Raw genomic sequence first — 72,089 nt, forward strand, 5'->3', positions numbered from 1 at the left:
TCACAGCATCTTCTTCCTGTCGGTTAAATTTCGCTTCTGTAGCACGTCATCTTCGTGGTGTAGCAATTTTAATGGCCAGTAGTGTATATTTCAGAAATTGGGATAGGCAAAATGATGCGGTTGGCGGCATAACATTCACAAACACACATCTGATTTTTTGCATGTTAGTTATTGACGAATATGACCATCCCCAGCAGATGGTGCACTGTGTGGAATGTACGACAGAGACCAAATCAGACAACCAGGTGTAGCGTAACTACTGAACACATTACAGAAGCACATCTCCATCACGCCCGACCATGAGGCGTAGGAAGACGAGGTTCAGGAAAACGGCAAGTGTCACGAAGATTTCTGGGTGTCCACGAACGAGTGATGTGGACGTGAAAAGAATAAAACAGGCATTTATCCGGATTCCAACCAAATCAATTCGTTAGTTGTGTTGGCAGCTTTAGCTGCCACCAACCACACAGTACACAGGGTGCCACACAAGACACTGTATCTTCGTGTCTGCTGCTGCTGCATGCGCCTCACACTGATGAATGACGCCCAGCCCACTCTTTAGCAATAAGAAACTTGTGTCCTTTCTTCCAGGAGTGCTAGTTCTGCAAAGTTCGCAGGAGAACTTCTGTCAAGTTTGGAAGGTAGGAGGCGAGGTACTGGCAGAACTACAGCTGTGATGACGGGTCGTGAGTCGTGCTTAGTAGAGCAATTGCCCGTGAAAGGCAAAGGTCCCGAGTTCAAGTCTCGGTCCGGCACACAGTTTTAATCTGCCAGGAAGTTTCATATCAGCGCACACTCCGCTGCAAAGTGAAAATCTCACTCTGGAAACATTTGCAATGCATAAAAACATTCACTGTTGAGCGAGCATGTAGGCTCAATAATAATAATAATGTTGTTTTTGTTGTTGTGGTCTTCGGTCCAGAGACTGGTTTGATGCAGCTCTCCATGCTACTCTATCCTGTGCAAGCTTCATCTCCCAGTACTTACTGCAACCTACATCCTTCTGAATCTGCTTAGTGTATTCATCTCTTGGTCTCCCTCTACGACTTTTACCCTCCACGCTGCCCTCCAATGCTAAGTTTGTGATCTCTTGATGCCTCAGAACATGTCCTACCAACCGATCTCTTCTTCTAGTCAAGGTGTGCCACAAATTTCTCTTCTCCCTAATTCTATTCAATACCTGCTCATTAGTTATGTGATCTACTCATCTAATCTTCAGCATTCTTATGTAGCACTACGTTTCGAAAGCTTCTATTCTCTTCTTGTCCAAACTAGTTATCGTCCATGTTTCACTTCCATACGTGGCTACACTCCATACAAATACTTTCAGAAACGACTTCCTGACACTTAAATCTATACTCAATGTTAACAAATTTCTCTTCTTCAGAAACGCTTTCCTTGCCATTGCCAGTCTACATTTTATATCCTCTCTACTTCGACCATCATTTGCTTCCCAAATAGCAAATTCATTTACTACTTTAAGTGTCTCATTTCCTAATCTAATTCCCGCAGCATCACCCGATTTAATTCGACTACATTCCATTATCCTCGTTTTGCTTCTGTTGATGTTTATCTTATATCCTCCTTTCAATACACTGTCCATTCCGTTCAGCTGCTCTTCCAGGCCCTTTACTGTCTCTAACAGAATTACAATGTCATCGGCGAACCTCAAAGTTTTTATTTCTTCTCCATGGATTTTAATTCCTACTCCGAATTTTTCTTTTCTTTCCCTTTACTGCTTGCTCAATATACAGATTGAGTAACATCGGGGATATGCTACACCCCTGTCTCACTCCCTTCCCAACCACTACTTCCCTTTCATGCCCCTCGACTCTTATAACTACCATTTGGTTTCAGTACAAATTGTAAATAGCCTTTCGCTCCCTATATTTTACAGCTGCCACCTTCAGAATTTGAAAGAGTATTTCAGTCAACATTGTCAGAAGCTTTCTCTATGTCTACAAATGCTAGAAACGTAGGTTTGCCTTGCCTTAATCTATTTTGTAAGATGATTGGTAGGGTCAGTATTGCCTCAAGTGTTCCAACATTTCTACGGAACCCAAACTGATCTTCCCTGAGGTCGGCTTCTACCAGTTTTTCCATTCGTCTGTAAAGAATTCGTCCTAGTATTTTGCAACCGTGGCTTATTAAACTGATTGTTCTGTAATTTTCACATCTGTCAACACCTGCTTTCTTTGGGATTGGAATTATTATATTCTTCTTGAAGTCTGAGGGTATTTCGCCTATCTCATACATCTTTCTCACTAGATGGTAGAGTTTTGTCAGGACTGGCTCTCCTAAGGCTGTCAGTAGTTCTAATGGAATGTTGTCTACTCCAGGGGCCTTGTTTCGAGTTAAACAATAATAATAATAATAATAGTACGACACACCACGAAAGAATTATTCAAATGGGATTGAAATCGGTAGAGGTGATGTACATACACAAACATACAAATTATTACAATTTCAGAAAACCTGGATGGTTTATTCAAGAAAAAGAGGTTCACAAATTGAACAAGTAAAAAATGTGTTGGTACACCCCTGGCTAGCAGCTATTCGGCTTGGCGCTGACTGATAGTGGTGTTCCTCCGATAGGATAACAACCTGACTGTTGCTCGCCATATGGGCTGACAGCCAGGAGTGGTGGTCTGGTGTGCCACTTCTTTTCGTACCAGGTCTTCTCTTGTTGTCATCTGCGGCAGCCTTACAGTACAGCGGTACGTAGACGATATTCTACACCGTGTTTTCTGGCCCTCCATGGCAAGTCATCCTCAGCTTACATTTCAGCAAGATAATGCCCGCCCGGACACACCGATAGTTTCATTGCATGTCTGTACCTCCCAAACTGTACCTTGGCCAGCAAGTTCACTGGATGTCTCGTCAATAGAGAATGTTTGGGACATTATAGGCAGGACCCCTCCAATCAGCTCGGGAATTTGATGATCTAACGCACCAACTGGAAATAACTTGGCATGAGGTTGGCTCATGAGTTTATGCAACCACTATATCAATAAATGCCGAGCTGAATAACTGCTTGCATAAGGGCCAGAGGCGGACGAACGTATTATTGAGTTGCTCAGTTTGTGAAGGTCTTTCTCTTGAACAAATCATCAAATTTTTCTGAAATTATAATAATTTCTTTGTCTGCGAGTCTACTGATTTCCGTCCCTTCGGTTAAATCCTTAGTGGTGCGTTGTTTACTTTTCTTTCCTTTTTTGTCTTAGAGTCTATATTAAACTGAAAAAAAAGGTGACATCCAACGGTTGTAAAAACTCACTTAGCTTTCTAAGATGGCGCCCAGGTTCAGAGATATTCAAATGTTGCATAGCATCATATTTGAGGCTCAGGGTGTTAAATAACGCGTCTTGTAGTTAGTAGTCAGAAAATGTGACATTTATCATTCCACGTAAAATTTCGTACATAAGTTTTTATGAAAACCTCAACACCTAAAACTTAACAATCTTTTCATTGTCTATCTGGTCCATACCTTGCAAATAGTTTTGCAGGTGTTAACTTCATCCACATCAAAAACACTCTGATGCAATTTGTGTGTATGAACAATAATACATGAAAAGCGGTTTTCTCTCCAAGCTTCTAGACCTTTCGATAAGCCAACAAATTCATTGACAATTTCTCGATGACGTGTATTTATGTGAAGATTTTAGTAATATCAGCTGATAACAAAGGTTAAAGCATTTGCAAATATTAAGACTGGAAACTTAGTGTTATGTTATAACATAGATTATATATCGATATAAGAAATATAAAAATATAAATGGTGACATCAGTTTTATCCGCACTTGAAATGGTCTGTTACAATTATTAATGAGTAACGTTGCTTTGTTTAAACAGGATTTGCTGTTGAATTTTTGTAAACTAATCTTCAAAGTGCATCTTTGCGTAAAGTGAACATATCGATGTATAAAAAACAAACGTACTTACTGCAAAATTTTCGCTCCAGAGTTAGAAACGTTCTTGAACATCACTGTAGCTATTATGTAATTTATAAACGGAAACAAGACCAAATCTGGTTAGGATGAAGGCCCTATCGCATACTTCCCGCGAAAAATATTCCGTCAGGCCGTTTTTTATTGCATAGACAAAAGCGCAAAGCATTTGCAATTTAGATTCCGAGTCACATCGACGATGACCCTAGCTACCTGAAAAAGGTGATGTTCATAGGCTATGCTTCCTCTCATGCGTCCGCAAAGGTAACCTGTCACAAGGTGAGGATCTGTGACTCTGAGAATACCCACTTTGGCGTACAAATTGTGCGTGACGGAAGCAAACGTGTGGAGTGATTTGATTCAGGACCACATGATGCGACTGTTTTCCATTGCAGAGACATGGATTACCTTGGCTGTTTGTCTGGCTATGTTGGAACAGTTCGCATTTCCACAAGTCGAAGAACTGAAACCTGACATCATCCTACACCAGGGAAGCGCCTCTCCACAATGGGCCTCGATCGTTAGGAAGGCTTTGGACGACACATTTCCAGATCGCAGGGTTGGGAGAGTAAGACCCATCACCCGGCCCCCGAGGTCTCCACATGTAACCCCATTAGACTTTTTTCTTCGCGGCTCGGTGAATGACGCTGCAAGCTCACTTCAGAGCAGCAATTGCACGTATTAATGAGGACGCGCGAAGTCAGACAAGGGAGGAACTGGAATATCGTTTAGAAATGCTACATGCTACAGTTGACTCACGCATTGAACTCTGTTCAACCGCTACTAAAGTTTAGATGGTTGTGAATATTATGCCTTCCTACCTATCCGTGTTTCTGAAATATACTTGATCATACACTCATCCTCATAAATTAAGAATAATTGCAGAATGTGGTGCCGCACAACATGGCACTACACTAAACTGGCGCTAATAGCATAGGCACATAGGGAACACACATGACACAGATCTATAAGTCCAAGGTATTGGTTATAAGTTGAGAAAACCGTCCCGAAACACATATGCTACAAAAAAATGGTTCAAATGGCTCTGAGCACTATGGGACTTAACATCTGGGGTCATCAGTCCCCTAGAACTTAGAACTACTTAAAACTAACTAACCTAAGGACATCACACACATCCATGCCCAAGACAAGATTCGAACCTGCGACCGTAGCGGTCACGCGGTTCCAGACTGAAGCGCCTAGAACCGCGTGCTACAAATGGCTCTGAGCACTATGGGACTTAACTTCGGAGGTCATCAGTCCCCTAGAACTTAGAACTACTTAAACCTAACTAACCTAAGGACATCACACACATCCATGCCTGAGGCAGGATTCGAACCTGCGACCGTAGCGGTCGCGCGGTTCCAGACTGTAGCGCCTAGAACCACTCGGTCACCCCGGCCGGCTCATATGCTACAAAACGCCACTGTTTCCTGCGCATATACCCAGACATCAATATGGGATATGATCACCATGCACAGGTACACAGGCCGCACAACGGGTTGGCATACTCTGGATCAGGTGGTCGAGCAGCTGTTGGGGTATAGCCTCCCATTCTTGCACCAGTGCCTGTCGGAGCTCCTGAAGCGTCCTAGGGGTTCGAAGACGTGCAGCGATACGTCGACTGAGAGCATCTCAGACGTGCTCGATGGGGTTTAGGTCTGGAGAACAGGCAGGCCACTCCATTCGCCGGATATCTTCTGTTTCAAGGTACTCCTCCACGATGGCAGCTCGGTGGGGCCGTGCGTTATCATCCTTGAGGGGGAAGGTGGGACCCACTGCACCCCTGAAAAGGAGGACATACTGGTGCAAAATGACGTCCCGATACACCTGACCTGTTATAGTTCCTCTGTCAAAGACATGCAGGGGTGTACGTGCACCAATCATAATCCCACCCCACAACATCAAACCAAGACCTCCATACAGATCCCTTTCAAGGACATTAGGGGGTTGGTATCTGGTTCCTGGTTCACGCCACATGAAAACCCGGCAAGAATCACTGTTCAGACTATACCTGGACTCGTCTGTGAACATAAGCTGGTACCACTGTTCCAATGACCATGTACTGTGTTCTTGACACCAGACTTGACGAGCTCTCCTGTGACCAGGGGTCAGTGGAATGCACCTTGCAGGTCCCTGGGTGAATAAACCATGTCTGTTCAGTCGTCTGTAGACTGTGTGTCTGCGGTAAGGTCCCGAGCGAGGCTACCTGCAGTACTCTGTGGCCGTCTGCGGGCACTTGCTGATCTTCGTTTGTGAATATCACAAATCGTTCATGCAATTCAAATTTGTCAATGATGCGTTTAATTGTTAGGCGGGTTGTGGTTGTGTTTCAGACTCCCACCTCCACTGACGTTGCACATCAATGGCATTATCAAACTTGAAAAACCACTTCACAATACATTTTCGATGCTCGAATGTCAAGCGTGCGCCAGCCATCTTGTTTTCTCAATACCGAGATGAAAGTACCAACATCTGTTGAGCCAAAGACCATACTACAACACACTCGTAACTCAAATCGAACGACAATATCGATTTCTCGATAGAGCCTGACAAAGAGTGTACACATTTTTCTGATGGACTCTGTATATTCTCTGTTATGTTTGAAGTTCTTCTCGCACAATCCTAATTCCACTGCCTCTTTAATTACGGAATCCCAGTGTGTAGGAGCCTGGGACATAACTTTTGTATCGTCAGACAGTATTTTGGGGTCATCAGTCTTCTGACTGGTTTGATGCGATCCGGCACGAATTCCTCTCCTGTGCTAACCTCTACATCTCAGAGTAGCCTCTTTAATTACGGAATCCCAGTGTGTAGGAGCCTGGGACATAACTTTTGTATCGTCAGACAGTATTTTGGGGTCATCAGTCTTCTGACTGGTTTGATGCGATCCGGCACGAATTCCTCTCCTGTGCTAACCTCTACATCTCAGAGTAGCCTCTTTAATTACGGAATCCCAGTGTGTAGGAGCCTGGGACATAACTTTTGTATCGTCAGACAGTATTTTGGGGTCATCAGTCTTCTGACTGGTTTGATGCGATCCGGCACGAATTCCTCTCCTGTGCTAACCTCTACATCTCAGAGTAGCACATGCAACCTACGTCCTCTATTACTTGCTGGATGTACTCCAATCTCTGTCTTCCTCTACAGGTTTTGCCTTCTACAGCTCCCTCTGGTACCATGGAAGTCATTCTCTCATGTCTTAACAGATGTCCTATCATCTTGTCCCTTCTCCTTATCAGTGTTTTCCACATATTCCTTTCCTCTCCGATTCTGCCCAGAATCTCCTCATTCCTTGCCTTATGCCTTACCAGTCCACCTAATTTTCAACATTCGTCTGTAGCACCAATTTTCAAATGCTTCGATTTCTTCTGTTCCTCTTTTCCCACAGTCCATGTTTCACTACGACCCAATGCTGTACTCCAGACGTACATTCTTAGAAATTTCTTCCTCAAATTAAGGCTGATGTTTGATATTAGCAGTCTTCTCTTGGCCAGGAATGCCCTTTTTGCCATTGCTAGTCTGCTTTTAATGTCCTCCTTGCTCCGTCCGTCACTCTTTATTTTACTGCCTAGGTAGCAGAATTCCTTAACTTCATCTACTTTGTGACCATCGATCATGATATTAAGTTTTTTGCTGTTCTCATTTCTACTACTTCTCATTAATCTCAATCCATAATGTGTACTCATTAGACTGTTCATTCCATTCAGCAGATCATGTAATTCTTCTTCACTTTCACTCAGAATAGCAATGTAATCAGCGAATTGTATCATTGATATCCTTTCACCTTGAATTTTGATTTCATTCCTTAACTTTATTTTTATTTCCATTGTTTCTTCCTCGATGTACAGGTTGACTACATCCTTGTCTGACGCCCTTTTTAATACGAGCACTTCGTTCTGGGTCTTCCACTCTTATTATTCCCTGTTGGCTGTAGTATATATTTTACATGACCCATCTCTCCCTATAGCTTACTCCTACTTTTCTCAGAATTTCGAACATCTTGCACCATTTTACATTGTCGAACGCTTTTTCCAGGTCGACAAATCCTATGAACTTGACTTTATTTTTCTTTACTCTCGCTTCCATTATTAACCGCTACGTCAGAATTGTCTCTCTCGTGCCTTTACTTTTCCTAAAGCCAAACTGATCCTCATCAAGCGCATCCTCAATTTTCTTTTCCCTTCTTCTATATATTATCCTTGTAAGTAACTTGCATGCATGAGCTGTTAATCTGATTGTGCAATAATTCTCGCACTTGTCAGCTCTTGCCGTCTTCGGAATTGTGTAGATGATGCTGTTCCGAAAGTCAGATGGTATGTCGCCAAACTCATACATTCTGCACAACAACGGAGTAGCCGTTTTGTTGCAACTTCCCCCAACGTTTTTAGAAATTATGATGGAATGTTATCAAATCCCTCCTGCCCTAATTGATCTTAAGTCCTTCAAAGCTCTTTTAAATTCTGATTCTAATACCGGGTCCACTATTTCTTCTAAATTCACTCTTGTTTCTTCTTCTATCACATCAAACAAATCTCCCCATCATAGAGACTTTCAATGTATTCTTTCCAACTATCCGCTCTCTTGTGTGCATTTAACAGTGGATTTCCCGTCGCACTCTTAATGTCATCACACTTGCTTTTAATGTCACCGAAGGTTTTTTTGACTTCCCTGTATGCTAAGTCAATCCTACCAACAATCATTTCTTTTTCCATTTCTTCACATTTTTCATGCAGCCATTTCGTCTTAGCTTCCCTGCACTTCCTATTTATTTCATTCCTCAGCGACTTGCATTTCTGTATTCCTGAGTCTTCCGGAACATTTTTCTACTTCTTCCTTTCATCGATCAATTGAATTATTTCTTCTGTTTCCCACGGTTTCTTCGCAGTTACCTTCTTTGTACCTGTGTTTTTCTTCCCAGTTTCTGTTATCGCCCTTTTTAGGGATGTCCATTCCTCTTCAACTGTACTGCCTACTGAACTATTCCTTACTGCTGTATCTATAGCCTTAGAGAAATTCTAGCGTATCTCGTCATTCCTTACTACTCCCGTATCCCACTTCTTTGCCTATGGATTCTTTCTGACTAATGTCTTAAACTTCAGCCTATAATCTAAGTCTATATCTGCTCCTGGGTACATCTTACAATCCAGTATCTGATTTCAGAATCTCCGTCTGACCATGATGTAATCTAACTGAAATCTTGCCGTATCACCCGGCCTTTTGCAAGTATACCTCCTCCTCTTGTGGTTCCTGAACAGAGTATTCGCTATTACTAGTTGAAATTTATTACAGAAATCAATTAACCTTTCTCATTCATTGTCCCAAGCCCATATTCTCCTGTATCCTTTTCTTCTACTCCTTCCCCTACAACTACATTCCAGTCCCACATGACTATGAGATTCTCATCTCCCTCCACATACTGTATTACCCTTTCAATATCCTCATACACTTTCTCTATCTCTTCATGTTCAGCTTGCGACGTCGGTATGTGTACGCGAACTATCGTTGTCGGTGTTGGTTTGCTGTCGATTCTAATATCACACACTTTCTGCCCTACCTTCCTATTCATAACGAATCCTACTCCCGTTATACCATTTTCTGCTGCTGTTGATAGTAGCCTATACTCATCTGACCAGAAATCCTTGTCTTCTTTCCACTTCACTTCACTGCCCCTACTATATCTAGATCGAGCCTTTCCATTTCCCTTTTCACATCTTCTAGTTTCCCTATCACGTTCAAGCTTCTGGCATTCCACGCCCCGATTCGTAAAATGTTATCCTTTCGTTGATTATTCAATCCTTTTCTCATGGTAACCTCCCCCTTGGCAGTCCCCTCCCAGAGTTCCGAATGGGGGACTACTCCGGAATCTTTTGCTAAAGGAGAGATCATCATGACACTTCTTGAAATACAGGCCACATATCCTGTGGATGCACGTTATGTGCCTTTAATGTAGTGGTTTCCACTGCCTTCTGCATCCCCATGCCGCTGATCTTTGTTGATTCTTCCGCTTTCAGGGGCAGTTTCCCACCTCCAGAACAACAGAGTGCTCTGAACCTCTGTCCGCTCCTCTGATGCCGGAAGTCTTCGGCTGCCAATGCTGATTATTAATCAAAATTTAAGCAGCAGTGGGATTCGAACCCTGGACCGAAGACGTTTTGATTATGAATCAAAGACGTTACGGCATTATCAAACTTGAAAAACCATTTCACAATACATTTTCGTTGCTCGAATGCCTAGCGTGCTCCAGCCATCTTGTTTTCTCAACACCGAGACGAAAGTACTAACATCTGTTGAACCAAAGACCATATAACAACACACTCGTAACTCAAATCGAACGACAATATCGATATATCGATAGTCTGAATGCCGGCCGCCGTGGCGGAGAGGTTCTAGGCGCTTCAGCCTGGAACCGCGCTGCTGCTACTGACGCAGGTTCGAATCCTGCCTCGGGCATGGATGTGTGTGATGTCCTTAGGTTGGTTAGGTTTAAGTAGTTCTAAGTCTTGGGGATTGATGACCTCAGATGTTCCCATAGTGCTTAGAGCTATTTGAACCATTTTTGAGAGCGTGACAAAGAGTGTATACCTTTTTTTGGCGGACTCTGTATGTTTAACACAGAATACTTTTCAGTACTTGCTTGAGGGATAGATTATGTGAATGGGTTTGTGACGTGATCTGAATTGTAAAATATCCCCAGTAAAATGACCCATTTCACGATGGTAATGTGCTGCCACCAAAATATCGATGCTGTCATTTACACGCTCGCATAGCCTATGCACGCAATCGTAGTGTTAAGTGAAATACTGACAGTGGTGACTGCACGCTTCGTTTTTATATCGTGTAAATTAAGTCATGTCTAAATAGCTCTAGAGTTCTAGTTTGATGCAATTGTAGCTATTAAATCAATACAGTAACACTTGCACGTCTGAATTTTTCGGAGAAATTACTTCCAAATAATGTATTTCTCTGAGCTGAAAATACCTGGAAATTATCGTAAAGCGATGTATCAAGGACTCATGTAAACAAATTATTATTTCCCTCTGGCATGGTGGTGTGTGTTTCTCCTTAGGATAATTTAGGTTAAGTAGTGTGTAAGCTTAGGGACTGATGACCTTAGCAGTTAAGTCCCGTAAGATTTCACACACATTTCATTTTTCAAATTATTATTATACTAGGTGAGTACCCGGCATTGCCCAGATAAGTATATATTTCATATTTCTGTTAGCCCATCTCCTCCTTCACCACCCTGTCGTCCTTGTCCTCGTCTTTCCTTTCTCTGTCCACCTCCTTCACCCCCACCTCTCTTTCGATCTTCTCTGGCCGCTCTCTCAACTCCTCCTCCCTCTGTCATTCTGCTCCTCCCCTCTCCCCATCTACTCCTTCCCTCTTTTCATTTCCTCCTGCCCCCCACTAATTCCATCTGCTACTCCCCCCACTCTGTCCACCTTCTCCTCCCCTTCTGTTCTTCTCCTGCTGCCCATGTTATTTTCCACCACTTTAGTTTCTCTGTCCATTTCCTCATTTCCCCTTCCTTTGTCCATTTCCCGCTCTCCTCTGTCTGTCCATCCCCCTCCTGCCTATCTTTGCGCATGTCCTGTTTTCCCCTCACTGTTCGTCCATCTCCTCCTCCACTTTATCACACTCAGTCGGAAGCAGGTATTCTTACTCTTACAGTATTTGTTTCCAAATTGTAACCGATGTGTTTTTCAAATTCGGTTAAAATCGTTCCTGGGGTTTACGATGGGTTTGTCCGCGTACGTACATGTCAAACATATTTCACACGTGTTTGCCCACATATTTCACCAGCAGTTTCATTTCCACGCAGCTCAATATTTATGACGTCGTACCTCCTAAACTATATGCTGCGCAACCACATAATTTTGCAGGTACATCCAGTGGTTTATGTGGCTACTGTCCGCGATGTGTGTTGTAAATTGATTTAGAGGTAAAGAAGTGATTAATTAAAATGTCATGCATGATGCTGTTGTTATTCACGCATCTCAGAATGTGGTATGACATATTTCTCCAACTACAGTCTGCGACATATGTGTTGCGTCTTCAGCCTGGATCGTCACTAACTGGAGAAGAATTGTCTTCAATGATGAGTCCCGCTTGGGACTGATCTCCGATGAGGGCCGACAGCCACGAGTTGATGGTCTGAGGTGCAACTTCTTTTCATAGCAGGACCCCTTTGGTTGTCATCCGCGACACCCTTACAGCACAGCGGTACGTAGACAATACTGCATGCCCCGTTTTGTGCCCATGACTATCCCTCCTATGCTAATATTTCAGCAAGATAACGCCCGCCCGCACCCGGCGTGAGTTTCTACTGGTTGTCTTCATGCTTGCCAAACGCTCCCTTGACCAGCAGGGTCACTGTATCTCTCCCCAGTTGGGAACGTTTGGATAATTGTAGGTAGGGCCCTCCAATCACCTCGATAGTTTGACAACCTAACGCGCTAGTTGGACAGGATTTGGCACGATATCTCTTAGGAGGACATCAAACAACTCTGTCAGTCAAAACCAAGCCAAATAACTGCGTGAGTAAGTGCCTAGTCCTCAGAACCAAAGGCATCGACTACAGGTAATATGATTTACCTATATCTCTATTGTAGAGCTCTCCGATCCGAAATGTCCGATAAGCAATGACGTCACTGCTGTTAAAATTTTCTAGCCCTGCAACTTTATCGACTTTAGGTCCACATACGGAAGGCTGCGGTTACCCAGCCTTTACCATGATGCAGTTAAGAACACCACCGAAGACTGATGGTCCACGCAGGACGACTTGTGTAACAACATACACTCCTGGAAATGGAAAAAAGAACACATTGACACCGGTGTGTCAGACCCACCATACTTGCTCCGGACACTGCGAGAGGGCTGTACAAGCAATGATCACACGCACGGCACAGCGGACACACCAGGAACCGCGGTGTTCGCCGTCGAATGGCGCTAGCTGCGCAGCATTTGTGCACCGCCGCCGTCAGTGTCAGCCAGTTTGCCGTGGCATACGGAGCTCCATCGCAGTCTTTAACACTGGTAGCATGCCGCGACAGCGTGGACGTGAACCGTATGGGCAGTTGACGGACTTTGAGCGAGGGCGTATAGTGGGCATGCGGGAGGCCGGGTGGACGTACCGCCGAATTGCTCAACACGTGGGGCGTGAGGTCTCCACAGTACATCGATGTTGTCGCCAGTGGTCGGCGGAAGGTGCACGTGCCCGTCGACCTGGGACCGGACCGCAGCGACGCACGGATGCACGCCAAGACCGTAGGATCCTACGCAGTGCCGTAGGGGACCGCACCGCCACTTCCCAGCAAATTAGGGACACTGTTGCTCCTGGGGTATCGGCGAGGACCATTCGCAACCGTCTCCATGAAGCTGGGCTACGGTCCCGCACACCGTTAGGCCGTCTTCCGCTCACGCCCCAACATCGTGCAGCGCGCCTCCAGTGGTGTCGCGACAGGCGTGAATGGAGGGACGAATGGAGACGTGTCGTCTTCAGCGATGAGAGTCGCTTCTGCCTTGGTGCCAATGATGGTCGTATGCGTGTTTGGCGCCGTGCAGGTGAGCGCCACAATCAGGACTGCATACGACCGAGGCACACAGGGCCAACACCCGGCATCATGGTGTGGGGAGCGATCTCCTACACTGGCCGTACGCCACAGGTGATCGTCGAGGGGACACTGAATAGTGCACGGTACGTCCAAACCGTCATCGAACCCATCGTTCTACCATTCCTAGACCGGCAAGGGAACTTGCTGCTCCAACAGGACAATGCACGTCCGCATGTATCCCGTGCCACCCAACGTGCTCTAGAAGGTGTAAGTCAGCTACCCTGGCCAGCAAGATCTCCGGATCTGTCCCCCATTGAGCATGTTTGGGACTGGATGAAGCGTCGTCTCACGCGGTCTGCACGTCCAGCACGAACGCTGGTCCAACTGAGGCGCCAGGTGGAAATGGCATGGCAAGCCGTTCCACAGGACTACATCCAGCATCTCTACGATCGTCTCCATGGGAGAATAGCAGCCTGCATTGCTGCGAAAGGTGGATATACACTGTACTAGTACCGACATTGTGCATGCTCTGTTGCCTGTGTCTATGTGCCTGTGGTTCTGTCAGTGTGATCATGTGATGTATCTGACCCCAGGAATGTGTCAATAAAGTTTCCCCTTCCTGGGACAATGAATTCACGGTGTTCTTATTTCAATTTCCAGGAGTGTAGTTGGTTCAAATGGCTCTGAGCACTATGGGACTTAGTCATCTGTCCCCTAGAATTTAGAACTACTGAAACCCAACTAACCTAAGGACATCACACACATCCATGCCCGAGGCAGGATTCGAACCTGCGACCGTAGCCAACATAGTTCTCGGTATTAATAGTAATATTGTCTATTGCTTTATAGACTCTAATGCGGGTACGCCTTCTCCTCCTATAATATCGTGGCATCTTCTGTGTGAGCGGGCTAACGCTGTTGCTCGAGCAGCAGTCTTCGTTGGTCTTCGTGCAGCCGCTCGAGCTACAACAGCATTGGACCGCTCACACGGAAGATGCCACGATATTATAGGAGGAGAAGGCGTACCCGCCTTACAGTCTATAAAGCAATAGACAATATTACTATTAATACCGAGAACTATGTTGGTGCACAAGATGTCCTGCATGGTGCATCAGTTTTCTGTGGTGGAGTTCTTAACTTTACCCTTAGCAACAATTATATCATGCAGCATAGTAACGGCTGTGTAACAGTAGCCTTCCGTACGTGGACCTAAAGTCGATAAAGTAGCAGGGCTAGAAAATTTTAACAGCCGTGACGTCATTGCTTATCGGATCGGAGGGGGTCTACAACAAAGATATGGGTAAATCATATTGCCTGTCGTCGATGCCTTTGGTTCTGAGGACTCGGAATCATCGTAAAAGAAATGAATCTGAATCAGTGTGGGTTAAAGCTATGGACAATTGTAAAAAAATTAAAGTCGCCGGTGATCTCACCCATTATTACAGAAATTAAATAAAGTTACTCACGTTATTGGCTTGCTCAATTTGTAAAGCTCTCTTGAATAAATCATACATTTTTTTCTGAAATTGTAGTCACTTGTTTGTGTGTACATGTGCCTCACATCTACCGGTTTCCGTCGCATTGGGATAATTCCTTCGTGGTGTGTCTTTTTTGTCTTAGAGAGTATTAAACCACAGCGGAGAACACTAGCAGTCATCACTGAAAGCCATACTTAAATTATCACCTGTTTTATATATTTTTAATTATGTAAATGTTCCAGGTCATCATATTTTCTGCACTTACACAGAACATGAAACTCAGCATGGCAATCCTTGCACATTACTGAAGACCCTCACTGTAAGCTGGAAAGAGAGGGAACAGAAAAAAGAGTGTAGGTACGATAGACGCATAACTGCGTTAATGTAGTATTTAGCATGGTTACTTGATACCTATACTCCTGTTTCCCCCTCCTTTTTTTCCTTAAAGTAGTAGTCCTCCAAGTATTTTCATTTTTATTCATTACACTGAAGACAAGTTTCATAAAGTGTCCGATATGTTCAGTAATTTTGCGCTGGCATTTTTAGACATAACAAGAACGAAAATATACGATGCACAACGTCCTGCCAGTGCGCTTATAACATTTCTTTTTACCTATTATTGTCTAATGCACCATTCATGCTGAAATGTACCACATTAACGTGTCCTTTAAATCTGAACTTTTATTAATTTTTTTATTTAATAATGTGTGGAGAAAAAGTCTTACACCGTTGTAATGTACTCATGTATGACTTACGCATATGTCACGTGACTATACGAAAAATCTTTCCCCTCCACGTTCTTTATTTTTATGTTAATTTCACACAACGTCTCAAATTGCACTTTGACATACCAGGTATGTGCGAGTTCATAATATTTTGTTGTTATTTCTACTATCCATCAGATAAGTGTTAATAACATCACACTTCTATAAAATCATTACTGTTATTGCCTTTTTGTTACAACATAGACGTGAAGATGATCTGCAAAGCAGATTGGAACCGGTTGTCGGTAAATTTAAAAAAATGTGATGAACATGGCGTTCGTTTACTTATTACAACAAAAGGCTCTCGGCCCCTAAGACATGACGTCAATTATGAATGAGCACACAATGTTACTTGGGATGTTTAGTACACCTTCCATCAATTGTAACGTAGATAAGCAAAGTCACATTCCTCTGGTAACAATACTTGGGCAAAGTGCGATAAAGACGGTTTCCAGTCGATCTCCTTCAATCTGATAAACGTGTTTCACAGTGATATTGACTCAGAAATTTGTTGTTACTTTGCGCAAACGCCGCAGCAGCGTTAGCCTTATAGCCTCTGTCTTTGGGGACCCAGTAAGGGGACGTCCATTAATTACGTGAGAAAAATGGTGGGGGGAGGTCCGGCAAAATTTCATCAAACGTTATTTAAATGGGGGGGGGGGCATGGGGAGGGAATGAAATTCTCACGTCAGCGTTTTAATTCAGAGAATATAGATTATTATAACGGATAATACTTTGGTGTGTAAAATTAATCCCGAGCGTGGACAACAGCGCCAACCAACTAGCATGATCTCTCTGAACTGAACTGAATGCTTTACAAGTGCTGATGGCCGCTATTTCCCGATTTGAAAGAGTTGGCTCACAGGTGTCAGATTTCATTCGGGGAGTTCCTTGCCACGATGGTCGAAATCAAAGCGGGTCAATCATGATATAAACCCAACCTTATTGTGTTCAATATGAATTTTTTTCTAAATGTTACAGTGCGTATGTTAAGCGGCATGCTGACATATCGATACACACATGCGATCGAGAAGGAAGGTAGGCTGAAGGTCGCCTACAAGAATTCTCTTTGTGATTATATAACTCAACCAACCGGAAAATAACGTAATCGTAAAGTTCAAAGGAAGGTACAAACAATGACGTCTTTCATACGCGAAATAAGCAAAGGTTCAATAATATGTCATGTATGAAATATATCAATAGAAGGTCAATTTTTAGGGATCCCTCAAAACAGTTAATACCTTCTTGGAGCCTCCTTCTCTATCTGTCTGTTCGTCTGAATACTACCCCGGTTTTAAAATAAAACGTTTTTAGTTACGTGTTAAAAAACTGTTTTTTTATCCTATCCAAATAAGACATGTCTCATTAAAGTGTTTTTATGATAGTGAAAATAAAGAAATTCATTTTTGCGTAGTTTTACCTAAAGGGGGGAATATACTACATCTCACCAAATCTCAACAAGGAGGGGGGGGGGGGCAGGCAGAGGTCCAAATTGAAAAAAAAAACTCACATAATTAATGGATGTCGCCTAACCTGCTGATGAGTATTATAAGCTGTACATGAGAATTCGCATGCATTCTCTTTATTGTTTTGATATCCAAGGTTGCATGTCTCCCTTTCTCACGTCTCCATCATCTCTCTACCAGTGTAGGCAAATGCCATATTTCGATTCTAGCTGCAAGCCTTCTTTCATATGTTTGATTTACTTACATGTCGATTATTGGCACGCACTTTTGCTTTTGTTCAGAAACAGACTGATTGGTTTCTGTCTTACTCTGCTACATCAGTTACACTTCAGTATGTGCCTGTGGCGAGTGAACACCGAGGACATGGTCGAATTACTTGGGTAGCCTGGTTATGAAAGGAGGAGATGGCAGTTGGACAGTAGCAGTCAGTTGGAGTGTAGCAGTCAGTTGGAGTGTAGCAGTCAGTTGGAGTGTAGCAGTCAGTTGGAGTGCAGCAGTCAGTTGGAGTGCAGCAGTCAGTTGGAGTGCAGCAGTCAGTTGGAGTGCAGCAGTCAGTTGGAGTGCAGCAGTCAGTTGGAGTGCAGCAGTCAGTTGGAGTGCAGCAGTCAGTTGGAGTGTAGCAGTCAGTTGGAGTGCAGCAGTCAGTTGGAGTGCAGCAGTCAGTTGGAGTGCAGCAGTCAGTTGGAGTGCAGCAGTCAGTAGGACTGTAGCAGTCAGTAGGACCGTAGCAGTCAGTAGGACCGTAGAAGTCAGTAGGACCGTAGAAGTCAGTTGGACCGTAGAAGTCAGTTGGACCGTAGAAGTCAGTTGGACCGTAGAAGTCAGTTGGACCGTAGAAGTCAGTTGGACCGTAGAAGTCAGTTGGACCGTAGAAGTCAGTTGGACTGTAGAATTCAGCTGGACTGTAGAAGTCAGTTGGCAAGCAGCAGTCAGTTGGTTTGTAGCAGTCAGTTGGATTGTAGCAGTCAGTTGGATTGTAGCAGTCAGTTGGATTGTAGCAGTCAGTTGGATTGTAGCAGTCAGTTGGATTGTAGCAGTCAGTTGGATTGTAGCAGTCAGTTGGATTGTAGCAGTCAGTTGGATTGTAGCAGTCAGTTGGATTGTAGCAGTCAGTTGGATTGTAGCAGTCAGTTGGATTGTAGCAGTCCACTGGATTGTAGCAGTCCACTGGATTGTAGCAGTCCACTGGATTGTAGCAGTCCACTGGATTGTAGCAGTCAGCTGCAGTGTGTTTGTTGTTGTGGTTGTGAGCAGCCAGACAATGCCAGCCAGGAAGTGGTCAGTGGAAGTTGTATCTGATGGTCACATACTTGTCTGATGTTTTCCCTTTTGGCACTGGTGTGATTAGGAGGCGTAATATTGGTATGATGTGGTAATGAGCGTCACTTCAATGAGAAGAGAGAGAGAGAGAGAGAGAGAGAGAGAGAGAGAGAGAGAGAGGTAGAGGTACACATGAGAGCAATAATGTCTTTGTATGGAAGATATGAGAACAACAACCATATATAGCTTTTCTCTCTTTGACTGCACAGCATCACAAGGTAATGTTTACTTTTTATTCACGACTTTGAGTGTTAATATTGGAGAAATGTCGTTTCTTATGTCTCCTTGCTGAATGAAATGATGTGGTGTGAGTCAGTTTACGGGATATGTATACATTAGTAGGGTAACATTAACTAACATTAACTGCTACTCATGCAACTACTGTAAATCGGACATACTTTGACCGATTTTCAGATTCAAATGTAATTATTCTGTCTGTTTTTTAACTTCTGTTATATTTATGTTTGTGAACATAGGGGCTTGTATGAAAGGATTACATACTAAAGCTAAGATCAAAGTGTGGCCGATCTTGCGCTGTTTATAAACTAAATTGGACTTGTGATCGGGTGTAGGAAGTTGGTACTACGTCCATCAAATAGATCTTGCAGTGTGAATACCATTTTCAAACGTGTTTTAAGGAATCGATTTTTGTATGACTTTACTGAGAGCAGCAGGTGTTCGTACATTACTCAGCTGGACTGCTTCAGGCTTTTGTTAATTTTGAAGTTCAATAATAATCATGAAATTAGTGCAGATCTCCTATCTTTATTTCAAATTCACACCTCTCGTAAATTTAATTAATTGAAACATCAATTTCGCCAGGTAAGAGAAGAGAGCAATCGTGAGGTGTGACCCAGTTCCTACGTGGAAGTGCTTAAACTAAATATTCTTGTGCCTAATCTATATCAGATTTTTTTCACTCAAAAATCGTTTCAGCTCGAAGTCAGTGCTCACCAAGAAAAAGTTTTTGGATTGGTAAAATATTTTCAGGTGAGATAAGGTAAGTCATTTCGCAAGCTTCGAGACTGCATTTTATTGACCTATTTTGGGGTGTCGTGACGGCATTTCAACGAAATATAACAACTTTATACATGAAAGCATACAATTTGAGTGTTCAGGTAATTCAAGTTCCCTAATGCGTCTGATTTGTTCAAAGTATAATTGCTGATTTTGGTGTTAGAATAATCAGACGAATTATGGAACTTCAGTCACTTGAACACTCCATGGAAAATGGAGTTAACTCAGCGTATTTTTTTCTCCAAATCGTTTTGTTAGTCGGACCTAAGACACTACTCTTGTTTTAATTAGTTATGTGAGATATTGTTCGAACTGTTTGTTTATGTAAGTGAGCGTTATATTGGAATATATTCAGGCAGTCGTTTAAGTATACATCGTATGTATCTGTTGTTTGAATGATTGATTTCATTTACTAGTAGCGTTAAATATTGTGTCTACTCACACCAGTCACACACTTTATTTAGCTGTTAGTTTAATCAGTAACAACGTAATTAATTGAGTTATGACTTAATACGTTAATTTCCATCAGATGTGCCTTGAAACATTGATAAGATATTCGTAATGTACCTAAATCTCTATATATTGTCAGCTGGAGTGGTTCACGACTTTACTATTAATGGTAAGCTTTTGGAACCTATATTTAATGTATTTCATGTAGTGTGAAGCAGGTGACATCCCATACTTCAAACTTGCTTTTTTGTTGCCTCATTTAGCTGAAGTACGGTCTGTCCTTGAAAGGTCACTCTTGGGTGGCAGCAGTGTACATGACGAATGTGGTTGTAAGATGTTTCAGACAGACGTGTACGTATGTATGTCACTCGTTACTTTTATGCACTTTGTTTCCGTCATCGCAGCTGTTTCTGTAACACGTGTAAGTTGCTGTTGGATGCAACGCACAGACTGCCAAAGTGTTACAACTGTCACATTTACGCATTGTAACATATGGCACACAAAATATACAGTCGTAAGATACTAGTCACTAGAAACGTACTGAAACTATCGATGTGTGCAGACCTCTGGATCATCTTTGATTCAAGTGGCAAACTGTGGTCACCAGTGCAGTCGGCAGTACGTAGAATGCCTCTTTTCGTAGCGTTGATGCTGACTCTGCAATGGCTGCCGCATTTTATGATTAATGGTGTAATTTATATCGCTATGTGACAACGGTTCACTTCGTATAAATGCGATGCAGCTTTGCTTTTATTGCTTTGTTCATAGTTAGTTGCATCATTCCGTCTGCTGTACTTCTGTTCCAGAGAAGAATTCATGGTTTTTATTCTCTGATCCCAATGATTTTATATCTTGTAGTATGATGTAAAATCTTTTATGTTATATTTTATTACGTGAGTTTTTTCGTTAGCATGTACACAATTTAACCGGACTGAGATTGTTTAGTCTTGTAATGCACTTTCTATGCCCTTGAAATTGGTATACAGGAATCTGCTGATTGTCCGCGGACCGAAACTGGTTGTTAAATAAAGAAATTTTATCAACAGCTCTTGGCGGTAAATCGTGACGTTCTTCAAATAACCAGAAGGTTGTCCCACTTTGCATACTTCCTTTAATTAATGCCATATGGAATAATTTTCTGGGGCACTTCCACACAAAGATACAATGTAATCATTGTTCAAACACATCTACATCTACATTTACATTTATACTTCGCAAGCCACCAAACGGTGTGTGGTGGTGGGCACTTTACGTGCCACTGTCATTACCTCCCTTTCCTGTTCCAGTCGCGGGTGGTTCGCGGGAAGGACGACTGCCGGAAAGCCTCCGTGCGCGCCAGAATCTCTCTAATTTTACATTCGTGATCTCCTCGGGAGGTATAAGTAGGGGGAAGCAATATATTCGATATCTCATCCACAAACGCACCCTCTCGAAACCTAGACAGCAAGCTACACCACGATGCAGAGCGCCTCTCTTGCAGAGTCTGCCACTTGAGTTTGCTAAACATCTCCGTAACGCTATCACGGTTACCAAATAACCCTGTGACGAAACGCGCCGCTCTTCTTTGGATCTTCTCTATCTCCTCCGTCAATCCGATCTGGTACAGATCCAACGCTGATGAGCAATACTCAAGTATAGGTCGAACGAGTGTTTTGTAAGCCACTTCCTTTGTTGATGGACTATATTTTCTAAGGAGTCTCCCAATGAATCTCAACCTGGCACCCGCCTTAGCAACAATTAATTTTATATGATCATTCCACTTCAAATCGTTCCGTACGCATACTCCCAGATATTTTACAGAAGTAACTGCTACCAGTGTTTGTTCTGCTATCATATAATCATACAATAAAGGACCTTCTTTCTATGTATTCGCAATACATGCTCCAAGGAGAATACCTGTTGCGTTTCCTCATATTTCTTGTGGTTAACTCGTTAAAAAATTAAAAAATAAACGCTTGGCAATCTAACAACAGCTTCAGAATACACTTTCTGTGTTATTAAGTTTGTTGTGCGAAAACAGTCACAATTTGAAAATATCAGTAGAATTCACGAACACAACGCTAGGAAAAAGAATAGCCCTATTACCCACAAGTTAACCATACTCTTGCGCAGAAAGCAGCAAAATACAACCATAAAAATATTCGGCCACCTCTCTTGTGATTTAAAGGTGCCAGCAGACAGTGACCTAAGTCTTAAAACCGAACTGAAATGTTTTGTGGTTGACAACCGTTTCTACCCCGCACATGATTTCTCAACAGCTATGCGGGGTGTTAAAAAATTACTCCGACAAAGGTAACGTAGCAATTTCAAATCAATAGCTTCAATACTTTAGGCGGTATAAATTTTTACCTAGAACGCATAACCGTGCTGGCATTGTGAAACCGAGTTAGGGACTAATTGTAGAATCAGTTGAAACTACAGCCAAGAGGATAGGTTCATATAATCTAATTTTCTGGAATTTTTTTAGTTTCTTTGGCACAGTGTCTGGCGTAATTAAAGGTACACAGTAAAATTATTATTTCATTGTGTTTTGGTTGTATCAGTGCTTTGGAGAGAGTGAGAGAGTGAATGGAGGACATATGTAAAGCGAGGATGTGATATTTTATTAAAACTATGTAAATGTAACCTTGAGAAAGTTATTGTGTAATAGAGGAATTTGTGACGTATGTGCGAGTAAACTTGATTTTGTAAAAGGCAACCAGAAGGGGCGTTGAGTATTAAATTTATTAACAATTTATTTTGTGGAAAGGAATCCTGTTCTGTTTTCATTAAATTTTATCTAGTTTCGGAATTACGAGATTTCTAGTCTAAATTAAGTGTGGTAATCTGCTCGGCTGACATTAGAACTACCGCGAGTATAGAAGTGCTCGACATGATCTGATTGGCTGATTAATATAGTAGCCAATAGAAATCCAGCATTTCCCGCGTGTTTGCGTAGGGATGGTGCCTTAGATCTATGAGTCGATATAGTCGCTCGGGACCCGTCTTCTGGTAAACTCCTGTTAAATGCAGCTGAAAAATTTGTACCAAAATGAAGAAATCCGCGCGTTTGATCGATTCTCGTGTATTTGATGAAAAGCGACTATAGTGTTGAGTATTTTGAGAAAGCTTGAGCGTTGCGAGTGATTTATTTTACGATATTTCTCGTGTGAATATATTGCACAAGCAGTTCAAAATGGCTCTGAGCACTATGGGACCCAACATCTGAGGTCATCAGTCCCCTAGAACTTAGAACTACTTTAACCTAACTAACCTAAGGACATCACACACACCCATGCCCGAGGCAGGATTCGAACCTGCGACCGTAGCAGTCCCGCGGTTCCGGACTGCAGCGCCAGAACCGCACGGCCACCGCGGCCGGCTGCACAAGCAGTGCCCGAACTCTTATGGGAATCGGCAAAAAGCCGCGAGTAATGAGTATAATTGCCAGGGGCACTGTGAATATAATGCGGGACAATAAGTTCAGAATGTGCGTCTCACGGGAGGCGTGCCAGAGATAAATCCCTGCACTCGCACTATCCTCTGCGTCCTGGTGGCTCAGGTGGATAGAGCGTCTGCCATATAAGCAGGAGATCCTCGGTTCGAGTCCTGGTCGGGGCACACATTTTCAACTGTCCCCGTTGACTTATATCAACGCCTGTATGCAGCTATGGGTATTCATTTCATTGCAGTTTCGTACATAAACTCCGCTTGGCGCGTTTTGTGCAAATTACGAGACGTTATAGCAAGCACTTCTGTACAAGAAGACTACTGAACGACTGACTGTTCTTTCGCAAGTAGCCGCGAGTCAGCGACTGTGTAGGACGTTTAAAATATCGGGTCGGACTAGATATCTTCTGGCTGCTTTCAGGTGTGAATTTGTTGCAGTCAGCAACACTGCATAATTAATGTCAGGCTATTAAATACGGATTTGATAGACATTTCCGTATTTTAAAGACAGTAAGCCATATTACAGGAAGTTTTAAACATTTTTCAAACGAGTCATGCAAGAATCCCGAACTCCCGATAGCTTAACTTTTAGATATTGCCCATGGACTGGAGTTATGTGGCCTTTGCGTGGTAGGTATTAACTTTTCGTCAACGCCGCTTTCATCGACTAAACCAGTATGTACCATCCCAGAGTGAAGGGGCAGACAACCTTAAATCTATGCAGGTAGGTGGACATTGTTTAAAGGATAGTGAGAGAGCAACCCGCCCAGCCGCAAAACTTCGAGGCGATACAGAATGTGTCTCTAGGAACGAAATGAGGACAGGAACCCTTGTCCTAAAACGTCATCCAACGAGGCTACGGAGTGTCGAATTTACAGGCGCCTGCGTCCGTATGTATATCTATACAGTATACAGAGTGACTGTGATTTTGCTACACAGATGGTGGAGAAGGATAAATGTATCAAGGTCTTTTTCTAATCGAAGTTAATCACTCTAATCAATAAAAATAATTAAAATCATATGGACAAAGATTCCAAGTGAGAAAAAAGTGATAAGAAAAAATGAAAGCAAATGAAAAATTTAAATGATGACGAAAACGATGCAAAAAAGAAATAAAAATACTATAACCAGTTAATCAAATAACAACAATAATCAAAGTCATAAAGGTTTAATAATAAAAAATATCAAACCACTTGATGAGATTCAAACCCACAACTTTCTGCACACCAGGAATACGTCTTAACCACCAAGCTCAGCAATCGCTCTGCATAATACTACTACTACTATTAAGTCTCTAAAGCATTACATGAAATTATTTTTCATAAATTGCACTAAATCTTTAAAACTGTCGATCCCACCCCTGGGCACCTCTCCCTGCCAGTATGTCAAATGCATTGGGTAACCAACCAGACTGATTTAACATGGAATGTCCACATAAATTCTACTGTAGGGAAACCAGGAAAGAGACTAATTCTCATTGGCACAAAACTAAGGAAGTGTAAGTATCCACAAAAAAAGATGGTTTACATAACTTATGTCAGGCTGAATCTGAAATTGTCAGTGTGGGACCCTTACCCTTGAATTAAACGAATAATGAGTTTTTAAGACAAGTTGTGTAATTTGTTATGATTTTGTTCACTCAAGTTGAGAGACTTATTGAAATGTCCTACATATTACGTAGGGAGAATTACATGGCAGATGTGGTGTGTAGTTCAATGAGTGAACATTATAAGATTGATCAACCAGCACTTTATTTTTCTCCCATGTACATTTCCCGTAATAACCAGGTAAGTAATATTCCTTTGTAGAACAAGATAAAGGCAGAAGAGAGGGAACGATATTGGTAAACTACATGAAACTCTTACCAAACCAGCCGTTAGTAGTTCGGCCTCTCAGCAATTCAGCCTGCATTCGAAATGATACACGAGAACGAACTATCAGGTGCAACAGAGTCGTTAGTGAATTGCAATGTTAAAGAATGCTATACACATATGAAATTGTGGGAAACTTTACAGTTCAGTATCATGTCTTCTAAAAGGAAACATTTTATGCTAGATCTCAAGCAAAAACTCAGAATTTTAGTGAAGGTGAAAGCCATTGCTGCTGAGAACAGTGTTGGACAAGCAACTATTTATGATGTCAAAAAGAAAGACTATTTTATTCAACAGTATGCAACCCAAATGGATAGTGAGCTGGGAAAACAGAAAGTTATGGGAAAGAGTAAGAATGAAGAACTGGACGTAGATGTTTGTAGATGGTTCATACAACAACGCAGTAAGGGAAGTCTAGATAGTAGCCCCTTAATAAAAGAAAAAAGAGTTGCATTTAACAAAGTTATAAGCGAAAATCGTTCTGATACTACACTGGAATCCACGTAGCGGTGCTGTTGTTGCTAACATTTTAGGATAGGCAGCTTTCAGAAGTGGTAGTATGAACCAAAACAAGAAAAAATGTCCAGTAAACATGGGTCCCAAAGCGCATATCTCAAGAACTATTAGCACTTGTTCATCTTCGCTACTGTCAAACGCATTTCGTCTATTGAACAAGTGCTCACAACTCTTAAGTTATGCATTTTAGAGCCCATGTTTATTAGAAGTTTTGTTACTCGTTTTGGTCCATACTCCTACGTCTAAAAGATGCCTACTCTACAATCTTAACAACAACAGCACCGCAACATGTATTCCACTGTAAGAGGTATCAGAACGATTTTGGCTTTCAGATTGATACATTTAGCCTTCTACATCATCACGGAATCACTATGTATGTACATACATATACAAGCGCTGGTGCCTATAATTTCAAATGGTTCAAATGGCTCTAAGCACTATGGGACTTAACATCTGAGGTCATCAGTCCCCTAGACTTAGAACTACTTAAACCTAAGGACATCACATACATCCATGCCCGAGGCAGGATTCGAACCTGCGACCGTCGCAGCAGCCTATAATTTCGACGCTCTGTAACGTCACCAGTTTCCTATCCTCATTTTGTTCCTCAACACACTTTCTACAACTCCTCGAACTCTATCGGTGTAATTTTGAAACACTGTTTATCTGTATCTGATTCAATTACATTCAATAAATGATTTCTGCAGCATAGATTATTGTAAAAATCCAATATGTAAATGGCTTATGTTGTGGCGTGACAAGACAGCCACGCCACTCTGAAGTAGCAGAAAGGCACGCGTTAATCTCACGTAGGCTAGAGAGAGGTCTGAAACAGGATACGTAATGAATGCTATAAAGAAAAGTACGTAGCTGCTGTAATACTTAACTTTAATCCATCATAGTTGTACATCGCTCTTGACGATACAAGTGAGACTCTTTAGATACATGCAATGTTACTAATGACGCCTTGCTAGGTCATAGCCATTAACTTAGCTGAAGGCTATTCTAACTATCTGCTCTGCAAATGAGCGAGGCTTCGTCAGTGTGCATCGCTAGCGACGTCGTCCATACAAGTGGGGCGAGTGCTAGTCAGTCTCTCGAGACCTGCCGTGTGGTGGCGCTCGGTCTGATCCCTGACAGTGGCGACACGCGGGTCCGACATGTACTAATGGACCGCGGCCGATTTAAAGCTACCACCTAGCAAGTGTGGTGTCTGGCGGTGACACCACAGCTTACATGCAAAAGTTTTCGTAGAGAAATGTGTCTGATTTAAAAATCTTGATACAGAGTTTTCGCGAAATTCATATGGTCCACAGGTCACGTAAACAACTGATTAACTGACCATTTAATATTTCTGGGATGAACTGAAGCAATGGTTGCCCGCCTGATCAGTTCACCGAAAAATCCGACCACAAGTGTTCACTACGCTTCAAGAAGAATAAAAAGAAATTCGGCCTTCAGTGCTTGGGCAAACCTTTCCTAGGATTGGCCGCTGCAGTTCCAGCAAAAGCAGCTGCTGCAGATATCTAATGGCATGACTTTTCTCCTTGTAGCGCACGACGGTGGCTATGCGGAGATCTTTCGCAACGTAGCGGAGATAATGTGCCTTGACTGCAAAGTGTTTCTGCAGACGTATTAAGGCTGCTAAGAGTCTAAACAGTGTCTCAGCTGCCGGTGTGGTGCACTTCTTGGAAACATCTGTCACGAACCTTATTTGCTACAACCTCAAGCACCAGCTGGAGACTGTATGCACTACACGTGCATCATTAAAACCCTTTATTTCTCACTTACGTAGCCAGAACATTACCTGAACAATAAGGGAGATACTCGCATTTAAATATCAAAGTGTTATCAAAACATTAACAGTTTATAGGTAATTGTAGGAGAAATAATAAAATATGTGGCAATGGGCACCTGCAAATCCGTATGAGTACTTATTTCCAAGCTGTTCTTTAGCATCATAAAGTTTTCAGGCGCGTGTCCCTTCCGTTTCGATGGAGCTGTACTGAGTGGAAGAATAGCGAATTTATCTATGGAGATTACTTTCTCACTGCCGTGGAGTTATTACATTCATATAATTGACTAGCTTATCTCCCGCTACTTTGCTCGCATGGTCTGTACAAGTTATTTTGTTTATCTTTAAGGAATTTTTACGTTGTTCACAAACTGCAGCATCTTCCAAAGTGTTCACGCCAGTTAAGGCCATAGGAAAGAACTTCTGAGAAAAATAAAAAAAAGATTGTGGTAGCTGGAGTCATAGGTTTTGTTAATAGTGCCTTTTGAGTTCTTGTGGCAGTATTTCCACAGAAACTCTCATCCTCTAACACATATTTCTTTAAAAGTTCAGTATCAGTTTTCATAGATTTTACTTCGAAAATGTCGTAATATACCGGTAACGAAACATTTTCATAAAAATTCTCATCCCCTATGTCACCCCCTTAAGGGTAGAATTTCCAAAAAACAATGAAACACATATTTTTATTTCTAACTGAGAACCCAAATGAAAATTTCTTTTGAAAAGTTTCACAATGAAACACTCCCATAAAAATTTTCATCCCATATCTCACCCCCTTAAGGGTCGAATGTGCGAAAACAGTGAAATATGTGACTTTCTATTTGTAACTGAGAAGTCAAATATCAAGTTCCATAGGAGTAGCTCTAAAAATACGTTATCAGTTCTTTAATTACGAACTTTTTAAAAAAAAGGGCTTTCGCCCACTGTTTCATTTGGTTAAATTTCCAAAAATGATGAAACACATATTTCTTTATTTCTGACGTAAAATCCATTTACCAATTTTCGATCAAACTTCAAACTTGTCTTAGTAGCGACAGATTTTCAAAACACATTTCGTGCCCTATTTCACCCCCTTAGAGGTAGAATAACGAAAAATCCCTTCTTAAATGATACCTACATTATAAGATCAACATCTTTTCCAAATTTCAAGTTACTGTCCTTTAGCAGTTGGGGCTGGTCGATCAGTCAGTCAGGACAATATATATATATATATATATATATATATATATATATATATATATATATATATATATATATATATATATATACTCCGGCCGTTTTCTACATTATCAGGTGCACATATGTATATATAGATTGGTACATCCAATACCCAATAGTGTAGAACAAGGCTGGTCAGCCAAAACAACTTCTACTCTTAGATAATCCAATGAATACAACTTCTGAATGATGTTAAACAGCATTTTACGCCACTCTTCACAAAGAAACTACACAATATAGGTTTTTCTGTGATTACGCTAAATCCCTTAAGGCAAGTGTCAGTGTGAGCACTTGAGAAGGGCACGGCAAATTTCCTTCCTGTCCTTCTCAATACTGAACTTCTGGTCTGTCGTCAATGACTTCGTCGTCGACGGGACGTTATAACCTAATATTTCTTGCTTTTCTATACGGAAACCTTCCGACATCACTGGGGCAATGGCCCCTAGTTATTCGACCAATACTGGCGTCCATGGCTCAAGAACATTCCACTTCTTGAGATATGATGGACGAGGAAAGTCTACTTCAATTATTCATCCAATAGAGGCCTCAGTGGCTCAAGAACTTTCCAGTCCCCGAGAGGTTGTGGGTAAGGGCAATGCATCTTAATTACCCATCCAATACAGACCTAATGTCTGAGGCATGGTGGATTAGAGCAATGAAGAATGAACCACAATTATCCACCCAATAAAGACATTAATCGATCAAGAACATTCCAATCCTTGAGACATGGCCGATGAAGACAACGAACCTTAATTATTCATGCAACGAAGACTTCAATGGGTCAACAACTTTCCAATTCCTGAGACTCTAGGGATAAGGGCAGTGAATCTTAATTAACCAACCAATACAGACTTCAATGGCTCAATAAGATTCCAGTCCCTGAGGCATGTTAGATGACGGAAATGTACCTTAATTATCCATGCATTAAAAACTCAATGGCTCAGCAACTTTTGTAAACGCGGTATCTTATTTATCGGAATTTAACTGACTTATTCTTACTAATGTATTGTATTTGTCACGAGAGAAAGGTGCCTGACTTGCATGGAACTGTCAGGTCCAGGACTCTGTGTGATGGGTACTGCAGTTTTTGTCCGTTTGGGTGACTGTATTGACATGGAAATTGTGGAAATAAATGAGGTTCTTCGGCAGTTTTGTAGGATATGAAGTAGAGACAGGAAGTGAGTGGAACAAGAGGGGAAGCAGGGAGAAGGATAAAGAAAGGTGGGTAGTAGGAACAGGCAAACAGAAGGAACAGGCTCAGATCTTCATCTAACAACTTTGTGGTGAATTTGAAAATAAGTTTGACCTGTTATGATTCTGCTATATGAGGTAATTTCCAAATGTGTGTGTGTGTTTCCACTTTTCACTTCTTCAGGTGTTTACAGCATCTTATTCTAAAATTTATATTTCCCTTTCACAGTCATTGAAGGTTAACTGACATGTGTTTTGCTATTATACAGTGTGTTTGTAATCTTGTTATTCAATGTCACTACGAACCATCTCTAGCATGTAACAGAGCGTTTCTCTGTTCAACTCAAATACTCGTAAAACTTACCAGGATATTCCAGTCGAGCCGTGTGTGAGCTAATTTCGATTCCAGCCGCTGGTGCAATCCCTAGATTGGTAAAAGGGGTCACATTTTGGCCAGCTCCAGTTCCATTATTATCGATTAAGTGTAGAAATTGTTTCTATCAAATCTCTATCTGTGCCTTATTTTTAACCATTCAGAGGTTCAAACCTTGTAATATCTTTTGTTTTTAAGGCATACGTGACTTGATTCTTTTGAATTCTATCTGAAGGAACTGGAGTTCAAAGTGTTTTAACGTATTATTATGCTCAATTGTCTTTTCGTATTTTTGGGCTAAACGGACAGAGTTCCCTTGATGTGAGAGCAAGTGCCCGCTTGTCATCTGTAATTGGTATTTGTTATATAATTTCAGAGTGTTATCTTGCGTATGTTTCAGAGTGTGAGGTGAACTAAGGCACTGTATGATGCGTGGCCGGAGCGCAAGCTGGTAACTTTGCACTGGTTAATTATATTTCATCGGCCGAAAGAGTAAATTTGAAATACTGGATATCATGAATATATATATACACTCCTGGAAATGGAAAAAAGAACACATTGACACCGGTGTGTCAGACCCACCATACTTGCTCCGGACACTGCGAGAGGGCTGTACAAGCAATGATCACACGCACGGCACAGCGGACACACCAGGAACCGCGGTGTTGGCCGTCGAATGGCGCTAGCTGCGCAGCATTTGTGCACCGCCGCCGTCAGTGTCAGCCAGTTTGCCGTGGCATACGGAGCTCCATCGCAGTCTTTAACACTGGTAGCATGCCGCGACAGCGTGGACGTGAACCGTATGGGCAGTTGACGGACTTTGAGCGAGGGCGTATAGTGGGCATGCGGGAGGCCGGGTGGACGTACCGCAGAATTGCTCAACACGTGGGGCGTGAGGTCTCCACAGTACATCGATGTTGTCGCCAGTGGTCGGCGGAAGGTGCACGTGCCCGTCGACCTGGGACCGGACCGCAGCGACGCACGGATGCACGCCAAGACCGTAGGATCCTACGCAGTGCCGTAGGGGACCGCACCGCCACTTCCCAGCAAATTAGGGACACTGTTGCTCCTGGGGTATCGGCGAGGACCATTCGCAACCGTCTCCATGAAGCTGGGCTACGGTCCCGCACACCGTTAGGCCGTCTTCCGCTCACGCCCCAACATCGTGCAGCGCGCCTCCAGTGGTGTCGCGACAGGCGTGAATGGAGGGACGAATGGAGACGTGTCGTCTTCAGCGATGAGAGTCGCTTCTGCCTTGGTGCCAATGATGGTCGTATGCGTGTTTGGCGCCGTGCAGGTGAGCGCCACAATCAGGACTGCATACGACCGAGGCACACAGGGCCAACACCCGGCATCATGATGTGGGGAGCGATCTCCTACACTGGCTGTACACCACTGGTGATCGTCGAGGGGACACTGAATAGTGCACGGTACATCCAAACCGTCATCGAACCCATCGTTCTACCATTCCTAGACCGGCAATGCACGTCCGCATGTATCCCGTGCCACCCAACGTGCTCTAGAAGGTGTAAGTCAATTACCCTGGCCAGCACGATCTCCGGATCTGTCCCCCATTGAGCATGTTTGGGACTGGATGAAGCGTCGTCTCACGCGGTCTGCACGTCCAGCACGAACGCTGGTCCAACTGAGGCGCCATGTGGAAATGGCATGGCAAGCCGTTCCACAGGACTACATCCAGCATCTCTAGGATCGTCTCCATGGGAGAATAGCAGCCTGCATTGCTGCGAAAGGTGGATATACACTGTACTGAAACGTCCCCTTTGAACAATTATACATGATTGTGCTTAACCTGACACACAATATTTTGTTAGCGCAACGCAATCTGACTTTCAAAAATCTCTACAAAAGAATGGCCCTGACTAACATTAAACTATACCTTTCACAAATCACTTACCTCACAAAAATCTTCGCTGCTCAAGCTACTGCAATACAGCGAGCGCCACTACTGCCAGCTAAATAAAAGATTCAAACTATGGAAGGCACTAACTACTGATAGGGATAGTTAGCAAATGAAAGATATTAGTAGAGAACAAACAATGTATTTACCTTGATATCATCATATATAAATATAGCAATTCATGACAAATTACAAATCTCAGCCACCTCTCTCCCCACATCCACCACTGCTGGCGGCTCACCTCCAACTACGCAACGCTACGCGCTGTTCACAGCCAGCTGCCTAACACTACAATGGCGAGTATTACAACAATGCAAAGCAGCCACAGACTGCACACAGCACAGCCAGTGATTTTCATTCAGAGGTGGCGTTACCAATAAGAAATCCTAAACAGCCTACTTACATAAGAACCTAAACAGCCTACTTACATAAAGAAAACATAAACAGCCTACTTACAGTACTAGTGCCGACATTGTGCATGCTCTGTTGCCTGTGTCTATGTGCCTGTGGTTCTGTCAGTGTGATCATGTGATGTATCTGACCCCAGGAATGTGTCAATAAAGTTTCCCCTTCCTGGGACAATGAATTCACGGTGTTCTTATTTCAATTTCCAGGAGTGTGTGTATATATATATATATATATATATATATATATATATATATATATATATATATATATATATATATATATGTTGTTGTGGTCTTCAGTCCTGAGACTGGTTTGATGCAGCTCTCCATGCTAATCTATCTTGTCCAAGCTCCTTCATCTCCCAGTACCTACTGCAACCTACATCCTTCTGAATCTGTTTAGTGTATTCATCTCTTGGTCCCCCTCTACGATTTTTACACTCCACGCTACCCTCCAATGCTAAATTTGTGATCCCTTGATGCCTCAGGACGTGTCCTACCAACCGATCCCTTCTTCTAGTCAAGTTGTGGCACAAACTTCTCTTCTCCCCAATCCAATTCAATACCTCCTCATTCTTCTGTAGCACCACATTTCGAAAGCTTCTATTCTCTTTTGTCCAAACTATTTATTGTCCATGTTTCACTTCCATACATGGCTATACTCACTACAAATACTTTCAGAAACGACTTCCTGACACTTAAATCTATACTCGATGTTAACAAATTTATCTTCTTCAGAAACGCTTTTCTTGCCATTGCCAGTTTACATTTTATATCCTCTCTACTTCGACCATCATCAGTTATTTTGTTCCCCAAATAGCAAAACTCCTTTACTACTTTAAGTGTCTCATTTCCTAATCTAATTCCCTCAGCATCACCCGACTTAATTAGACTACATTCCATTATCCTTGTTATGCTTTTGTTGATGTTTATCTTATATCCTCCTTTCAAGACACTGTCCATTCCGTTCAACTGCTCTTCCAAGTCCTTTGCTGTCTCTGACAGAATTACAACGTCATCGGCGAACCTCAAAGTTTTTATTTCTTCTCCCTGGATTTTAATACCTACTCCGAATTTTTCTTTTGTTTCCTCTACTGCTTGCTCAATATACGGATTGAATAACATCGGGGACAGGCTACAACCCTGTCTCACTCCCTTCCCAACCGCTGCTTCCCTTTCATGTCCCTCGACTCTTATAACTGCCATCTGGTTTCTGTACAAATTGTAAATAGCCTTTCGCTCCCTATATTTTACCCCTGCCACCTTTAGAATTTGAAAGAGAATATTCCAGTCAACATTGTCAAAAGCTTTCTCTAAGTCTACAAATGCTAGAAACGTAGGTTTGCCTTTCCTTAATCTTTCTTCTAAGATAAGTCGTAAGGTCAGTATTGCCTCACGTGTTCCAACATTTCTACGGAATCCAAACTGATCTTCCCCGAAATCGGCTTCTACCAGTTTTTCCATTCGTCTGTAAATAATTCGTGTTAGTATTTTGCAGTTGTGACTTATTAAACTGATAGTTCGGCCATTTTCACATCTGTCAACACCTGCTTTCTTTGGGATTGGATTTATTATATTCTTCTTGAAGTCTGAGGGTGTTTCGCCTGTCTCGTACATCTTGCTCACGAGATGGTAGAGTTTTGTCAGGACTGGCTCTCCCAAGGCTGTCAGTAGTTCTAATGGAATATTGTCTACTCCCGGGGCCTTGTTTCGACTCAGGTCTTTCAGTGCTCTGTCAAACTCTTCACGCAGTATCTTATCTCCCTTTTCATCTTCATCTAAATCCTCTTCCATTTCCATAATATTGTCCTCAAGTACATCGCCCTTGTATAGACCCTCTATATACTCCTTCCACCTTTCTGCTTTCCCCTCTTTGCTTAGAACCGGGTTTCCATCTGAGCTCTTGATATTCATAAAAGTGGCTCTCTTTTCTCCAAAGGTCTCTTTAACTTTCCTGTAGGCAGTATCTATCTTACCCCTAGTGAGATAAGCCTCAATTTACTTACATTTGTCCTCTAGCCATTCCTGCTTAGCCATTTTGCACTTCCTGTCGATCTTATATATAATAATCGACTTTTGAACATTATTAAGGTAAATACATTGTTTGTTCTCTATCAAAATCTTTCATTTGCTAACTATGGCTATCAGTAGTTAGTGCCTTCCGTAGTTAGAGTCAGCCGGCTGGGGTGGCCGAGCGGTTCTAGGCGCTACAGTCTGGAACCGTGCGTCTGCTACGGTCGCAGGTTCGAATCCTGCCTCGGGCATGGATGTGCGTGATGTCCGTAGGTTAGTTAGGTTTAAGTAGTTCTAAGTTCTAGGGGACTGATGACCTCAGTAGTTGAGTCCCATAGTGCTCAGAGCCATTTGAACCATTTAGTTAGAGTCTTTTATTTAGCTGGCAGTATTGGCACTCGCTATATTGCAGTAGTTCGAGTAACGAAGTTTTTTGTGAGGGAAGTGATTCATGAAAGGTATAGTTTAATGTTAGTCAGGGCCATTCTTTTATAGGGATCTTTGAAAGTCAGATTGCGTTGCGCTAAAAATATTGTGTGTCAGTTTAAGCACAGTCATTTATAATTTTTCTTAGGGGACGTTTCAATGTTACCGTGAATGGCCGAAATTGGAGACGTTGACATTCACCGGTGAAAGTCGACATTCTGCAGATTACGGTGTTTCAGTGTAGCATATATACATTGAAGAATTATTCCCCAAAATATTATGCCGATCTCCAAAAAGTAAAGATTCTGAGAGCGTTTGAAGCCGACCGCGCATGGCAACTCCTCGGCGTTAGAGAACCGGTTCCGCTTTGACGCTCCCTTTGCCGCGTCCGTGATATGTTTAGGGTTTTGAGTAACCCTGATTTGCTAGAGTGTTGTTTGGATGGTCTTATTCAAAATGTGAATGAAAGTTTCAATAGTCTCATTTGGATATACGCTCTAGAAATAACATCCAACCGGAGCGAAATTCTCCACATTGCTTCAAATTTCGCGGTATGTCTACTCAGTGTTCAGATACTGCATTAATGCACGTCACAGCCGGCCGCGGTGGTCTCGCGGTTCTAGGCGCTCAGTCCGGAACCGCGCGACCGCTACGGTCGCAGGTTCGAATCCTGCCTCGGGCATGAATGTGTGTGATGTCCTTAGGTTAGTTGACCTCGGATGTTAAGTCCCACAGTGCTCAGAGCCATCGGAGCGAAAACGAAGTGTCCAAAGATGGTAATTTTTTCAAATATTTTCAAAAAAAAATTTTACTAAGCCCTACCATGCACTAAAATTACATCTGGAAGGATCAGATTCATATGTTAATTTACTGATTCACATAACCACAACTGGAGCTACAACGACAACCGTTGATCTACCTCCTATCAGAGCTGCCTCGGGAAGATCCAGATTACACACGGAAGATATTAATAGTTTTCGAAAACAAAATACCAATAAAAACTTCAATGTCCGATTTATTCATTGCAGCAAAACCCGATTTGTCTACTACGTTCCAGTAAAGAGAAAAAAAAAAAATCCTGAATTTGAGCAATATTTTCGGGCGTCACCATGTCGTTCCCCCTTAATTATTTTTCAGGCCCTTCTGATGCGAATTCATCATTTATACTCTGGGAACTTATTGCCCATTCGTTCTACTAATAAAAAATGAACTGGAAATTGACATTTTTGGTCAATTTCATGAACGTCTCCCGTAAGTATTGACAGGTGGCTACACTGAGTCACATCGCCAGAGATTGCGCCGAAGATTATTATTCCGCCGCCTCCACTGGGGCAGTAGTAGTTCAGAGGTTGCAGTGGTCAGTACTTGTTTAGAGGATGTCGTGTGCAGTTGTTCTGTTGGGCGAGAGAGTAGATGCTGTTCGTTTGGTGTAATGTATAGATGGAAAATGTTGCAATGATCACAGTGTATTTTTCGTCAATATATGTGGAGGTAACAAAAACCTTTCCTTAATGACAATGCCTCTTGGTCACAGGTTCAGTCAACGAAGCATCTGACACATGTTCATTTATTGGACTTGTAATTCTGGTTTCTATGTGCAATTATAGTGTTTCTGGCTTTTCAATTAGTTCATTGTAAATGGTGTTTAAAATATCTTGTCGTATTGAGGAAGAACTGTGACAGATACATGTACGTTGAATCACACTACCACACACAGAACAGTTACACTTGTAATGATAATTAAATGGACACCCTAGCTGCAAACAGGCGTTGATGTACTTCATTGGGGACATGTTGAAAATGTGTGCCCCGACCGGGACTCGAACCCGGGACCTCCTGCTCACATGGCAGACGCTCTATCCATCTGAGCCACCGAGGACACAGATGAATAGCGCGACTGCAGGGACTTATCCCTTGCACGCTCCCTGTGAGATCCACATTCCCAACATGTCAACACCACTACGTTCGCAGTGCGCCTAATAGATGTTTGCCCATCATGCGAACGTAGTGGTGTTGACATGTTGGGAATGTGGATCTCACGGGGAGCGTGCAAGGGATAAGTCCCTGCAGTCGCGCTATACATCTATGCCCTCAGTGGCTCAGATGGATAGAGCGTCTGCCATGCAAGCAGGAGATCCCGGGTTCGAGTCCCAGTCGGGGCACACATTTTCAACATGTCCCCAATGAAGTACATCAACGCCTGTTTGCAGCTAGGGTGTCCATTTAATTATCATTTCATTTCTAGCAAGCTGCATGGTCATCCACGGTAACTGTTCCTTCGGGATCAGATACTACCGTCATATATAGTTACACTTGTGCTTTGTTGTTTCGTATCTTTTATAGTAGCAGGGGACTTAATTAATTGTGTTAACGGAAATTTCCTTTCATTCTTTATTGTTATTTTATGCAGTCAGATTGCGTACTAATACTACTCAGGGCCAACCGGTTACGAGACTTCGTAACCGGATACATAGCTACGAAAATTATTGCATTATAATTAAGCCCCCATGCAGTATCATCAACAGTCTTCTCTTCTGCCACTGCCGCTAGATTTGTGTCTGCGCTACAGTTACAGTATTGACTCCTCTGTCGCTCATTCACGATTGCATGCGTGTGTTAAAACAAGCAGCATGTTTATATCTGGTTCCAGGCCTGAGAAAAAAAGAATTGGAAGTATTATAACTTCAGTGCACGTAGTAGATGCAGCTGTACGTAAAGAGGCGGAAATTTTAACCAGTCTTCAGCTGTAGCAGACTGGGTACGTATTGATTATACAGGGTGATTCAAAAATACCACAACTTTAAAAATGTGTATTTAATGAAAGAAACATAATATAACCTTCTGTTATACATCATTACAAAGAGTATTTAAAAAGTTTTTTTTTCACTCAAAAACAAGTTCAGAGATGTTCAATATAGCCCCCTCCAGACACTCGAGGAATATCAACCCGATACTCCAACTCGTTCCACACTCTCTGTAGCATATCAGGCGTAACAGTTTGGATAGCTGCTGTTATTTCTCGTTTCAAATCATCAATGGTGGCTGGGAGAGGTGGCCGAAACACCATATCCTTAACATACCCCCATAAGAAAAAATCGCAGGGGGTAAGATCAGGGCTTCTTGGAGGCCAGTGATGAAGTGCTCTGTCACGGCCTGGCGGCCGATCCATCGCCTCGGGTAGTTGACGTTCAGGTAGTTACGGACAGATAAGTGCCAATGTGGTGGCGCTCCATCCTGCTGAAATATGAATTGTTGTGTTTCTTGTTCGAGCTGAGGGAGTTACAGTAGCACCTTCGAAGAAAAAGGGACCAAAAACTTTATTAGCTGAAATGGCACAAAAAGCGTTCACCTTAGGCGAGTCACGTTCATACTGAGTTGTTTCCCGCGGATTCTCAGTGCCCCATATACAGACATTGTGACAGTTGACTTTCCCGTTAGTGTGGAAAGTTGCTTCATCACTAAACACAATCTTTGAAACGAAAGATTCATCTGTTTCCATTTGAACAAGGATAAAATCACAGAAATCGATTCTTTTAATCTTATCAGCTGCAGACAGTGCTTGAACCAATTTCAGACGATAAGGTTTCATAACTAACCTTTTTCGTAGGAATTTCCATACAGTTGATTGTGGAATTTGCAGCTCTCTGCTAGCTCTGCGAGTCGATTTTCCTGGGCTGCGAACAAATGCTTGCTGGATGCGTGCTACATTTTCATCACTCGTTCTCGGCCATCCAGAACTTTTCCCTTTGCACAAACACCCATTCTCTGTAAACTGTTTATACCAACGTTTAATACACCACCTATCAGGAGGTTTAACACCATACTTCGTTCGAAATGCACGCTGAACAACTGTCGTCGATTCACTTCTGCCGTACTCAATAACACAAAAAGCTTTCTGTTGAGCGGTCGCCATCTTAGCATCAACTGACGCTGACGCCTAGTCAACAGCGCCTCAAGCGAACAAATGTACAACTAAATGAAACTTTATAGCTCCCTTAATTCGCCGACAGATAGTGCTTAGCTCTGCCATTTGTCGTTGCAGAGTTTTAAATTCCTAAAGTTATGGTATTCTTTTTGAATCACCCTGTATTATAATACGTGAAAATTCAAATTAACGAAATTATTAGCTTCCCGTCGGCATCAGTCAGACCTCTGACTGAAGGAAGAGTGCGGAGTACTACAGGGATATACAGTAGTACACCTTGCAAACGAAAACGTAGTGACGATGAGGCGATGTGAACGCTTTTGAAATTCACGCAGTTTCCACACTTCTGCTGGCATCTCAGTGGTGTATCCCGTATTTCAAGAAAACGACGAGGCTCAGACACGTCAATTTATGATAATGGCGCCAGAGTAAGGGTGACCCCACGTCAAGACGAGCACTCGGCGAGAAATACGGCTGACAGCTGTCGGGGCTTCCGAACTGCGCAGTTCGGTCACACAAGGTCGCATTACGTAAGTGAACATATTTTTCTCTTATCCAGAAGATTCCAAAGTTCTGAGTCCTGAAATATATATCATTCAGCTCTGAATGTCACTCTCGAAGTCGAAATGGAATTTTAAAAAAATGACATAGGGACTTCGCTTTGTGTTTCGTCTGGGATTAACTTCTTTGTCAATAAGCAATTTCGTTTTTCTGCCTGCTACGAGAAAAAAATAGCGCTTTGGAGCTAACTGATGCATTTAATTAACTTTACAAGCAATTGCGAATACGCCCTACGAGGGTAATCCCAAAAGTAAGACTTCCTATTTCTTATGAGTAAATAGACCTGTTTATTTCTACAATGGTTTACATCAGTGAAAATATTTTTCTCTTATCCAGAAGATTCCAAAGCTCTGAGTCCTGAAATATATATTATTCAGCTCTGAATGTCACTCTCGAAGTCGAAATGGAATTTAAAAAAATACATGGGACTTCGCTTTGAATTTCGTCTGGGATTAACTTCTTTGTCAATAAGCAAGTTCGTTTTTCTGCCTGCTACGAGAAAAAATAGCGCTTTGGAGCTAACTGATACATTTCATTAACTTTACAAGCAATTACGAATACACCCTACGAGGGTAATACCAAAACTAAGACTTCCTTTTTTTTATGAGTACATATACCTGTTTATTTCTACAATGGTTTACATCAGTTTACAGCCTGAACATTTAGCTATTTTTCGACATAATCACCATTTCTGTCGATGCATTTTTGTAGACGCTGTGGCAGTTTTTGTATGCCCATATCATACCAGCTCGCCGCCATGCTGTTCAGAAAGTTATGAAATTTTCACCTCGTGTCGGAGCTGGATCGCTTTCCAGTCAAATGTTCTTTTAACTCAGGGAACAGGTGATAGTCACTGGGGGCCAAGTCAGGACTATGGGTGGGTGGGTGATTATGTTCCGCTGAAACTGTTGCAGGGGAGCAACGGTTTGACGAGCGATGTGTGGGCGAGCGTTGTCATGGAGAATGTGCACGCCCTTGCTCAACATTCCTCTTCTCCGGTTCTGAATTGCCCGTTTGAATTTTTTCAGAGTCTCACAGTACCTGTCAGCGTTAATTGTGGTCCCAGTGGGCATAAAGTCGACCAACAATACCCCTTTCCCACCCCAAAAAACGGTTGTCGTGACTTGCAGACTGTGTTTGAATTTCCGCGGCTTTGGCGAAGAAGGATGCCGCCACTGGCGTGATTGTTGCTTGATCTCAGGTGTAACGTGATATGCCCAGGTTTCGTCACCCGTGACAACTGAGTCCAGAAAGTAGTCCTGTTCGGCTGCAAGGCGGTGAAGAAAAGCGCGGGAAGCATCAGCTCGTTGCCGCATGTGGTCCAGCATGCGTGGCACCCATCTTGCGCACACCTTCCGGTAGTTCAATGTTTCCGCTAAAATTCTGTGAGCGGTGCTTCGGGAAACCTCAGGAATCAACGTGCAGAGATCATCCAGGCTGAACCGCCGCATGCTTTGCTCAACCTTCAACAGTCTCCTCAGAAATTGACGGTCTCCCGTTCCTTTGTTCGTCGTGAATTTCGGTCCGACCAGCTGCAAACTCTCTACACCACTCACGAACATTTTTGACATCCATGCACGACTCACCATACACTTCCGTCAATTGGCGATGGATTTCAGTCGGTGCAGTGCCCTTTACGTTCAAAAACCGAATAACTGCACGATTCGCACATCCAACGGGAGCTCCTTTCTCAACGGCTGCCAAGCCACGACTGAGCGCCTCAGCGAGGCGTGCGCATGCTTACACAAAGCGCGTGAAGCACTCTTCTTAACAGTGTGACCAACTGCCACACAAACAAAGTTCTGTACCTATAAAAAAATAGGAGATCCTACTTTTGGGATTACCCTCGTAAAAGATGAAAAAGAAAGATGCGCCACGACGGAATTATCCGAATCGGACGAAATCGATAGATGTGATGTACGTCTAAGGACGAACAAATGATTACCCTTTCAGAAAATATGGATGATTTACTCAAGAGAAAGAGCTAAACAAAACTTAGCAGGTCCATGACGCCTTGATCAACCTCTGGCTCTTATGCAAGCAGTTATTCGGTTTGGCACTGATTGACAGACTTGTTGGATGTCCTCCTGAAGGATATCGTGCCAAATTCTGTCCAATAGGCGCGTTAAATCGTGGAAATCCCGAAATGGTGAAACTTCTTTATTAAATATTTTACTTAAACTGCTGAGTGAAATTGAATGCAAGTGACCTATTTTCTCTTTACTTATTCTTATCATGTCAACACTGACCCACAATATTCTAGCGCAACGCATCCTGACTGCTCAAGAAAATGATAACCTAAGATCAAATAATTAATTCAAAAGAATGGCCCTGACTAAAAAGAAATCTTAACAATAACCCATACATTTCATTAAGCACTTACCTCACAAAAATCTTCATTACGCGAACTACTGTAATACAGCGAGCGTCAATACTGCCAGCTAAATAAGAGATTCTAACTACTAAGGCCACTAACTACTAATAGGCATGTGGTTAGCAAAGGGAAAATTTTGTTGCAAACCAAATAATGTACTTTTTTTTTAATAATGTGACATCCAGTTCAGACACAAACATAAACCGTCATTGACATCTAGTACAAAGTTATATAATCATGAATAATATTCAGTCTCCAAGTCCGATACCTCCAAATCCTTAGCCTACGCTAACACTTCAGACCTCTACCCTCCATCTATGCTAACTTCTCACATCTAACATCCATCACTGCTGGCCGTTCACCTCAAACTGCCCAACAGTACTTCCATCACTGCTGGCTACTAACATCCAACTTCCCAACACTACTGGCGGTTAACTTCCAACAACGAGAACAACCGGCTACAGAGTCTCTTATAACGAAAGCGCAGTCATAGATCCAATGAAAAGCGCTTCCAAGACAGAAGCAGCCCACTTACAAAGATTGCGAGGGCTCTGCCCATGGGGCTCTATACATTCTCAGTTGGGGAGAGATCTGGTAACCTAGCTGGCCACTGTAGGGCTTGAAGACAAGCAGTAGAAACTCGGTGTTTGCGGGTGGCATTATTTTATTGAAATGAAAATCCAGCGTGACTTGCCATGAAGGGCAACAAAACGGGGAGTAGAATGCCGTCGACGTACCACTGTGCTGTGGGTGACAGCCAAACGGGTCCAGCTATAAAAGGAAATGACATCCCAGACGATCAGTCCTTGTTGTCGGACCGCCTATTGCCTGGCGTAGTGCAACATCTCGGTGTGGCATGGACTCATCAAATCTTTGGAAGACCACTGCATAAATACTGGGCATTGCTAGCCTTATAGCCGTACGTAATTGCGAAGATGTTGCCGGTGTACGATTTTGTGCACGAACTGACCTCTCGATTACGTCCCATAGATGTTCGATGGCATTCATGTCGGGCGATCTGGGTGCACAAAACATTCACTCCAATTGTCCAGAATCTTCTTCAAACCAATCGCGAACAATTGTGACCCGGTGATATGACGTGTTGTCATCCACAAAAATTCTGTCCTTTTTGGCAAAGGTTCACGAATGGCTGTAAATGGTCTCCAAGTAGCCGAACATAATCGTTTCCAGCCAATGATCGATTCAGTTGGACCAGAGGACCCACTCGACTCCATGTAAACACAGCCCACACCATTATGCAGCCACCACCACCTTGCACGCGTCTTTTTGACAACTTCGATCCATGATTTCTTGGGGTCTGCGCCACGCTCAGGCTGCTTATGTTTTCTTATTGGCAACGTTACGTAGCGCTCTGTATGAAAATCACTGGCTGTGCTGTGTGCAGTCTGTGGCTAGTTTGCATTGTTGTCTGCCATTGTAGTGTTGGGCAGCTGGATGTGAACAGCGCGTAGCGTTGCGCAGTTGGAGGTGAGCCGCCAGCAGTGGTGGATGTGGGGAGAGAGATGGCGGAGTTTTGAAATTTGTAAGACTGGTTGTGATGAACTGCTACATACATTATGACTTTTGAACACTATTGAGGTAAATATATTGTTTGTTCTCTATCAAAATCTTTCATTTGCTAACTATGCCTGTTAGTAGTTAGTGCCTTCAGTAGTTTGAATCTTTTATTTAGTTGGCAGTAGTGGCGCTCGCTGTATTGCAGTAGTTCGAGTAACGAAGATTTTTGCTGACGTAAGTGATTTGTGAAAGGTATAGGTTAATGTTAGTCAGGGCCATTCTTTTGTAGGTATTTTTGAAAGTCAGATTACGTTGCGCTAAAAATATTGTGTGTCAGTTTAAGCACAGTCATGTATAATTTTTCTAATGGGACGTTTCAAATGTAGTCCATCAACAAAGGAGGTGGCTTACAAAACACTTGTTCGACCTATACTTGAGTATTGCTCATCAGTGTGGGATCCGTACCAGATCGGGTTGATGGAGGAGATAGAGAAGATCCAAAGAAGAGCGGCGCGTTTCGTCACAGGGTTATTTGGTAACCGTGATAGCGTTACGGAGATGTGAAACAAACTCAAGTGGCAGATTCTGCAAGAGAGGCGCTCTGCATCGCGGTGTAGCTTGCTCGCCAGGTTTCGAGAGGGTGCGTTTCTGGATGAGGTATCGAATATATAACTTCCCCCTACTTATACCTCCCGAGGAGATCACGAATGTAAAATTAGAGAGATTAGAGCGCGCACGGAGGCTTTCAGACAGTCGTTCTTCTCGCGAACCATACGCGACTGGAACAGGAAATGGAGGTAATGACAGTGGCACGTAAAGTGCCCTCCGCCACACACCGCTGGGTGGCTTGCGGAGTATAAATGTAGATGTAGATGTACATAAGCGGGTATTCATTGGACAAATATATTATACTGTCAGTGGGCGGGTTGCCGCTCCTTCAGCAGGGCCCGAGCAGGCACACGGTGGCAAAGGCTTGCTAGCTATTGGGAGCTCTAACGTTAGGCGGGTGATGGAGCCTCTTAGGGAAATAGCGTTCAGGGCTGGAAAGTATTCCAACGTGCACTCAGTTTGTCTGCCGGAGGGCCTCATCCAAGATGTGGAGGCGGCCTTGCCTGCGGTTATCGAGCGTACGGGGTGCAGTCGTCTGCAAGTAGTTGCTCACGTCGGCACTAATGATGCCTGTCTCTTGGGTTCTGAGGCGATCCTCAGTTCGTATAGGCGGCTGGCGGATTTGGTGAAGACTGCTGGCCTCGCACGCGGGGTGCAAGCAGAGCTTTCTATTTGCAGCATCGTTCCCAGAGTGGATCGGGGTCCTTTGGTTTGGAGCCGAGTGGTGGGTCTCAACCAGAGGCTTCGTCGACTATGTGACGGTCTTGGCTGCAGATTTCTAGACTTGCGCTATTGGGTGAGGAATTGTAGGACGCCCCTAGATAGGTCATGGGTGCACTACACAAAGGAAGCGGTTACTCGGGTAGCAGAGTACTTGTGGCGTGCACATGGGTTTTTTTTAGGCTAGGCGGTAGTGCGAGGTGTCCTGATGAACACTCACCGTAGGACGTGGCGTCTTCATTGCAGTTGACAAAAATATTGTGTCTACTGAGGTCGAAGTAGAGTGTGATTGTGAAGTTATCTGGACACGTTTAACAGGGCTAGGGGAAATAAAGTTAATGGTTGGGTGTTATTACCGGCCACCAGGTTCCACCGTGGCAGTTCTAGAATCATTCAAAGGGAGTCTACACTCTGTATCGCAGAAGTACCCGGATCATGCTATATTAGTCGTAGGCGGCTTCAACCTACCTAGTATAGACTGGGATGTCTATGGATTCATTACAGGTGGTACAGACAAGCCGTCGTGTGAATTACTTTTGAACACATTATCCGAAAACTGTCTTGAGCAGCTAAATCGACAGCCAACGCGTAATGGAAATATTTTAGATCTGGTAGCCACGAACAGACCAGACCTCATCTACGGTGTCAGTGTTGAGAAAGGGATTATTGATCATGATGTTGTCATTACGACTATGGTTACGAAAGTTAAAAAGTCGGTCTAGAAGGCTAGGAGAGTATTCTTACTAGAAAGAGCAGATAAGCAGTTGTTAGCATCCCACTTAGTAAATGAATCAACTTCATTTAATTCCGGTACGATGGACGTGGAAGAATTATGGGCAACTTTTAAACACATTGTAAATCACGCGTTGGAGGAGTATGTGCCGAAAAAGTGGGTTACTGACGGAAAAGACCCACCGTAGTTCAACAGCACAATTCAGAGAATGCCTCGGAAGCAAAGACAGTTGCACTCGCGGTACAAGAAGATCGGGAGGATGAGGACAGGCAAAAGTTAGTAGAGATTCGTACAGCTGTAAAAAGAGCGATGCGCGAAGCATACAACCACTACCACCGTCATATCTTAGCAAAAGATCTTGCTGAAAACCCAAGGAAATTCTGGTCTTATGTAAAATTGGTAAGCGGGTCGAAGGCTTCCATCCAGTCACTCACTGATCAGTCTGGCCTGGCAACGGAAGACAGCAAAACGAAAGCTGAAATTTTTAATTTAGCATTTGAGAAATCTTTCACGCAGGAGGATCGTACAAACATACCGCCGTTTGAGTCTCGTACAGATTCCCGTATGGAGGACATAGTGATGTACATCCCTGGGGTTGTGAAGCAGCTGAATGGGTTGAAAATAAATAAATCGCCAGGTCCTGATGGGATTCCAGTTCGGTTTTACAGAGAGTACTCTACCGCATTGGCTCCTTACTTAGCTTGCATTTATCGCGGAACTCTTGCCCAACGTAAAGTCCCGAGGGACTGGAAAAAAGCGCAGGTGACGCCTATGTATAAGAAGGGTAGAAGGACGGATCCTCAAAATTACAGACCAATATCCTTAACATCGGTTTGTTGCAGGATTCTCAAACATATTCTCAGTTCGAATATAACGAATTTCCTTGAGACAGAGAAGTTGCTGTCCAAGCATCAGCACGGCTTTAGAAAGCATCGCTCCTGCGAAACGCAACTCGCCCTTTTTTCACATGATATCTTGTGACTTCCGGAAAGCGTTTGACTCGGTGCCCCACTGCAGACTCCTAACTAAGGTACGAGCATATGGGATTGGCTCCCAAATATGTGAGTGACTCGAAGACTTCTTAAGTAATTGAAACCAGTACGTTGTCCTCGATGGTGAGTGTTCATCGGAGGTGAGGGTATCATCTGGAGTGCCCCAGGGAAGTGTGGTAGGTCCGCTGTTGTTTCCTATCTACATAAATGATCTTTTGGATAGGGTGGATAGCAATGTGCGGCTGTTTGCTGATGATGCTGTGGTGAACGGGAAGGTGTCGTCGTTGAGTAACTGTAGGAGGATACGACTTGGTCAGGATTTGTGATTGGTGTAAAGAATGACAGCTAACTCTAAAGACAGATAAATGTAGATTAATGCAGATGAATAGGAAAAACAACCCCGTAATGTTTGAATACTCCATTAATATTGTAGTGCTTGACACAGTCACGTCGATTAAATATTTGGGCGTAACATTGCAGAGCTATATGAAATGGGGCAAGCATGTAATGGCAGTTGTGGGGAAGGCAATAGTCGTCTTCGATTCATTGGTAGAATTTTGGGAAAATGTGGTTCATATGTAAAGGAGACCGCTTATAAAACGCTAATACGACCAATCCTTGACTACTGCTCGAGAGTTTGGGATCCCCATCAGGTCGGATTGAGGGAGGACATAGGAGCAATTCAGAGGCGGGCTGCTACATTTGTTACTGGTAGGTTTGATCATCACGCGAGTGTTACGGAAACCCTTCAGGAACTCGGGTGGGAGTCTCTGGAGGAAAGGAGGCGTTCTTTTCGTGAATCGCTACTGAGAAAAATTAGAGAACCAGCATTTGAGGCTGACTGCAGTACAATTTTACTGCCGCCAACTTATATTTCGCGGAAAGACCACAAAGGTAAGATAAGAGGGATTAGCATTCGTACAGAGGCATATAGGCAGTCATTTTTCCCTCGTTCTGTTCGGGAGTGGAACAGGGAGAGAAGATGCTAGTTGTGGTACGAGGTACCTTCCGCCACGCACAGTATGGTGGATTGCGGAGTATGTATGTAGATGTGGATGTAGATACATTAGAACTGACATGTGATTACATTTTCACGCAATTTGGGTGCATAGATCCTGAGAAATCAGTACCCAGAACAACCACCTCTGGACGTAATAACGGCCTTGATACACCTGGGCATTGAGTCAAACAGAGCTTAGATGGCGTGTACAGCTACAGCTGCCCATGCAGCTTCAAAACGATACCACAGTTCATCAAGAGTGGTGACTGCCGTATTGTGACGAGCCAGTTGCTCGGCCACCATTGACCAGACGTATTCAATTGGTGAGAGATCCGGAGAATGTGCTGGTCAGGGCAGCAGTCGAACATTTTCTGTATCCAGAAAGGCCCATACAGGACCTGCAAAATGCGGTCGTACATTATTCTGCTGAAATGTTGGGTTACGCAGGGATCGAATGAAGGTTAGAGCCACGGGTCGTAGCACATCTGAAATGTAACGTCCACTGTTCAAAGTGCCGTCAATGCGAACAAGAGGTGACCAAGACGTGTAACCAATGGCACCCCATATCATCACGCCGGATGATACGCCAGTATGGCGATGACGAATACACGCTTCCAATGTGCGTTCACCGCGATGTCGCCAAACGCGGATGCGACCATCCGACCATCATGATGTGTAAACAGAACCTGGATTCATCCAAAAAAAATAACGTTTTGCCATTCGTGCACCCAGGTTCGTCGTTGAGTACACCATCTCAGGCGCTCCTGTCTGTGATGCAACGTCAAGGGTAACCGCAGCCATGGTCTCCGAGCTGATAGTCCATGCTGCTGCAAACGTCGTCGAACTGTTCGTGCAGATGGTTGTTCTCTTGCAAACGTCCCCAAAAAATGGTTCACATGGTTCAGAGAACTATGGGATTTCTGAGGTCATCAGTCCCCTAGAACTTAAAACTACTTAAACCTAACTAACCTAAGGACATCACACACATCCATGCCCAAGGCAGGATTCGAATCTGCGACCGTAGCGGTCGCTCTGTTCCAGACTGTAGCGCCTAGAACCGCATGGTCACTCCGGCCGGCCAAACGTCCCCATCTGCTGACTCAGGGATTGAGACGTGGCTGCACGATCCGTTACAGTCATGCGGATAAGATGCCCGTCATCTCGACTGCTAGCGATACGAGGCTGTTGGGATCCGGCACGGCGTTCCGTATTACCCTCCTGAACCCATCGATTCCATATTCTGCTAACGGTCATTGGATCTCGACCAATGCGAGCAGCAATGTCGGGATATGATAAACCGCAATCGCGATAGGCTACAATCCGACATTTATCAAAGTCGGAATCGTGATGGTACGCATTTCTCCTCCTTACACGAGGCATCACAACAACATTTCACCAGGCACCGCCGGTCAACTGCTGTTTGTGTATGAGAAATCGGTTGGAAACTTTCCTCATGTCAGCACGTTGTAGGTGTCGCCACCGGCGCCAACCGTGTGCGAATGCTCTGAAAAGCTAATCATTTGCATATCACAGCATCTTCTTCGTGTCGGTTAAATTTCGCGCCTGTAGCACGTCATCTTCGTGGTGTAGCAATTTTAATGGCCAGTAATGTAATAATAAGAGCATTCAACTACTAAAAATGGCTCTGAGCACTATGGGACTCAACTGCTGAGGTCATTAGTCCCCTAGAACTTAGAACTAGTTAAACCAAACTAACCTAAGGACATCACAAACATCCATGCCCGAGGCAGGATTCGAACTTGCGACCGTAGCGGTCTTGCGGTTCCAGACTGCAGCGCTTTTAACCGCACGGCCACTTCGGCCGGCATTCAACTACTATTGACTGCGGTAACGATTCACATATGCGCGAACAAGATGCTGTCGAATGCCTTGTATTGGCCGTGAAACAATCTTACTCATCCACCCACGTGCTGTCCCTTTCGATACTTCGAACCGATCAGGAAAAAATGGTTCAAATGGCTCTGAGCACTATGGGACTTAACATCCGTGGTCATCAGTCCCCTAGAACTTAGAACTACTTAAACCTAACTAACCTAAGGACATCTCACACATCCATGCCCGAGGCAGGATTCGAACCTGCGACCGTAGCAGTCGCGCGGTTCCGGACTTCCGGACTGTGCGCTTTAACCGCTAGACCACCGCGGCCGGCCCGATCAGGAAGAAAACGGATGTTGGGTCCTACTCATCGCATCCTGTAGATGTCGAGAGTAGCTGCAGACGTGTATCTGGTATGCTGCACATCCACCTCCCCTCCTTTTACCTCGCTAGCAACAACCTTAACGTAGTTTACATTGGCGATAAAAGTTGTATGTTGCCGACAATATATTCCGACGACGTTTTCCGGCAACTTTGCAGCCACACGAATTGCAGCAACGTGTACTACAACCAGTCTGGCAATATTTGCAGCTATACGTTTCCGGGCCAGAAGTTCTTACACAGGGCCTCACTATTGCCACAGAATGAACGAACGCGAGCTACTGGGACTGACTGCGGCTTCCTGCTTTTGCAACACACAAGGAATAAAGTTACAAAGAGCAAGAGAATCTGGGCTTTGTGGATACGATCTTTTTTTAATAAACGGAGTAACATATATACCACTCCGTCTACAGGCCATAGGTGGCCCATCGGGACCATCCGACCGCCGTGTCATCCTCAGGGGAGGATGCGGATAGGAGGGGCATGGGGACAGCACACCGCTCTTCTGGTCGTCATGATGGTATTCTTGACCGGAGCCGCTACTATTCGGTCGAGTAGCTCCTCAGTTGGCATCACGAGGCTGAGTGCACCCCGAAAAATGGCAACAGCGCATGGCGGCCAGGATGGTCACCCATCCAAGTGCCGGCAAAGCCCGATAAGGCTTAACTTCGGTGGTCTGACGGGAACCGGTGTATCCACTGCGGCAAGGCCGTTGCCTAATAAACGGAGTGCTTCAGAAAATTTAACTAGAAAACTGAAGCTCGACACACACCATTTCCCAAATTTTTTTCACAATGTTGAAGTACGATTTAGAATATCTCGTACAAGCAATAGACTGAGAATTGCTAAGATGGATACAAATATGAGACAGGCTATATCAGTTAGAACCGTATTTAGCTACAGGTGATTCATACAGAAGGTCAATGTACTGGTTTAGAAAGCACTATTCATCAATAAACCTCTGTTACCAGAACTAGGCAGGACTTTAGTAGAAGGATTGAGTAGTTTCATTAAGATACGTCTGAGATAAGAATAAAATTTATTTCTATATTTTATTTTTGCTCGCCATGAAAGGTTTATATTAGGTTGGTGCCTTAGTTCGTAGCATTTTTGTTTGGATTTTGGTATTTCGCTTGCTATGGCTTTATTTGTCGATTGTAATTTTTTATTTTTAGTTCATTATTGCTATTTGCGTTTACACATCGTTATTTTGTCATTTGGAAACAGTGAGTGGAGCTGTGGACGCCGGAAAATGGGGTGCGAAGTGGAGAAATTGGAACGTTTCCGACGTACTCTTCTTTTCAAGTTCAGTGGAATGGTGAAAGAAGCGGAGGCAGCCAGAAACACTGTATGGGAATAATGCCACTGGACAGAGCACGGCAAGAAAAAGGTTTTCTCGTTTTAAGGAGGATCGTTTTACCATTAGTGAGTCTCCGCGTTCAGGACGACACCCGGAGTTTGATGAATATCATTTTAACACATTAATCTACAACTAGGCACGTCAGTGTAGTCGACAACTGCGAAATGTGATGAACTGCGATCATTCCACCACTGTGCGACATTTGCATGCAATGGGAAGGTTCAAAAATCGGGTGTACGAGGGTCACTCCAAAAGAAATGCACGCAATTTTTTTTTTAAATCCATCTTTTATTCTACATGATTGAAAGTGTTACAGTGTGTAGATACATCCTTTAGGAACAATATTTTCATTTCTCCACATAAGTTCCATCCCTCTCAACTGCCTTACGCCACCTTGGAACCAGCGCCTGTATACCCGCACGGTAAAATTCTGGACCAACCTGTTGGAGCCACTGTTTGGCAGCGTGCACACGGGAGTCATCATCTTCAAACCTTGTTCCACAAAGATAGTCTTTCAGTTTCCAAAAAAAAAAAAAAAAAAAAAAAAAAAAAAAAAAAAAAAAAAAAAAAAATGGTTCAAATGGCTCTGAGCACTATGGGACTCAACTGCTGAGGTCATTAGTCCCCTAGAACTTAGAACTATTTAAACCTAACTAACCTAAGGACATCACAAACATCCATGCCCGAGGCAGGATTCGAACCTGCGACCGTAGCGGTCTTGCGGGTCCAGACTGCAGTGCCTTTAACCGCACGGCCACTTCGGCCGGCTTTCAGTTTCCCAAAGAGATGATGTCACATGGACCCAGGTCAGGACTGTAAGGCGGCTGTTTTCAGTGTTGTCTATCCGAGTTTTGAGATCGCTTCCATGGTTTTTTGACTGACATGTGGCCGTGCATTTTCGTGCAACAGCAAAACATCCTGCTTTTCCCGATGTGGTCGAACACGACTCAGTCGAGCTGGAAGTTTCTTCGGTGTCGTCACATATGCATCAGAATTTGTGGTGGTTCCACTTGGCATGATGTCCACAAGCAAGAGTCCTTCGGAATCGAAGAACACCGTAGCCATAACTTTTCCAGCAGAAGGTGTGGTTTTGAATTTTTTTTTTCTTGGGTGAATTTGCATGATGCCACTCCATTGATTGCCTCTTCGTCTCTGGTGAAAAATGATGGAGCCATGTTTCATGACCTGTCACAATTCTTCCAAGAAATTCATCTCCACCATTCTCGTATTGTTCCAAAAGTTCGCTGCATACCGTTTTTCTTGTTTCTTTGTGAGCCACTGTCAACATCCTGGGAACCCACCTGGCACAAACCTTTTTTAACGCCAACACTTTCAGTATTCTGCAAACACTTCCTTCCCCTATCCTAAGTTAATTAGCCACGCAATGATGTATTTCAGATACATGTACTTCAGCACCCTATATTTTTACAGGAAAACAGTACAGAGTACAGCTGAGTTATCCGTTGCAGGTAAGAAACAATTGTAAGGCCTAATCGAACTTTGTGGGATGAAGTTAAGAACTGTATTCATTTGCAAAATTTTCATGTAATTTAGCAGATTCATTTGCTAACAGGGCACAGTTTCAGTACGTTACAGGAAGCAATTCTGTTTATTTCTGATAGCCATTGTTGGAATTCAGTTTCATTTACAGTTTTTTTCGAACCTACCGGTAACAATTCCAGCAGTCCTCTTCTGAACTGCTTCGATGTCTACACTATGCGACACTGTAATCTGAAATTAAAAGTCACAAGTTCTGAATTACAAGTTTTCAGATGATCACTTTCTCTTAAACGTTTCAACCAATACACAGAGACACAGAGGATAAAGATCACACAAAAATAAAGAGTGACGGAGACCTCATCGACAACAGCCTGCGAGCTGTTCTTCTTCATATTCCATTGTTTGTGTATGTTCGGACACTGAAGTAAATTTGGAAGTTATATTCCCCAGACAGCAACGTCGTATCCCATTATTCCTCTATACATCTATGGAATAACGTTAATGGCCGCGTATTTCTGTAATTCGGAAATTATATTTTCCGGACAGTAACGTCATATCCCATTACTCCCCTATCCAACAATGAAATTGTGGTGTCACCGCCAGACACCACACTTGCTAGGTGGTAGCCTTTAAATCGGCCGCGGTCCGTTAGTATACGTCGGACCCGCGTGTCGCCACTATCAGTGATTGCAGACCGAGTGCCGCCACACGGCAGGTCTAGAGAGACTTCCTAGCACTCGCCCCAGTTGTACAGTCGACTTTGCTAGCGATGGTTCACTGACAAATTACGCTCTCATTTGCCGAGACGATGGTTAGCATAGCCTTCAGCTACGTCATTTGCTACGACCTAGCAAGGCGCCACTATCAATTGCTATTTATCTTGTGATGCATGTACCGTCAGACCGATGTTTACCAATTGTGGATTAAAGTTAAGTATTCCAGAAGCTACGTACTTTTTTTACTAGACTCAACTCCTTTAACTGTTCCAGACCTCACGCCAGCCTGCGTGAGCTTAAAAGCGTGCCTTTCGGCTACCTCGTAGTGGCTTGGCTGTCTCGCCAAGTCACAACAGAAATAACGTTAATGGCCGGGTATTTATGTCAGTGACCAAATAACCTAGGGAACTCTTGTACACTTCACGTCAAACTATAATTTCTTATTACATCGATCAGAAAATGACGTTAATGTCCAATTGCTATTGGGCAGTGATACTAAACAAAGAAAACCAAAATTTTGTCATAATATAGCATATCTTTCAAAAACTTTGAATCACAACATTTTTTTTTGGGTGCATAGAATATTGTAACTGTTTTTTGTTTTTCTAACACAAACTTCTATGGCACTCCCTTTTACTTGTTTTCACAACACAACCTTCTGTGACCCTTCGAATTGCATAAAATTTTAATTGCATAACATTTTCCTCTTTTTTTGAAAAGACATCTCTGATAATTCTGTAATCCTGGTAAGCTGTTAGCCCAAGCAGCTTCCCTTATACTTATTTCTCTCCTTCTTCCCAACTGCAGCGTTTCCTTCCTCTCAGTACAGGGGCTTGTTTCTGATCTGGTATTCGTGCCTGAATATACAGGCAGGAGTATCTAACACCGTAATATAACAATAAATACGTAGATTTTTATAGGATCCCTGAAGAATTAAATAATGTATAGCTTATCTTTACTTGTAGAAATTTATGTAGAATATATTGTAGCGTAAATAAAAAGTATTCCAATTTTAAACTATTTTCGAATTTACTTCGTACATACATTAAGGCCGAACAATGCAATAATTTTATATTCTTTATGTACTGAGGGCTGAATAAGACTTAGGCGGTTTTTTGTACTGCCGATTTTTTATTTGTATGAACTAGTTTTCGGCTTATAAGGCCATCTTCAGATAACTACTGGCTATTATTTACAAGGAGCTTGAGTTCTTACGAACCAAACATTCTGGACTAAGATACAACGCACTTACATATGACCTTTAGTTCTGATATTGCCTTTGGAATTGTCAAACAGGTCATTTGGCTTTTCGTTCTGTAAAACTGTTCTTTAAAATTATAAATCACATTTTATGGTTTGTCAGTACCATGCATGACAACCATTATAGTTATTTAGAATACACATTATAACGAAATTACAATTTTTTGGTATTTGTTGTGAACAGTTGAACTGGACACTAATTGTTGGTTGTACAACAGCGATGTTTATGTACATTATGCGTTGTAAAAAGTTATAATGAAACTTGCACTTACAGAAAGTGTACATGCTGTTCTGAACTTGTAGGACCACTTCTTCGAGGAGACAATCGAGTACGGTCCACATCTCCACATCTTGTATACGAACACGTACAACTAGCGGAAATTTGCTTGATGTCAGCGTCATCGTTCCAGCTGCTCGTTTCAGCATACGTTCTCTGCACTTTTTGCAGTCCTCTTCTACAGGGTGCCACACATAAAGCAGGCCCGTCAAGTCAGCAGATCAACATAAAATTAAATGTAGTGAATATGATTACCCACCTTCACTGTAGGTGCTGAAAGTGTCCTCTGCCCATTTCAGCACTCATGTGAGCATTCTTGAGGAAATTCATATATACCTTTATCAGTTGTTGTGTTGTGATGCTATTGATGATATCCTGGATCCTGGTCTTGTGTTCTTCAATTGCGTGTGAATTTGTTCCGTATACTCTTCCCTTTAGCAGTCCTCACAAGTTAAAGCCACAAGTGGAGAAGTCTGGTGACCGAGGAGACCACAAGCCTTTGCCGACTGTCCTCTCTGGTGTAAACACCTCATGCACGCGGCACAATGATGCAGGGGATGTGTCGTATGTTGCACCGTCCTGCTGAAAGTAACTGACGCTTCTCTTCTGTCAAGGTAGGGTAAAACTCCGCCAGTATTCGCAAATACACGTCTCTGTCGTCTCAAAGAATATGGGCCCCAAAAGGTGTTTGACGGAAATGTCACACCAAACACCAGTCTTCTCGTCATGCGAGGGTATTTGGTGGATCGCGTGTGGATTTTCTGTCGACCAATACCCGTTGATTTGGGAATTTATGCACCCAGACAGGTGGAACCACGCCTCGTCACTCATAATGAGCCCTAATAGGTCCCAGACAGCGCTGGCAACATTTCCGAAGTCAAGTCAAGTCTTGTTTAGTTCTTGCACAACACGTATCTGGTGCGGTTTTAACTTCAGTCCCCTAAAACACGTTTGTAATCCTCTGACTTAATCTCCTGGCCGACTTACGAAGACTTCTTGTCATTATCTCCTGCACCTGCCTCTTTAATTCAGGTATGGAGACAGACAGATGGTGGGCTGTTCCTGGGATCATTTTGAACCGACCCTGTACGCCGCCATTTTTCGATCAATTCCCGTATGGTGCTTTTTTCTGGCACAGAACATGCTTGAAATTTCTCCTGAAACAAATTCTTTGTGTTCACAAAAGATCCAGTGCGAATAAATGCTTAAACAGTGGGAACAGTCTCGGGTAACGAATACGGAATTATCACACACTCACACAACGAGGCCTTTCTCTCAACTGGTTTCGACAAGTTTCACTGGCTGCTGCAGCAACTGCCTTACACAACAACAAAGTTGCGTGGTGTGTCGGTACTTCAAAATTTAAATGTTAATATAACATATTTCAGCATATATCGTAACTTAAATAAAATATAAGAGCATTACAAATTTTCGCACTTGAGGCATTTCTAATGATAGTCTGTATATCCCTTACATAAGCCTCCTCCTCGTTTACTACTCGTTGGTTCTTCTCGCCATGAATGTCAAATAACGTCTCAGTATCCTCTTCTCTACGTGCATCAGGAGTTTCGTGATAAGGAATTTCACCCTATTATAGCCCAACTGTATCAGGACATCCAAACATAGGTTCAGAAGGCAATTGACCAGTTCCTAGAAATTAAGAAAGATGCAGTACGAAGGATTCACCTTGCACAAAAGTACTATTATATTTAGAAACATTTTATTGGAGTTGTTCTAAACTGTAGGTGTACGCTAAAAATTCTTAGCTAAATAGGGTCTTGTCTCAAACTCAATGAACTGCGAACCCAAAGGCCAGTTTGAAGTCCGTACAGCTAAAATTTATTTAATATCGTGATCTACCGTCACCACAGACCCCTTCCTCTGGCTGCATCTTACTTTTCCACGGACGATTTTAATCTCATTCCGCATAGTTTGTACTTCAGTCAATATGGACTTTACAAGCTCTCGTTCGGTATCGAAATGCACGTTTACAGGAGCCCCGAAAATTGTATAAATATCAAACAAGTTAATGATTACTTCTCCTGCACACTTACTTTTTAATGGTTTATAGTAATGAATTTTGTCAGATCTACGTCTACATATACTGTACATCTACACCAATACTCTGCCTTACGGCACAAGCCGGAGGGACCCTGTGCCACTCCTTGTCATTTATTTTCCTGTTCGATTTGCAGACAGAACAAGGGAAAACGACTGTCTGTGTCCCTCCCTGTGAGCCCTAATCTCTCGTACCTTATCTTCATGGTACTTACTCTCAATGTAGGCTGCAGCCAACAGAATCTATCTGGAGTCAGCTTCAAATGCTAGTTCTGGAATTTTTTTGAATAGTGTTCCTTGAACAGAACGTCGCATTCCCACCAGGGATTCCCATTGGAGTTCCTGAAGCATCATCATAACACTTGCGTGTTGTTCAAACCTACCAGTAACAAATCTAGCAGCCCTAATCTGAACTGCTTCGATGTCTTCCTTTAATCCGACCTGGTACGGATCCCAAACACTAAGCGTTACTCAAGAATAGGTCGAATTAGCGTCCTATATGCCGTCTTCTTTAGAAATGAATCACACTTACCTAGAATTCTCCCTATAAACCGATGCCGATAATCCGCCTTCCCTGCCACATTCCTCAAATGCTCGTCCCATTTCATGTTGCTCTCCAGCATTATGCCCAGATATTTAAACGACGTGACTGTGTCAAGCAGGGCACTACTAATGATGCATCCGAGCATTACAATTTCGTTTTTCCCACTCAGCTTACATTTTCTGCATTTAGAGCTAGCTGCCATTCAGCAAACCTAATAGAAATTTTGTCTAAGACATCTTGCATCCTCCTACACACACCCAATGACGACACCTTGCCATGCACCACAGCATCGTCAGCAAACAACGGAAATTGCTGGCCACCCTGCCCACCAAATCTTTTATGTATACAGAGAACAACAGCAGTCCTGTCACACTTCCCTGGGGCACTCCTGATGATAACCTTGTCTCAGATGAAACTCGCCGTCGAGGACAACATACTGGGTTCTATTACTTAAGAAGACTTCGAACCACTCACATATCTGTGAACCTATTCCATATGCTCGTACATTCTTTAACAACCTGCAATGAGGCACCGCATCAAAAGCTTTCCAGTAAAATGGAATCTGACTGTTGCCTTTCATCCATAGCTCGCAGTAGGTATCATGTGAGAAAAGGGCAAGCTGAGTTTCAGACGAACGATGCTTTCTAAAACCATAGTGATTCGTGGACATGAGCTTCCCGCTCTCAAGAAAATTTCTTATAATTGAGAAAATGTTCAAAGATTCTGCAGCAAACAGAAGTTAGGGATGTTGGTCTGTAACTCCGTGGGTCTGTTGTTCTTTTGCCCTTCTTAGACACAGGAGTCACCTGCGCTTTTTTCCAGTCGCTTGTGACTTTGTGCTGGGCGAGAGATTTGCGGTGAATGCAAGGTAACTAAGGGGCCAGTGCCATAGAGAACTCTCTGAAAAACCGGAATAGGATTCCACCCAGACTTGGTGACTTTTTTCTTTTCAACTCCTTCAGTCGTTTCTCTATGGAGGGATACTCATAACTATGCCATCCATACCGGAGTCATTCAATGGTTAATGATGGTATATTTGAACGATTCTCCTGTGTGAACGATTTCTTGAATGTAAAATTTAAAACTTTGGCTTTAGTTTTGCTATCGTCAACTGACACCAGACTGGTCAATAAATGACTGGATGGAAGCCTTTTATCCACTTAGCCATTGTACATACGACCAGAATTTTTGCAGGTTCTCTGCCAGATCTTTTGCTAAGGTACGACAGCAGTAGCAGTTGTATGCCTTGTGCGTAAGTAGTATACTCATGTAGTTTATGGACCAAACAGCATCTCAGAGTCAGATTTCAAACTTCTGAACCAAAAATTAAATTTTGCACACCCCAAATCCCCAAAACAAAATAAATTTTGTTCAGTAATCTCAAGCAGTTTGAACCTCATTTGCCTATATCGAAAAAATCAAATTCAATTTTATCATATTAAAAAATTTTAAAACTGTTTTTGTTCTCTCTCAATCAGAGTTGTCAAACCTCATTCACCTACATCGAAAAAACCAAATTCTCTTTTGTCATCTTTTAAATTATAAAATTATTATATTATATTCTCTATAAATAGGCACCAACAATCTTCATATCTCAAAGTCACAATTAAATAAAAAAACTAAAAATTTTTCCTCCCTAACTGTGATGGAAAAAAATGACGAGCAAAGCTGAGCTGTTTAAGACCTTAGAAAATTTTTGTAAAGGAAAGCATGGATTGGATTTAAAAGGCTTAGAAACTTATTGTAAACATAATGGCTACTCAAACGTAACTAGAAATGATTTATGGGAGTTTATTGACTATTTTAACATGAAAGAACTGAAGAAAAATATGAAGATGGAAGAACTAGAATTTAAAACTGTAAAAGAACTTCGATCAATCGCTAAAACAGAAAAATTGAAGAATTGTTTGAAGTTTAGAAAACAAGACTTGATTGATCGTATTGCAAACCAAATTAACAATAAAAGTAATGGTGATAACGACAATTTGAGTAGAAAATCTCTTAAAGGACTTCATAAAATCTGTAAAGCTAAAAAAATAAAAATTTTCTAAGCTTACATTAGTCAATTAATCGATCTTATCAAAGGTGCTGAAGTTAAGATTAATAATGATGATGATTTGAGTAGAAAATCTTTAAATGATCTTCAGCAGATCTGTTGAACTAAAAACTTAAAAAATCATTCTAAACTTAATAAACAACAACTAATTGATCTTATCAATTGATCTGAGGACAAAATTATCAATAATGATTATGAGAATTATTTCAAAAATTTTCAAGAAGATAAATATCAAGTGATTAAAAAGAAAAATTATCAGAAAAATTTACCAAGTTTCTATTTTATAGATGATGAAGACTTTTTCAAATATCCTAGATGAATTTATAGAAAAGCTTCTGCTTTCAAATCAAGAATAATAACTTGACAATATAGATAACATGGTAGAACCACAAGTATTATTTGATCAAATTACAGAAGTAATAATCACCAAATTAAACAATATGTTAATAAAAAGACCATCAATTAAAGGTTATATGAAATTTTTTTGTAGTTTTAAAAGACAATAAGAAATCTAAGAATTTAATTTTAAAACATCAAATCGAATTCTTTTAAGAAAACAGATTTAAAAGATTATAATCAAAATTCAATGAATTGACTAATAACAGAGATGTAGGAAATGCAAAGAAAAAATCTGCTTGCTCTCTATTTTATATAGACAATTTAGAGTCATGTGTTAAGAGACACAAACCGATTTTCGTTTCTTCATATATAGATTTACTAAAAGTAATTAAAGATCAAAAATCAGTAATTAATGTGAATAACACAGATCAAAAATGTTTTTTGTGGGCAATAAAATCAGCTTTATATCCAGCAATCGACCACATAGAGAGAACAAATAATTATAAAAATATTGGATTAGAATTAGATGAAATTTTAGAAAGTGAGAAAATTAATTTTCCAGTTCAGTTAACAGACATTCCAAAATTTGAGAAGGAATCAAACATTTCAATCAGTGAGTAAAAATCTCTCGGTGTACATGCCGCGTCAAATCAGGATAAATCTCCGAGCTTTCGACCACTACCTCCATGGTCGTCGTCAGGGCTAAAACTGATTGTCGTGAACTAGCGAGGTTCCCACTTTTATATGCAAAAGGGCGGCTACTGATTGGCTGGAATACGTCAGCGATATGGCGCGTAGCGAAGTGGTGCCCTCTACTTCCATAGATGTAGTTGCTATCCCGCGTTGCTTGAATCAGGAGGTAAAGTGCGAGAAGTTTTTCTCTGCGATTTTTCTTTATCCAGTGCACTCTTCCAAGTGTTGCTAAGTGCATAGCCGTTGTCTCTATTAAAGTTATTATCGCTAAGTCTAATTTCGACTGCTTCCCGGATCACAGAGTCCCAGAAATTCGATGTGTGGGCTATTACTCTGGTTTCTTCAAATAAAATCTTATGCTTGTTAAGCAGGCTATGTTCAGCCACCGCTGATTTTTCCAAATACCTGTATTTCAGGTGGCGTTGGTGCTCGATGCAGCGGTCGGCAACGGTTCTTACAGACTGGCCCACGTAATTCTTGCCGCATTCGCAAGGAATAGTATAAATTCCCGGCACTTTTAAGCCGAGACTATCTTTGACTGGTCTCAACATTTCCTTAATTTTCCTAGGTGGTCGGAAAACTGGTTTTATTCCTTGCCTCTTCAGGACTCTGGCTATCTTGCTCGTTGTAGCACCGCAAAAAGGAAGCCGCGCTATGTGTTGGTCCTCTTCTTGTATGTGGCCGGCATCGTGTCTTACTTTCTTGGACAATACTGATTTAATTTCACCGGCAGAATAACCATTGCTCTTGAAAACAGTCGTCAAATGGTTAATCTCGGGACCGAGGTGGTCCTTGTCGGAAATAGTCCTGGCTCTGTGTACTAAAGTATTCAGCATAGCTCTCTTCTGAGATGGATGATGGAAGCTATCGCTATGCAGATATAAATCTGTATGGGTTGGCTTCCTGTACACAGAATGGCGCAGTCGTCCATCCGGCTTTCGCTCTACCAACACATCTAAAAAAGGTAACTTCCCTTCCTTCTCTACCTCCAATGTAAATTTTATGTTTGGATGCACACCATTCAGATGTTCGACGAACTGCTGCAGCGTGTCGCTGCCGTGTGGCCAGATTAAAAAAGTATCGTCGACGTATCTGTAGAAGCATGATGGGCGGAGGTGAGCACTGCTCAGGGCTCGTTCTTCGAAGTCCTCCATGAAAAAATTCGCTATTGCTGGTGACAGTGGCGAACCCATGGCTGTTCCATCCGTCATTTCATAATAATTTCCACTGTATAAAAAATAAGTGGTCGTCAAGGTATGCCGGAACAACTTCAAAATTTCTGAGGAGAAATGAGCAGCCAACAGTTGTAATGTGTCATCCACAGGTACTTTGGTGAACAGAGAAACCACGTCGAGGCTGACCATGATATCACTTGGGCCTATCTTCATCTGATTTATGATATCAACAAACATTTTTGAATTTTTAATATGATGTGGGCAGTGACCAACTATAGGCGCCAACAATTTAGTTAAGTGCTTTGCAAGCTTGTACATAGGAGAGCCAATAGCGCTAACAATCGGTCTCAACGGGACGTTCTCCTTATGAACCTTTGGCAAACCGTACAGTCTTGGTGGCCTAGGTGCTCTCGGCCATAAGTTCTTCACCAGTTCGTCGGAGAGGCCAGAGTTTTTTAGTAGCTCCCTTGTCTTCCTGCTGAGCGCTGATGTGGGATCCCGTCTGAGAACCCAGTATGTGCTGTCCTCCAGTAATAATCCAACTTTCTTATTCTGTAGCATTGAGGATTACCGTGGCGTTCCCCTTGTCAGCAGGTAAAACAACTAGATCTTCATCCTTCTGCAACAATTTCAGTCCTTGTCTCTCCTCTCTGCTGATGTTTGACTTAGGCGGCTTGGATGTCGCTAAAATCCGGCTAGTAGCAAGCCTTACGTTATCCGCTGCTTCTTGAGGAAGATGACGAACTGCTTGTTCCACTCCACTAATGATCTCAACCACCGGTAACTTACGTGGAGCTGGGGCAAAGTTCAATCCTTTACTGAGAGCCGAGATGGTAGCTTCATCAAGTTCCTTATCAGAGAAGTTGATAACAGTGCGGTGAATGCCGTTGGACCCAGTAATTCCTTGATCACGGTTAAGCCGCTCAAATTTATCGGCCTGTTTCGCCGTAGTCCTTCTTAAATTGGCTCGTTGGTGTGCCGCCAAAGTCATATCCACCCATTCCCAGTCCAATGGTGAGAGGACTTCGGCCAGAAATAAATGGCAACTAAATAACAAGCGAGCATTCATGTCTAGTTCATACCTGGTATGACGTATCCTCTCCTTCACAATAGCATGGCTGGTCTTTCGTAAAATTCTGTTTACTGCAGCGCTTCTGATGTGGTGTTTGACGACTGCAAACTTCGGTACTACCTCCTTGTCACGACAGCGTTGTAAAAAAGCCAGATTGCTCAGCAACTGAGACTGTTTCAGGCGCAGCTTCTCCAGGTGACGAACGCTGAGCGCTATGTCCTCCCCGTAGAGGAAACTAATATGGCTACGAAGTCTTTCGCGACGTATTTCGTGAGTAAAAATCTCTCGGTGTACACGCCGCGTCAAATCAGGATAAATCTCCGAGCTTTCGACCACTACCTCCATGGTCGACGTCAGGGCTAAAACTGACTGTCGTGAACTAGCGAGGTTTCCACTTTTATATGCAAAAGGGCGGCTACTGATTGGCTGGAATACGTCAGCGATATGGCGCGTAGCGAAGTGGTGCCCTCTACTTCCATAGATGTAAAGAAAAATCGCAGAGAATAACTTCTCGCACTTTACCTCCTGATTCAAGGGATGGCGCTGCAAGCAACGCGGGATAGCAACTACATCTATGGAAGTAGAGGGCACCACTTCGCTACGCGCCATATCGCTGACGTATTCCAGCCAATCAGTAGCCGCCCTTTGGCATATAAGAGTGGGAACCTCGCTAGTTCACGACAGTCAGTTTTAGCCCTGACGACGACCATGGAGGTAGTGGTCGAAAGCTCGGAGATTTATCCTGATTTGACACGGCATGTACACCGAGAGATTTTTACTCACGAAATACGTCGCAAAAGACTTCGTAGCCATTTCTATCAGTGTTTATTCATATGATAGAAGTGATAAAGATGGAGAAAAATTATTGTGTATCCTTTTTTTCCATACACAAAATAAACAAGAAAAACATGTTAATCTTCTTTTAATTCAACATGAAAAGAATTCACATTATTCTTGGATAAAAAATCTATCTAGACTAATTATCACAACATACTAAACATAAAGAAAAAATTATCTTTGTGACGGATGTTTAAGATATTTTCATTCACAAGAAAAATTAGACATTCATGAAACCGTTTGTAAAGAGCACAAAGAAGTAAGAATAAATATGAACATTAACGGTCAAAAAATTAATTTGAAGATTGTAATCATTCATTAAGGGTTCCTTCTGTCATTTACGCATATTTCAAATGTTTATTCAAATATATTCAAACTTCTCAGCCAAATCCTGAAAATCGTACATTAACAAATATCAATAATATTTCAATTTCATTGAGTTATTATGTCCAATATTCGAATGAAGATTATAAAGATCTGTTTACATATTTAAATGAAGATGCAGCACCCAAATCCTTTGAAATGTTAATAAAAGAATCAAGAGCAAATGCTATAATATATAAATGAAATGTTGAAATAAAACTGACTAGAGAAGATGTACTTTATTTTAAAAATTCAAAAATTGTCGTAATTGTCAAAAAGAATTTGAATTTTGAGATATGAAAGTAAGAGATCATATTCATTTAACTAGAAAATATCAAGGAGCTGCACATGAAGATTGTCATCTTAATTACAAAAATCCAATTTTTCTTCCACTTTATATTAATAATTTAATAAATTATGATGTACATTTCTTTATCAAAGACTTGGCAAGACATTGATGCAATTCAAAATAATACACAAAAATTTATTTCTGTCAGTAATCAAGTTGGAGAAGGATTAACATTAACATTTTTGGATGCATTTCAATTTGTGGCTTCATGCATAGATAAATTATATTATAATGTCACAAAAGAACGATTTAGAGAAACAGCAAAATATTTTGAAGGTGAATAACTAGGTTTAAAAATCAAGAAGGTCGTTTATCCTTACGAATATATAAACTGAGAAGAAAAACTGCAAGAAACCAAATTGCCCAAGAAAGAATGTTTTTGTTCTAGACTGAATAAAGACAATATTTCCAATTAAGATTTTGAAACAGCAAGAGCAGTTTGGAAAAAATTCAACTTAAAAAATTTAGAATGATATACAAGATTTATAATAAACCTATTGTTCTAATTTTAGCAGACATCTTCGAACACTTCAGAGACACATGGAAACAAATTAGATTCATTACATGAATGTGACATGAACTTGTTTCTTGACAAAGGAATTTGTGGCAGAATTTGATAAAGCATTAAAAGATATGCTAAAGCAAATAACAATCATATGAAAAAATTTTGGTACGAAAGAAATAATCAAACTATATCACATATTTAGATGCACACAACCGGTATGGATTGGGCAATATCTCAATTTTTACCATTTTAAAAATTCAGAGGGATGAAACAAAAGTATTTTATTATAAATATGAACATATATTTGAAGTTGATTTAGAATATCCAAGGAAACTGCACGATTTACATAAAGATTTGCCTTTGGCACCAGAAGGAGGAATTAAATTACTGACAATGCTGAATAACAAAGAAAAATATGTGCTTTACTATAGAAATCTTAAATAATATTTAAGTCTTGGATTAAAATGAAAGAAAATTCAGAGAGTCTTAGCATTTGAATAATCAGATTGGATAAAGAACTAAATTGATTTTAACACAGAAATGAGAAAGAAGGCTGCCAATGTTTTCAAAATCTTTTCTACAATTTGATGAATAATTCTGTGTTTGGTAAGGCAATGAAAAATATTAGAAATAGACAAAACATTAAAATCATAACAGATCCAGAAAAATATACAAAATATATTTCAAGACCAAATTATGAGCATATGAGAATATTTTCAGAAAATTTAGTAGCAGTTCACATGAAAAAAAATACAAATATTATTCAATAAACAAATTTATGTTGCAATAAGTATTCTAAATATTTCGAAAAAATGTACAATTTGTATTATAATGTTATAAAAACAAATTTTGAAGAAAATATTGATCTATGTTTTATACATACTGATTCATTTACAACATAAGAACTGGAGATTTTGATGAAGATATGAAGACAATGCTAGACGAATTTGATACAAGCGATTACTCAAAAGACAATATTTATGGAGTTCCACAAGTAAACAGCAAAGTTTTAGGAAAATGAAAGATGAAAACAGTGGACAAATCATGCTAGAGCATGTAAGTTTAAGATCAAAAATGTATGTTTATAGAGTTGATGAAAAAGAAGAGCAATAGTCCAAAGGAGTCAAGAAATTAGCTGTGAAAAGTGAAATCACTTTTGATGATTATAAAAAATGTTTAGCTGACAAAATAAAACAATACAGAGAAATGTATTTGATCGGATGATTTAAATATGAATTGTATACTGTTGAATGCAATAAAATTGTTTTAAGTTCTGACAATGATTAATGAGTTATATTACAAGATGGAATTAATACATTACCATAGTGACATTAAAAATTAAATTCAAATGAAGTTAAGGATGATGAAGATGAATTCTAAAAAGAGTTAAACAACTGCACAGAAGCTTAAAAATAAAAAAATAAAAATTTATTAGTTTTCAATATTTTGTCATGATATGTTAATTTTTTACGTGGTTGAAAATAATATTTACATACAAATTTTCCACAAAAACATTCAACATTTTTATGTTCTCACTCTTTAAAAGTTTCATAAATTAAAGCCAATTTTTCATCTTTGAATGATCATGTTTATGAATTTTAATTTGTTTTCTACATTTTTCAAAAACAAAAGTTTTAGTATGTCAGATAAGAACAAGTTATTTTTGTCTCTTTTTTATACAATCTATACATCTCAATTTTGTTGCCAAATTATGTTTCGTTATTTAAATTTCCTTTCCATGGTTGCATTGTGGACAAATCATTTTATTTTCACACTCCATTTATAACCAACTATATTTTTAATAGTAGTGAAAATAGTTATTGACGAAAATAATGAGCTGTGGTTTTATACAAATCAAGTTCCGTATCTGTTAGGATATATTCGACCTAGGGACACAGTTAAAGACCATGTTAAACAATTATATTGTAAAAGACACGAAAATTTTGATAGCAGTGAAATGACGCCACCAAAGTATATACAAAATACATCCAAATTTATTAATGATCCATGTCTATGCTCTTTAATTATGAAATCCAAAATGCCTTTTGCTGAAGATTTTCAAGAAGTAGTTTTACCAACACTTTGAAGAACATAAAATAAGAAAAGAAATGGTGATGCCTATAAATATCAAATAAAATATTTACAAGAAATAATTAAATTTGATGAAAAGTGAGTAAAAAATTTGGAAGAAACAGTTAACAGATCTTTAGATGTAATAAACAGAAGAAAAGAGCAAATAAATACATTATTACCACATGTTGTTTCACAATTGAATAATCAAAATTAAAGACCAACTGTTGTCTGTTTAGGATTAGGTAATTTTGGTTATGAATACTATGTTCGTCAAGCACAATTTAAAAATCTACAACTACAAATAGATACAATCAGAAATGTGCACCAAAACAGTGAACAAATTATGTGCAAAATTCAATAAGTTTATATCTTTGAATGAAAGGAACTTTAAGAATTTCTGCTATCGAAATTATTTCAATACTTTGGATAACCATACACTAGAACAACTGATTAATGATGTAATGAATCTTCATTAAATTGAATTAATATAATTTTTGGTTTATTATGGAATTGCAGTATCTGACAACCCAGACTGTAAAAGATTAACCAATAATCCAGATGCAGTTTAAGATTGTTTCAGCAGTCGCAGAGACAACCCTGAAATAAATAATCTTATGGGATTCCTTAATGAAAATCAGCATTCAGATTTTACGACCACTGAAATAAAAGATAGAAGAAGAAAAACCCAGTGTTCAGCTTTTACAGACTTCGTAATAGAGATGAGAAAGTGCAGTTAATGATATGTAAAGCTTTATTCATTATGGACCAGGGCCTATGAGTGTAGATCCAGCAAAGTTGAAAAAATTTAAATCAAATTATATTCTGTGCTTTGTTCATTATGGAATTTTAGGGTCTAGACTCACAAACCTTGGAAAGTTAAACATTTTTGTAATATAAATCTAAATTTCCAAGTACTTTTTTCAAAATTAAATTATAAGTAACATTCATAAGAATTTTCTATATACATCAATCCATTGAATTTATTCGATTCAGTCCACTCAAATTTAAAATATTTAAACGATTTTGACATTATGTCGATTTTGTTAAGTTTTGCCTGAACATTAAAATAAAATCTATCTTCTGTAACATAACAGAAAACATTATGAATTTTATATTCGATACCAAAGTTGTTTAAAGTTTCAATAATGAATTCATTTCATGTATAAAAGATTTATTAGTTAAAAATGTGTGTGAAATCTTACGGGACTTACCTGCTAAGGTCATCAGGCGCTAGATTAATTAGTATTTTAAGAATGTGAAAGCAGCAGTTAAACACTGGAAATTACTTTATCTTTACTTACCCAACTGTTGTGTGAATTATCGAAACCCAGTCTTTTCACACAAACTTTATCTCCTTTGTTTCTCTAAACTTTCTCAATGAGATAAACATCTGGAAAAATTGTTTTCATTAGTTCCTGTTCATAAAAATTTACATTTGGATCTTTCATGACTGGCTTGGCGAGTATAACATCTACAATTTCGAACATTTCTGTTGTTCAATTGACAGTGTATTCATTCTCAAGAATTTCTTTCAATTTACTTATTCTCACTTTGTCATCTATTTTAGATTTTGGCTCTATATCTAACAAATTTATAACATAAAGAGTTTTCAGTAAGATATTTTCAGCTACGTTATTTAAATCTTTTGGTGCCATTTTTATTGTTGAATCTCTTGTATTGTTGTATTCATCAAGTAATTTAGTGGCTAAGTCAACCCATTTGTAATTTCCTTGAAGAACAAATCTCTTCCACATCATTTCTTTTAATGTTCTGTTAAATCATTCAACAACAGATGCTTTCAGTTAACTAAAAGATGAATTGTGATTAATGTTGTATTTTTCATCAATTCTTTAAATTCTTTCCAATATAATTCTTTACCATTATCTGTTTGCAAATTTTTTGGTGATCGCCCTGAAGTGCTCAATGTGTCTTTGACATATGATCCAGTGAATGCATCAACTATGTTCCTGCCTTTTTTTTCTTTAATTGAAACAGCACATGCAAATTTAGAAAAGATGGCAATAATAGTTAATAACTATCTTCCATTTACCTTTGAAATTCCTTTCAGCATGCCTGAATACATTTCGACTAAAACAGCCATAGATCATCTGTTCCAAAAGAAATTACATTTTTTCTTTTAAATATTTTTCTCATTTGCTTATGTAATTTCATTTATAATTTGCTCTCAAATATTTAGAGCGTCATCTGCATTTTTTTAAACGAATTTGCTCTTTTTTGTTTCGTAGATTGAACACAAGCCTTCGATTCTTTGCTTTGCATTTTGGATTGTGAATCTATGGGGTTGAAGTGAGTCAGTAAACTTTTTACCCTTTAGATGAAAAATATAAAATTACTCTTCCAGATCGATATACTAAAATCCTTAAAAATGATGAAAAATTGGGTGAACTTAAAAGTTTTCATTTCGTTTGTCAAGGTAAAAAGTAATTAAAAATTATTCATCTCATATTATTATGTTTAAAAAATTCCTTGATTTTTCTTTTAATTGCATTAAAATTTTCTTTACTTTGATTTTCTAAGCTGTCAAACACCTCAGCTTTGCTCATCATTTTATTATGTAGAAATTGATTTTTATTTTTTTGGAGATGGTCGAATGAGTGAGTTTTTTCTTGATTCTGGGACGACGGGGGGACGGGAATGTGAAATATAATTCTTGATTTGGAAACTTGAAATTTGACTCTGACATGCTGTTTGGTACAGAACCTACATGAGTATACTACTTGCATAGACGTTTTCACAGACCCATGAATCTTTATTAACCTTTACTTGTCGTTTTTTGCATGTTCTCATTTGAATGAAGAGTGCAACAATAGCCTTTGCTTATCCAGAGTTTTCCAGATCTCGTTATTAAATCATGGTGGATCTTTTCTGACCTTAATCCACATTGAAGGCACATAACTCTGCATACCTCGACTTATAATCTTCTTAAACTTTGCTCATAACTCCTCTACTTCCATCTGACTGCAACTACTCGATGTCAGTTCACTGTCTAAGTGAGGTGCTAACAGCTGTGTATCTGCTCTTTTAGCAGAAATACTCCCCTAGCCTTAACTGATCTATTAACTCTTGTGACCATAGTGCTATAATGACATCATGATCGCTAATCTCCGCTTCTATACTGAAATTTTCGGTCAAGCGCGTCCTATTTGTAGGTACAAGATCTAAGATATTTCCGTAGTGTTTGGGCTGCTGAGCTAGTTGCTTAAGACAGTTTTCAGAAAACATGTTCAGAAGTACTTCGCTTGACTGTCTGTCTGTATCCCCTGCAATGAATCCACAGACATCCCAGTCTATTTTCGGTAGGTTAAAGTCGCATCCAACCAGCAATGCATGATCTGAATATTTATGCACTACTGACCATAGACAGTCTTTGAAAGCCTCTAGATCCGTTGCAGGAAAATTGGTTGGCCGGTGAAAACGCCTGTCAATTAACCTGGTTTCACCTAGACCAGTTAGCGCGACCACATAACTTCACTGTTACACTTAATTTCGAACTCAATAGAGGCAATATTATTGTCAACAGCGATGAACGGCCCATCAGCTATGTCCTCTTATCGGTCTTTTTGATATACATTCCATGACTCGATAAATATATCAGAGCTTTCAACTTGGGTTTCAGCCAGTTCTCGGTCCTGAGAGTAATTTGAACGCGAAAACTTTACTGGAGGACAGTATATTCGGGAACTTTGTTATGAATACTTCGACTAGTGATAAAATTTTGACAATCGAAGTCGAAGATCTTGATAATCAATTGTAAATCGAAAGCCATTGTAGTGTTGCCACTGTGTATCAGTCTGATAGGCGTGTGCCTGAGAGTTAAAACCTGAATGCACTAAAGTTTCGTTTACTGTCCCTCTCTTTCATATTATTTCATTCCTTTTGATAGCGTGTTGATCGAACCTACCAGTAACAAATCTAGCAGCTGGCCTCTGAATTGCTTCGATGTGTTCCTTTAATCCAACCTGGTACGGATCCCAAACCTTCAGCAGTACTTTTTTCGTCAATGAAACAACAATCTCAACCAATACTTATCTTGATATGTTGCAGTTATTTGTTGTGCCACAGGTTCAGGATATTCTGGACTTAATTTTCCAAAAATATGGTGCGCCATCTTGTTTGGGGTTACACGTTCGTGCATGTTTGGGTACAACATTTCAGAGGAAATGTATCGGGCGTGGTGGTCCCATAAACTGACCTGCGCGATCGCCGGATTTAATACCACTGGATTTCTTCCTCTGAGGTTATGTCGGGGACCAGGTTCACGAAAAACCAGTCGACATCGCAGTGACGTCGTAACATTCATTCTTCACGAAATAATGACCGACCCATCTACATCTACATCTACATTTATACTCCGCAAGCCACCTAACGGTGAGTGGCGGAGGGCACTGTCATTACCTCCATTTCCTGTTCCAGTCGCGTATCGTTCGCGGGAAGAACGACTGTCTGAAAGCCTCCGTGCGCGCTCTAATCTCTCTAATTTTACATTCGTGATCTCCTCGGGAGGTATAAGTAGGGGGAAGCAATATATTCGATGCCTCATCCAGAAACGCACCCTCTCGAAACCCGGCGAGCAAGCTACACCGCGATGCAGAGCGCCTCTCTTGCAGAGTCTGCCACTTGAGTTTATTAAACATCTCCGTAACGCTATCACGGTTACCAAATAACCCTGTGACGAAACGCTCCGCTCTTCTTTGGATCATCTCTATCTCCTCCGTCAGACCGATCTGGTACGGATCCCACACTGATGAGCAATATTCAAGTATAGGTCGAACGAGTGTTTTGTAAGCCACCTCCTTTGTTGATGGACTACATTTTCTAAGCACTCTCCCAATGAATCTCAACCTGGTACCCGCCTTACCAACAATTAATTTTATATTATCATTCCACTTCAAATCGTTCCGCACGCATACTCCCAGATATTTTACAGAAGTAACTGCTGCCAGTGTTTGTTCCGCTATCATATAATCATAGAATAAAGGATCCTTCTTTCTATGTATTCGCAATACATTACATTTGTCTATGTTAAGGGTCAGTTGCAACTCCCTGCACCAAGTGCCTATCCGCTGCAGATCTTCCTGCATTTCGC

At 41.5% G+C, this 72,089-nt stretch overlaps 1 non-coding gene across 1 annotated transcript; it reads right to left on the reverse strand.

The window, feature by feature from the left end:
- Positions 1–36,961: 36,961 nt before the first annotated feature.
- On the reverse strand, positions 36,962–37,035 carry Trnat-ugu (transfer RNA threonine (anticodon UGU)). The gene has a single exon. It is a non-coding gene; the product is annotated as a tRNA-Thr (tRNA).
- Positions 37,036–72,089: the final 35,054 nt, after the last annotated feature.

The sequence above is a fragment of the Schistocerca serialis genome, chromosome 10 (assembly GCF_023864345.2).
Source record: "Schistocerca serialis cubense isolate TAMUIC-IGC-003099 chromosome 10, iqSchSeri2.2, whole genome shotgun sequence".
In the NCBI taxonomy this organism is placed as follows: Eukaryota; Metazoa; Arthropoda; class Insecta; order Orthoptera; family Acrididae; genus Schistocerca; species Schistocerca serialis.